Below are 72,089 nucleotides of genomic sequence, written 5' to 3' on the forward strand. Positions count from 1 at the left end.
GGCTGAATCTGTCCACGTCATCCACTGGCAAATCCAGGCACCAGTGTGGGTCAAACCAGGTTCGGTCGCAACAAAGACTAGTGCACAATATGGAATGCCGAGGTGAGGTTGCCTGTACCGGAAGGGACCACAGCGTCCAACCAGCCTGAGAACAAGAAAGGAAGTGGGCAGAGCCAGCAGGGGAATAAGGGAGGGTTCCTTTGCAGGACAGCTACTTCCGCAGGAGAGCATGGGCTGGGATGGGGGCAGACCAGACTAGGCAGAGCTACCACACCTGTGCGCCTCATGTGGACTAGATCAGGGAAAAGCCGGGCTAGGCTGATTATTCCTACTGGTGCAAACAAAATTAAAGTGGGTGAGGGTTGTTTGGGCAGCATCAGCTGGAATCTGGGAGTGGGAGAGGTCTGGGAGGGAAATAGTGGGCTCATCTCTCTTGGGATTTTTGTTGGAAAGGCAGGGTTACCGGCGAATGAAGAGAGACAGAGATCATTCATCCACTGGTTCACTCCAAAAATCACTACAATGGCTGCAGCTGAATTGGTCTGAAATCAGGAGTTAGCAGCTTGAACCAGCACCCATATGTGATGCCAGTACCACAGGAAACAGCTTTACCTGCTATGTCACAGCACTGGTACCCCTAGTAGAGTCTTATAAGCCTGTATACCTACACTACAACCCTGCACGTCTGCATTTATGTGTGTAAGTAAGAGAAAAACATATATTCAGAAAGTCAAGGGTAACTAGAGCACCTTCATATAAGTCTCAGAATGGACAGCTCTGGAATCTCTCCGTAATTGGATATTTTAAATCATTTGTGCAATGGATTTGTATTTTGCAACAAGAGGGGCTGGTGTTAAAGGTAAGCTTCTGCCTGCAATGGCAACATCCCATGTGAGTGCTCATTCATACCTCTACCTTGCCCCTTCCAATCCAACTCCCTGTTACTACATCTGGCAAAGCAACAAGGGATGGCTCAAGTGCCTGGAGCCCTGTGACCTCATGTGACTTGGATGACGGAGATCCAGCTCCTGGGTTGGGCTGGTACAAATGGAGTCATCTCGGCCAAGTGGAGAGTCAAACAACAGATGGAAGATTCTGCCTCATCCCTGCCTCCTAACCCTGTGTGTGTGTGTGTGTGTGTGTGTGTGTGTGTGTGTGTGTGTGTGTTTTAATTCTGCCTTTCAAATAAAGAAACAAATCCTTTTAAAAACATTGACATGGAAAGGATACAAACTGCTGATTCATGAAGACTAGATGCACCTTTTTGGTAAAGGTGGCATTTTTCATAGATCTATGTATATTTGAAAGGCAAAGTGACAGCAAGCAAGGGGAGCAGAGGGAGAGAAAGACAGATCCTCCATCCACTGGTTCCCACTCTCCAAATGCCTATGCCAGCTGGGGCTGGGCTAGGACACAGCCAGGAGCCCAGAACGCCATGTGTGTCCCTGACTTTGGTAGCAGGGACCCAGGGACTCAGACCAGCAGCTACTGCCTTTCTCACTGCAACAGCAGGCAGCAGAATAAGAAACACAACAACCAGAACTCACACAGAACGACACTATGACATGTGGCCCTTCAGATCCACTCAGCCCCAACCACTGTGGCCACTTGGGCAAGGAACCGGCAAATGGAACACCTTTCTCTCTGTATCTCCTTCTCTCTGGAAATCTGACATGCCAATAAAAATCAGTAAATCTACATAAAAATAAATAAAGCTGTAGTAACTAAAACCACATGGCACTGGCATGTCCAATGGAACAGAACAGATACCCACAAATTCAGCTATGTGCTCACAAGTGGTTGCTTTCTGACAAAAGTACTTAGACCATATATCTCAAACAAACAAACAAACAAACAAAACAAGTATTACTCTCTATCCCTAACTTCAGAGAAACCTTGTGGGGGTCCTTTGATTCAAGCAGAAGGTTTTTTGAAAAAAATCACTCAAAACTGTCTCCAGCTCTGATTGGACCATGTCCTGCTCTGACATCATACAGAACCATTTACAGGTCACAATTCCAAAGCCCTATATAAAGCCCTGGCCGGGCCTGGGCCTTTTGTCCAGGAGCTCTCTCCACTGGAGAGCTCTAGGACCAGCACTAAGCTAGCTGTTTATTTTTTTTTTAAAACCCCTTTTATTTTGTTTATTTGTTCTCTTTTCTAATTTGTTAATTTTGTTCTTCCCTCTTAATTTCAGTTTCTATTTCACAGTGTGTATTTCTTTTCCTTAGACACATCCTCCTTCCTTCTCAAAATTTTTGAAATTTGTTTTGTCACTTAGTTTTTATTTCCATCATTTTATTTGTTGACATTTTTAAAACTTTTAATTTCCATTTCTTATTGTGTTCCATTTTGCATTTTCTGTTCTCTTCTTGCAATTTTCATTTTTCCGTTAATTTATTTTTAAGGTTTATTTCTTTCTTTCAGATTTACATTTTTTTTAAATGAGAAGTGAGGAGGTGTCTAAGGAGAAGATGGAGAGACCTATAATGTCTATTTTGCACAAGGTATCTATTCTCTTTAGTAATATTTTTGATACCTTTATTTTACACCATCATGTTGTTCTTAACATCTGTTTTGCTCTATGGTATCTTTTATCATTATTGATATTTATGATACCTTTATCGTTGGAATATTTAAAAAATCTTTTACACCATCATGATATTTTTAACATCTATTTTGCTCTATTGTATCTTTTCTCATTATTGATGTTTATGATACCTAAATCGCTGGAATATTTAAAAAATCTTTTACACCATCATGTTGTTCTTAACATCTGTTTTGCTCTATGGTATCTTTTCTCATTATTGATATTTATGATACCTTTATTGCTGGAATATTTAAAAAATCTTTTACAGCATCATGATATTCTTAACACCTACTTTCCTCTATGGTATCTTTTCTCATTATTGATATTTATGATACCTTTATCGCTAGAATATTTCAAAACTGTTTTACACCATCACGTTATTTTTAACACCTATTTTGTACTATGGTATGTTTTCTCATTATTAATATTTTTGATACCTTTATCGCTAGAATATTTTAAAATGTTTTCTATTTGAGCAATATTAGCATAATAAGCATTGTTTATGGACGTTGGCCTTATACTCATCCTACGTGATGAGTTGGCGTGAGCACTGCTCCACTGAGCAGTGAGTGTGTACCACAATGGAGAATAAGATCAGCAATGGACTCCAGATCCTCAGCACGACCAGTCGGCACAGGTGCAACGGGCAACACTGGCCCACCACATAGAAAGCAGCAACCAAGTAGCCACGTAAGTCACCCCAAGAACCAACAAGGATTCCAGGCTCCCAGCTTACGGCAAGTGGGGCTACAGGGCTTAGGCTCACACACCTGAGTTGGGGGTGAGACATCCCTTTAAGGTAGAAGAAGCAGACAATTGCTCTCCCAGCATCTATGCCTGTCTGGCTCAGACACCTCATGCCTTCAGGACTACTTCTTGCACAGAAACGAAGGGGCCAGCAATAGGGATACAAGGCCAGCATGAATATGTTACTGACTTGGATCTTATGTTTCTTCAGCCTCTACATGCATTTTTGACCCTTTTCCCCAGAATAAGCTGCACTTCTCTGGGAATTAGGTTAGCACAGGGAGAGTCTGGTTGCACAGTAGAGGCACATCAAGGAGAGTTCATGATTTTGCACAGTTATTCTGAGCTTTTATCTGTATTTGTCTCAGCATCTATTAACTGAAACACTGCTGACTTTTAAGGGGAAATTCTTTCTTGGCCCAATACCTTACAAACAGTTTTGTACCCTACTTTCTACTCATTATGGACACATGACACTCTGCACTAAAAATCTCTACACAACAAAAACCAGAAATGTTCACGAAACATTGCAACGCATGTACATGTCCAAGTGCCCTACACGTCAGAAACCTCCACCTAGCTGACAACCATGGAGATGTCTTAAGTTTATATCATGGTGGGCACCCTTCCATAGCTCAGCCTGCAGAGTGGAGGACTGTAGAGTAGAAGTTTATATCATCGTGGTTTCCTAACACAGTTTTAGACTCACACACACTCAGAGGGAGATTCACTTGGAACAGTGTTACCACAAGCCTGCTCTTCCTCCTCAAGTTGGTCAGTCTTGTGAAATCAGTGCTCTCTTCTTCCATCAGGAACTATCACATCTTGCGTGGATTGGCATATTTCCTCTCCCGATGTTGTTTAACTGCAGAGACTCAAACCCAAATATCCCTCTATAGAAGGATTCTTCTGCTCTCACTGGATTGTCTCCTCATTGGACCTAACAACACTCAGCCATAAGTATGCTTGAAACAACTGCATCATACATCTTTACCTGAACACCTAATGCCACAGAGTAAGTGTCCACGCTTTCACTGGCTTCCTGAGTGTGCATTTTCCAGGCATGATAGCAAAGAAAGTCAGCTTCTGGTGAAGAGTCAGGCTATGTGCAGCACTCTTTGCTAGGCAGCCTGAGCTGGCTGCACCTGCTGCTCAGCTCAACACCAAGTTGGGCCGGACCTAAATGTACAAGAACGCCAAGCGTTCTCCTCACGCAGGCATTTCATCCTCTGTGTTCTATCAATTAAACCTCACTTGAGGTGCAATAAAGCTAGATGCTTCAACGTTTCTATAAAGATCATGTCAGTTGTCCCCTAAGTAGCAACATTTTTTACACTACACTACTGTGACACCTTGGTTGAGAAATAGTGCTGAGTTTTATATGGCTTAGTTGTGAAGGATCCCAACCAGAACTGGAATCATTGGGTAGCTGGAAGGACCTAACTTGAATGGAGTCATTAATCTGGAGACAAATGCCAGTTAGTGCTAACAGGACAATGTGAGTGAGCTCCTCAGTTACTAGTTTAAACCTTTACAGATCTACTTCAACTCAGAAAGAACTTCATTATCTTTGAAGTGCACAATCTATTTCCTGCTCCATTCCTTCTCTCGCTTCTCCTGGCACAGAGGGTGCCTGCCTGTTATTTCAAGGGCATTCCCAAACATTTGCCATCAGAAGATTCCTGAATGGCTCTTCTGGAGGACTCCAGATGACCAGGTTCCTCGAAATGTGTAACACACACACACACACACACACACACACACGTAGATAACTAAATGATTTCTTCTTTTAAAAAAATGTTTATAATTGGATTACTTGGAGAAGCTGCAAAATGGATATTTTGTGCACCGTGTCCTTATGACCATTTTGTTTGTACTGGGTGAGCAACCAATACAAAGTGTTGGGGGATGGGAGAAGCCCACAGAAATTTTCACACATAAAATTAAAGGAGTTGATTACTGTCATTTTGATCATGTGCCTTTTACACATCTGCAGCCCTTAAGGAAGACTTTATGGATTGGAGCATGAGCACTTTAAAGCGATGTAAAATTATGGAGGAGCTACAAAGCTTATAAAGTGCTTCAATGTTACCAATCAGAGCAGTAGTGGAACCATTCCGAGGAGCTTGTAATACCATGCACAGCCTGCTCATCATCAGCCCAGGTGTCACTCCTGGGCACGTGGGGCTTCCAGCATTCCTGCCCAGAGACTCTCCATCACGAAAAGCAGAGGAGCCACTGCCGAGGAGCCGGGAGAGTTTCGGCAGTGCTGGCAAGCTCAAAAGCAGGCTTCCCGGAAGGGACTGCAAAAAGTCTGTGTGATGTGAATTTATGGTGAGTATTCTTGTTGGTGCACTTTCTCATTTTTGATTCTTGTATACGATGAGTCTAAAAAGTCCACGCAAGAATTTATGTATTATTCCCAGAGCCCCCGCAGGCCGAAATGGCACCTGGGTCTGCAGCTGAAGAGGCACAGAGCTGTGCCACGAGGCCAGAGCTGTGTGGGAGCATTGGCACTGCCCACCTTTAGACCAGGGTTCCTGCCATGGCCTTGGCATGAGCAGAGCTGGAGGAGGAGGAGGTGGGGCTGGCTCTGAAGCCAGATCCGGATCCTCGAGAGTGTGCTTGGGCAGGCCAGAGTCTGCTGTGCCTAGAGAGGAGCACCTACCACCAGGCCTCCTTCATCGAACTGCAACAGTGCACCTGATAAGATGCCCATGTCAGATCCTTACCTGCTCAGAGAAGGAAACTGGAGTCAGAATACAGCTACAGTGTCTCCACCCATCTCCCCCACACATCCTGAACAAGGCTTCCTCTGAGGCCTCTTTCTACTGCTCACTTCAATACAGGGGTTTTGCTTTCTTTCATTTTGTTTTGTTTTGTTTTGTTTTTAAGGTATTGGGCCAGCTAATGGAGACTGGAATCATCAATCCTGAACAGTGTATGACATCTTTTGAGCATATGAAGAAATCTGGCGACTATTATGTTACAGTTGTAGAACATGTGACTATTGGATAGATTGTTGCTACGGAAACTCTGAGACTAGAACTTACATTCATCCATTCCTGTGCTGAGAGAGGTAGAGTAGATGATGAGGTTGTTAGTGATGAATGCTGAGCGAAGCAGCTCTTCAAACTGCTAGTAACAACCCTGACATTGCTAAGCAAGAAAGGAAACTGTTCCAAGATTAGCCTTGAATGTCTACCACAAAATGTTGACTTCCACAAAAGGTGGATATGCAGTATCTGAAGAAAATTACACGTGTGGTAGTTTTCTGAAGTAAAAATCTTATGGGAAGAGAATTCACACAGGCATCAATTCTACAAAACTGTGCTCTTCACTGAGAAAACTTTGTTGCTGCAAGCCTCTGACCCCCATAAACACCGGACTGACATTTAGAAGATATAATGTATGTTGTATATATCATATACAGGAATAGTATAATGACATTTAGAAGATTACTTTGGAATGGTGGGGCATACTGATTGAGTTCAGATTACAAATGAAATTACAAATGTGTTGATTTTACCAAAGAAATATACTTTCAACTTGAATCTTGTCTTCCATTGTATTTTTTGAAGTCTGGCTTCATTTTGTAGTAGTCAAATTGGTCATGAGTTCATCGATGTCTCTTATATGTACTGCTCACCTCCCAAAGAGCTTGTATCACTAGCCAAGTTGCCACAAGGGCTGCAGGTAAGCCAGCTCGAGTCCAGGAACCAGGAGCTTCTTCCAGGTCTCCCAGGTGGGCACATTTTCCCAAGGCTTTTGGGCCATCCTCTACTGTAGCAGGAAGGGAATTGGAGCAGCCAGATACAAGGCAATACACATGTGGGATCCCGGTGGTAGCAAGCAAGAATTGTAGCCATGTATACAGCAACAGGCCTCTTAAGCAATGCCATATTTTTGCTTTCCATTTCTTTTCACTGTATCTGGTGGGAGGGGAGGACACCAGGGTAGAAGCCACACGCAGCTGCCAAATTGCCACAGAACCCAGAGATCAGGAATGGCCACACAGAGTGGACCCACAGTCCCAATGCGGTGTATGCGCTGAGGGTTCTGTTCAGAAGATGTCGAGAGCTCTGCAATATTGTCAGTCTCACTGATCTGAGAATGAGGGAACACTTTCAATGTCCACTGGCTGACACACTCCACCACTGACTCTCCGTTCTCCCAGATATTTGCTGCCTTATTTGGGCTGGGCTAGTTGTTCAATCTGTTCTGTTCTTCCTCTGCTATGTGGCAGATGTCCTTTGAAGGCCCAATAGGCTGCCTTAATCTTTAAGTGGATCTGGCCCAGCCGCCTACCACACTGTCGTTTCTACTGATGAGGACTAGTTCTCCCATGTGCACACAAGGTCCAGAGCCTAGCAACGTGGACCCTGCCAGACCCACTGCCACAGCTGCTAACAGATCTAGCAAGCTGGATCTAGCAGGTGGGTCAGGTAACCAGGCAGGCACCTTGGACCCCGTGGGACCACCTATCCTGGATTTCACGGACCCAGTACCCACTGTCCTTAGCCTAGCATGGATCACCACACTTCAGCTTCCACCAGCACGTGCTTCAGCCTGGCTCACTCAAGCCTGCCCCAAATCCCAGCCTCGGCTGAGGGAGATGCAGCCTGACCTGGCTCAGCCAGCTCCCTGTCCCAGCCCTGGTGTGAGTGGGTTGGTTGCAGCCTGACCCGGCCCCTCATGTGACCTGTCCTGTTCTGCCAGTGGTTCCTATGAACTGGCCTAGCCCTGTCCATCTGCCCCAGACATGACCCACATGTATGATGACCAATACTGTAGCCTATCCTGATTTGGAATGCCCCTTGCCTTGCTTTCTGCACTCAACTGCAGGGCCTCTGTCCTCACAAAGCAATTCCACAAGCTCTTCTATCAGGTCACCTCTCTGTGCCAAATGTTGCATGCAACAGTGGTCCTTAGTTCAGGTTGCCTTTGTCCACATCCTCTCCTGGCACCAACACTGCCCCTGAACAACTGCTACATACTCAATCTGGTTCTTACCGGTGAAACCTGTATCTTCATATCTTAATTGCTAGGCTAAACACTTGTCCCTACGTTTAGCTTGTAATGTCACTTTCCATGAAGCTTTGGAAGTACATTCATTTTCTTTTCTTGCCTTTGCTTTCATGTTCAAAGATTGGTTAAAAGACACACACACACACACACACACACATACACACACACACACACATACACGTGGTAGAGGGAGAGAAAGATCTCAGAAAGGACATTGAGGATGGGTCAGGACAAAGTCAGAAGCCAGGAAATTATTCCCACATACAACTACAGGTGTCATCTCCTGCTGCCGCCTAGGCTGCTCATCACCAGGAAGCTGGGATCAGAAGCAAAGTTCGGGACTTGGACACAAGCACTTGGATGCAGTGCAGTCATCGCAATCAGCGTCTTACCACAGTGCCAGTACCTGCCCCTGTTATTAGGCTATGCGTCGTCTGAAACAAACACTAGCACACTGACTTTAAGAACTTGGTGGGCACCAGGGCAATGGAGAGGAGGTAGGATGAATGTGGGCAAGGTGGCTGGCTGTGTCATTGCAAATGGAGACACACAGAGATGACAGCTGCTGAAAAGCAGGTGCTTTTAACAGAGGCTGCAACTTTGCCAGCACCTATTCTGCCATTTCTTTTTGCCTAACCAGTAGTTCATATTTGGGTTGCTGAGCTTTGGTTTGTATGTTTTATGGCAACAGCAAGCTCTGCATCTGTGAAACAGGAAAAATGAAGCTTTTGAAATTAAAATGACCATGTGCCTTGTCATGTGTCATTGCACTACAGCTCAGGCATCATTGACCTTTTCCCATGGATTTACACAGCTCAGATCCGTCCCGAAGTGACTCCTTTCTGGGATGCCTGCAAGTGCACAGCATGCCGAGTCCATACAATTGGAGTTACTTCAGGAAGGAGAGAGCAGTCTTAAATCTGAACAGTTTCAAATGCACAAAAGTCATTTCAATCGCAAAGCACAAACAGTTCTCAGAGGGTGTGTGAATGTCTGGAAGCACTGTGCTTCTGGAAATGTTTGATTTGTGTTGTAGCCTCACATGGGTGATTCTTGCCTGAGCCGAGGTCAGGGTCCACCTATCCAGGATTCCCATCTCACCTAGCTGCTTTTTCCTAGCATGTGTCTCACTCAGTCCACTCAACAGCATGGTAGGTGAGTTTACAAATTTCAAGGATTTGGAGAAATTAATGTTATAGGATCTCTTGAAGATAGTTTAAAGAAAAAAGACCTACACTATCCTGAAGTTTATGCTCTACAAAGATAGTACTTTCAGTGAAATGTGTTGATAGAATTTGAGTGCCCACCACTCAAACATTGAAGGGGGTGCTACACATTTCTTCCCTCTAGTGCTCTTGGTCCATTTCTCTGTGATGTCAATGTTAACACCTCAACTCTGAAGCAAGTCTGACACCTGACAGGGTACAACACTTCAGAGAAAACACTGAGAAGGGAAGAACACCGGTATATTCCATTTGTTCAAGGACAACAATGGGAACATTGTACCATTGTAAGAGCAAAGCTCCCTAACAAATTCATGTCCTCCCTTCCTCATCTTTCTCCCACTTTTGTCTCCTTAAATAACTCACACATTATTAAAACAAACTAGACTGGAGCTGGCCTTGCAGCTTAGTGTGTTAGGCTGCCAGCTATAATGCTATCCTCCCTTACCACCACAGGCTCAACTCCTGGCTGCTTCACTTCCAATCTCCTAATGCACCAACAGGAAAGCAGCAGAGGATGGCACAAATACGTGGGCCCCGACATCCTAATGGGAGACCTGGAGGAGGATCCTGGATTCTGGCACTGGTGTACCCTGCCTCAGCCCTATGACAATTTGGGGGTGAATTGCAAATGGAAAATCTCTTTCTCTTTCTTGTCTCTTTCTCCCACTCTCTAACCCTCTCTCTCTCCCTCTCTTTCTTTCCCTCTCTAACGCCCTCTCTCTCTTTCTCTTCCTTCTAACCCCCACTCTCTCTCTTTCTCTCCATGCCTCCCTTGCCTCCATTTCCACACTCTGTAGCTCTATTTTTCAAACAGAAATAAAAGTAAGCATAGTTATTATGTTGCCTTTATCAACATGCTTGCATTTTGTCCTTAAGCAGCCCTAGGCATCCCTGCTTGGTTGAGGTGCTGTCTTCTGCTGTTAGAAAAATGGATTGAGAGGGGGGAGGTCTGTGACTGAGCAGGTCCAGGACCCACCCACCGCCTTCATTGGGTGGTGAATGGGATTTGGGAGGGGTGCGAACTTAGGCCTAGTAGATTAAAGTTCCAGCAGCCTCCTGGCTGCTGGTGGGTCTCAGAACAGGGCGTCTCATGCCTGGATCTCAGACGACAGCCACCATGTGCACGTGGTGAGCTGTTCCCGGGCTGGTGCCAGGCTCAGCCTGCTGGCCGCCCGGCCGGGGAATTCTGAGGTTTTGTTTCTTTGATTCACTGCTTAGTTAGCTTCAGGTTGAACCCATTGTGTTTTTAGGACCTGAAACATTTGTAAAGATTCCCACTGGTAGTAACTCTTCCTTTGTAAAACTTGTAATCACTGAACAATGCTGACCACCAAATACCAGTCCATGCAGAAGCTATGGCTTGAGGCTTGTCCTGCAAAAGTAGCTCCAACAGCTGGCTAATGTGTCAACTGGTAATGGAACAGAGTAGATCAGGCAGGACTGAGCAAACCTTAGCTCACAAGTAAAACTAGCAACCAGGAGGGAGCACAGGTCATGCAGAGCTAGGCTCTTGTACCTACTGGTCCACATGAGCCAGGGACGCTAAACCACAGTGTCTAAGGCAGAGGTCGGGACAGGTGAGGGGCTGTGCCAAGCTGAGTCAGAGCAACCACTGGCATGCGAGTGATCTATGGCTGGGAACAGGCCTGGTTGGGGAGCTAAGGGGACAATTCTAGCTGGGTTGAGGTTCCTACCAAGGGGTGTGTGACCTGGAATGGGGGCTGCGTTCTGATCGGGAAACGGTTGTAGTCTCCCTTGGCACAAGTGTGCACTGGGATTGGATGCACCAAACCGGGCCAGACCCCCACACCCTCTGGTGTCCTGGAGGACCAGGGCAGATGTGCAATGGACTAGGCAAGGTCTCAACCCCTACTGAGCCATGTGTGAGCCATACGTGGGTATGGACGAGCCATGGCTGGGCTGAAACATCCAACAGCAAGAACCAGATTGGGTGGAAGGCCAGTCAGGAAAAGCCACAGTTCCTGCTATGACAGGAGGTGGACTGAGTAGGGTTGGCTCATGGACCCACTGGTAAGCATGAAACCTGGCATTGGGAGAGGTTCTGATGGAGGAGCCTGGGCAACTACTCTGGCAGGACACAGACCCGGCAGGTCAGCGCAAGAAACATGATAGGAAACAGCCCAGAAAAGGCCATGGAAAGCTACCCACTGGCATACAATTGGCAGACGTGGGGGCAAGACCAGGCTGAATCTGTCCACGTCATCCACTGGCAAATCCAGGCACCAGTGTGGGTCAAACCAGGTTCGGTCGCAACAAAGACTAGTGCACAATATGGAATGCCGAGGTGAGGTTGCCTGTACCGGAAGGGACCACAGCGTCCAACCAGCCTGAGAACAAGAAAGGAAGTGGGCAGAGCCAGCAGGGGAATAAGGGAGGGTTCCTTTGCAGGACAGCTACTTCCGCAGGAGAGCATGGGCTGGGATGGGGGCAGACCAGACTAGGCAGAGCTACCACACCTGTGCGCCTCATGTGGACTAGATCAGGGAAAAGCCGGGCTAGGCTGATTATTCCTACTGGTGCAAACAAAATTAAAGTGGGTGAGGGTTGTTTGGGCAGCATCAGCTGGAATCTGGGAGTGGGAGAGGTCTGGGAGGGAAATAGTGGGCTCATCTCTCTTGGGATTTTTGTTGGAAAGGCAGGGTTACCGGTGAATGAAGAGAGACAGAGATCATTCATCCACTGGTTCACTCCAAAAATCACTACAATGGCTGCAGCTGAATTGGTCTGAAATCAGGAGTTAGCAGCTTGAACCAGCACCCATATGTGATGCCAGTACCACAGGAAACAGCTTTACCTGCTATGTCACAGCACTGGTACCCCTAGTAGAGTCTTATAAGCCTGTATACCTACACTACAACCCTGCACGTCTGCATTTATGTGTGTAAGTAAGAGAAAAACATATATTCAGAAAGTCAAGGGTAACTAGAGCACCTTCATATAAGTCTCAGAATGGACAGCTCTGGAATCTCTCCGTAATTGGATATTTTAAATCATTTGTGCAATGGATTTGTATTTTGCAACAAGAGGGGCTGGTGTTAAAGGTAAGCTTCTGCCTGCAATGGCAACATCCCATGTGAGTGCTCATTCATACCTCTACCTTGCCCCTTCCAATCCAACTCCCTGTTACTACATCTGGCAAAGCAACAAGGGATGGCTCAAGTGCCTGGAGCCCTGTGACCTCATGTGACTTGGATGACGGAGATCCAGCTCCTGGGTTGGGCTGGTACAAATGGAGTCATCTCGGCCAAGTGGAGAGTCAAACAACAGATGGAAGATTCTGCCTCATCCCTGCCTCCTAACCCTGTGTGTGTGTGTGTGTGTGTGTGTGTGTGTGTGTGTGTGTGTTTTAATTCTGCCTTTCAAATAAAGAAACAAATCCTTTTAAAAACATTGACATGGAAAGGATACAAACTGCTGATTCATGAAGACTAGATGCACCTTTTTGGTAAAGGTGGCATTTTTCATAGATCTATGTATATTTGAAAGGCAAAGTGACAGCAAGCAAGGGGAGCAGAGGGAGAGAAAGACAGATCCTCCATCCACTGGTTCCCACTCTCCAAATGCCTATGCCAGCTGGGGCTGGGCTAGGACACAGCCAGGAGCCCAGAACGCCATGTGTGTCCCTGACTTTGGTAGCAGGGACCCAGGGACTCAGACCAGCAGCTACTGCCTTTCTCACTGCAACAGCAGGCAGCAGAATAAGAAACACAACAACCAGAACTCACACAGAACGACACTATGACATGTGGCCCTTCAGATCCACTCAGCCCCAACCACTGTGGCCACTTGGGCAAGGAACCGGCAAATGGAACACCTTTCTCTCTGTATCTCCTTCTCTCTGGAAATCTGACATGCCAATAAAAATCAGTAAATCTACATAAAAATAAATAAAGCTGTAGTAACTAAAACCACATGGCACTGGCATGTCCAATGGAACAGAACAGATACCCACAAATTCAGCTATGTGCTCACAAGTGGTTGCTTTCTGACAAAAGTACTTAGACCATATATCTCAAACAAACAAACAAACAAACAAAACAAGTATTACTCTCTATCCCTAACTTCAGAGAAACCTTGTGGGGGTCCTTTGATTCAAGCAGAAGGTTTTTTGAAAAAAATCACTCAAAACTGTCTCCAGCTCTGATTGGACCATGTCCTGCTCTGACATCATACAGAACCATTTACAGGTCACAATTCCAAAGCCCTATATAAAGCCCTGGCCGGGCCTGGGCCTTTTGTCCAGGAGCTCTCTCCACTGGAGAGCTCTAGGACCAGCACTAAGCTAGCTGTTTATTTTTTTTTTAAAACCCCTTTTATTTTGTTTATTTGTTCTCTTTTCTAATTTGTTAATTTTGTTCTTCCCTCTTAATTTCAGTTTCTATTTCACAGTGTGTATTTCTTTTCCTTAGACACATCCTCCTTCCTTCTCAAAATTTTTGAAATTTGTTTTGTCACTTAGTTTTTATTTCCATCATTTTATTTGTTGACATTTTTAAAACTTTTAATTTCCATTTCTTATTGTGTTCCATTTTGCATTTTCTGTTCTCTTCTTGCAATTTTCATTTTTCCGTTAATTTATTTTTAAGGTTTATTTCTTTCTTTCAGATTTACATTTTTTTTAAATGAGAAGTGAGGAGGTGTCTAAGGAGAAGATGGAGAGACCTATAATGTCTATTTTGCACAAGGTATCTATTCTCTTTAGTAATATTTTTGATACCTTTATTTTACACCATCATGTTGTTCTTAACATCTGTTTTGCTCTATGGTATCTTTTATCATTATTGATATTTATGATACCTTTATCGTTGGAATATTTTAAAAATCTTTTACACCATCATGATATTTTTAACATCTATTTTGCTCTATTGTATCTTTTCTCATTATTGATGTTTATGATACCTAAATCGCTGGAATATTTAAAAAATCTTTTACACCATCATGTTGTTCTTAACATCTGTTTTGCTCTATGGTATCTTTTCTCATTATTGATATTTATGATACCTTTATTGCTGGAATATTTAAAAAATCTTTTACAGCATCATGTTGTTCTTAACACCTACTTTCCTCTATGGTATCTTTTCTCATTATTGATATTTATGATACCTTTATCGCTAGAATATTTCAAAACTGTTTTACACCATCACGTTATTTTTAACACCTATTTTGTACTATGGTATGTTTTCTCATTATTAATATTTTTGATACCTTTATCGCTAGAATATTTTAAAATGTTTTCTATTTGAGCAATATTAGCATAATAAGCATTGTTTATGGACGTTGGCCTTATACTCATCCTACGTGATGAGTTGGCGTGAGCACTGCTCCACTGAGCAGTGAGTGTGTACCACAATGGAGAATAAGATCAGCAATGGACTCCAGATCCTCAGCACGACCAGTCGGCACAGGTGCAACGGGCAACACTGGCCCACCACATAGAAAGCAGCAACCAAGTAGCCACGTAAGTCACCCCAAGAACCAACAAGGATTCCAGGCTCCCAGCTTACGGCAAGTGGGGCTACAGGGCTTAGGCTCACACACCTGAGTTGGGGGTGAGACATCCCTTTAAGGTAGAAGAAGCAGACAATTGCTCTCCCAGCATCTATGCCTGTCTGGCTCAGACACCTCATGCCTTCAGGACTACTTGCACAGAAACGAAGGGGCCAGCAATAGGGATACAAGGCCAGCATGAATATGTTACTGACTTGGATCTTATGTTTCTTCAGCCTCTACATGCATTTTTGACCCTTTTCCCCAGAATAAGCTGCACTTCTCTGGGAATTAGGTTAGCACAGGGAGAGTCTGGTTGCACAGTAGAGGCACATCAAGGAGAGTTCATGATTTTGCACAGTTATTCTGAGCTTTTATCTGTATTTGTCTCAGCATCTATTAACTGAAACACTGCTGACTTTTAAGGGGAAATTCTTTCTTGGCCCAATACCTTACAAACAGTTTTGTACCCTACTTTCTACTCATTATGGACACATGACACTCTGCACTAAAAATCTCTACACAACAAAAACCAGAAATGTTCACGAAACATTGCAACGCATGTACATGTCCAAGTGCCCTACACGTCAGAAACCTCCACCTAGCTGACAACCATGGAGATGTCTTAAGTTTATATCATGGTGGGCACCCTTCCATAGCTCAGCCTGCAGAGTGGAGGACTGTAGAGTAGAAGTTTATATCATCGTGGTTTCCTAACACAGTTTTAGACTCACACACACTCAGAGGGAGATTCACTTGGAACAGTGTTACCACAAGCCTGCTCTTCCTCCTCAAGTTGGTCAGTCTTGTGAAATCAGTGCTCTCTTCTTCCATCAGGAACTATCACATCTTGCGTGGATTGGCATATTTCCTCTCCCGATGTTGTTTAACTGCAGAGACTCAAACCCAAATATCCCTCTATAGAAGGATTCTTCTGCTCTCACTGGATTGTCTCCTCATTGGACCTAACAACACTCAGCCATAAGTATGCTTGAAACAACTGCATCATACATCTTTACCTGAACACCTAATGCCACAGAGTAAGTGTCCACGCTTTCACTGGCTTCCTGAGTGTGCATTTTCCAGGCATGATAGCAAAGAAAGTCAGCTTCTGGTGAAGAGTCAGGCTATGTGCAGCACTCTTTGCTAGGCAGCCTGAGCTGGCTGCACCTGCTGCTCAGCTCAACACCAAGTTGGGCCGGACCTAAATGTACAAGAACGCCAAGCGTTCTCCTCACGCAGGCATTTCATCCTCTGTGTTCTGTCAATTAAACCTCACTTGAGGTGCAATAAAGCTAGATGCTTCAACGTTTCTATAAAGATCATGTCAGTTGTCCCCTAAGTAGCAACATTTTTTACACTACACTACTGTGACACCTTGGTTGAGAAATAGTGCTGAGTTTTATATGGCTTAGTTGTTTGTTTTTTTTTTTTTTAATAAATTTTATTTTGACATTCTTTACATAGTTAATTAGGGTAAGAAGGTTCAAGGGCTACAGGAAAGTGGATAATACTAATATGTTTTCCATATTGTTACCTTCATGTTTAAAAGGGGGGTTTTAAGGGAGAAGGCCCACCCAATTTCCCACCCTCCCCAAGTCCCGGGTGTAGGGCATGCTCTGAGGTTCTTGCTCAAGTGGTTTTGATACTGCAACAGTTATGAATCGCTGTCAATCTTGCCGCTCCAAGCACCATGAGGTCTTTGAAAAATCCACTGATTGACATAGTCCATCATAGCTTAGATGGTTGGTTGACCCGGTCTGTCTTCGTTCTTTTCTTTGTTATGGTTCTGAGTCCAGCATTTAGATTAGGAAGATCTCCAAAGAAACTTCTTGTATGTGCTAACAAGTACAGGGCCTGGCACCGTCCATCGCTCCAATCAGCTGGTGGTTGCAAGTCTTGGGTTGGTTCTGTGTTCACTCCCGTCTTCCACTGGAGCCAATGGGTGTTGCAGTCCAGTCTGGTTCTGCCCAGCACATACTTGGCCCTCACATAAACCAGCGGGAGCTGTAGCCTAGGTTGGAGCGACCCACAATAACCCCAACCAGGCCCACCCCCTACCCTGGTTTGCCAGTAAGTGTAGCAGTAATCCAGTCTGTCCCACATCGCATTCCACCCCAGCCGCTGTCTTAGTTTTATGTCCTCCCGTGGAAGTGGTAACCCAAGAGGGATGAGCCCACTATTTCCCTCCCAGGCCTCTCCCACTCCCAGATTCCAGTTGATGCTGCCCAAACAAACCTCGCCCACTTTAATTTTGTTTGCACCAGTAGGAATAATCCGCCCAGCCTGGCTTTTCCCTGATCTAGTCCACATGAGGCGCACAGGTGTGGTAGCTCTGCCTAGTCTGGTCTGCCCCCATCCCAGCCCATGCTCTCCTGCGGAAGTAGCTGTCCAGCAAAGGAACCCTCCCTTATTCCCCTGCCAGCTCTGCCTACTTCCTTTCTTGTTCTCAGGCTGGTTGGGCGCTGCGGTCCCTTCTGGTACAGGCAACCTCACCTCGGCATTCCATAATGTGCACTAGTCTTTGTTGCGACCGACCCTGGGTCGACCCACACTGGTGCCTGGATTTGCCAGTGGATGATGTGGACAGATTCAGCCTGGTCTTGCCCCCACGTCTGCCAACTGTATGCCAGTGGGTAGGTTTCCATGGCCTTTTCTGGGCTGTTTCCTATCATGTTTCTTGCGTTTACCTGCTGGGTCTGTGTCCTGCCAGAGGAGTTGCCCAGGCTCCTCCATCAGAACCTCTCCCAATGCCAGGTTTCACGCTTACCAGTGGGTCCATGAGCCAACCCTACTCAGTCCACCTCCTGTCATAGCAGGAACTGTGGCTTTTCCTGACTGGCCTTCAACCCAATCTGGTGCTTGCTGTTGGATGTTCCAGCCCAGCCATGGTTTGTCCATACCCACGTATGGCTCACACATGGCTCAGTAGGGGTTTGAGACCCTGCCTAGTCCATCCCACATCTGCCCTGGTCCTCCAGAACACCAGGGGGAGTCGGGGTCCGGCCCAGTTCGGTGCATCCAATCCCAGTCCACACTTGTGCCAAGGGAGACTACAACTGTTTCCAGATCAGAACGCAGCCCCCTTCCAGGCCACGCGCCTCTTGGTGGGAACCTCAGCCCAGCTAGGGTTGTCCCCTTTGCTCCCCAACCGGGTCCGTTCCCAGGCATAGATCACATGCCTGCCAATGGATGCTCTGACTCAGCTTGGCACAACCCCTCCCCTGTCCCGAACTCTGCCTTAGACACTGTGACTCAGCGTCCCAGGCTCCCACAGACCAGCAGGTACAAGAGCCTAGCTCGGCATGACCTCTGCTCCCTCCTGGTTTCTAGTTTTACTTGTGGGCTAAGGTTTGCTCAGTCGTGCCTAATCTACTCTGTTCCATTACCAGTTGACACATTGGCCAACTGTTGGAGCTACTTGTGCAGGGCAAGCCCCAAGCCATAGCTTCTGCATGACTGGTATTTGGTGCTCAGAATTATTAGTGATTACAAGTTTTGCTAAGGAAGAGTTACTGCCTCTTTCAGGTCCAAGAAGCACAATGGGTTCAACCTGGAGCTAATTAAGCAGCAACTCAAAGAACCAAATCCCCAGAGCTCCCCAGCCGGGCGGCCAGCAGGCGGAGCCTGGCACCAATGGCGCACTGGCCGCCCGAGAACGGCTCACCATGTGCCCATGGCGGCCGTCCGGAATCCAGGCATGAGACGCCCCGTCCTGAGACCCACCAGCTGCCGGGAGGCAGCTGGAGGTTTAAAATTCCCAGGCCCAAGGTCGCGCCCCTCCCAAATCCCCTTCACCGCCCAATGAGGGCGGTGGCTGGGTGCCGGACCTGCCCAGTCCCGGAGGCCTCCCCCCCTCGGTCTACTCACCCCGAAGGAAGCGGCCCCCGAAACCCAGCAGGCCCGGGGAGGACGGCTCACCATGTGCCCATGGCGGCCGTCCGGAATCCAGGCATGAGACGCCCCGTCCTGAGACCCACCAGCTGCCGGGAGGCTGCTGGAGGTTTAAAATTCCCAGGCCCAAGGTCGCGCCCCTCCCAAATCCCCTTCACCGCCCAATGAGGGCGGTGGCTGGGTGCCGGACCTGCCCAGTCCCGGAGGCCTCCCCCCCTCGGTCTACTCACCCCGAAGGAAGCGGCCCCCGAAACCCAGCAGGCCCGGGGAGGACGGCTCACCATGTGCCCATGGCGGCCGTCCGGAATCCAGGCATGAGACGCCCCGTCCTGAGACCCACCAGCTGCCGGGAGGCTGCTGGAGGTTTAAAATTCCCAGGCCCAAGGTCGCGCCCCTCCCAAATCCCCTTCACCGCCCAATGAGGGCGGTGGCTGGGTGCCGGACCTGCCCAGTCCCGGAGGCCTCCCCCCCTCGGTCTACTCACCCCGAAGGAAGCGGCCCCCGAAACCCAGCAGGCCCGGGGAGGACGGCTCACCATGTGCCCATGGCGGCCGTCCGGAATCCAGGCATGAGACGCCCCGTCCTGAGACCCACCAGCTCCTGGGAGGCTGCTGGAGGTTTAAAATTCCCAGGCCCAAGGTCGCGCCCCTCCCAAATCCCCTTCACCGCCCAATGAGGGCGGTGGCTGGGTGCCGGACCTGCCCAGTCCCGGAGGCCTCCCCCCCTCGGTCTACTCACCCCGAAGGAAGCGGCCCCCGAAACCCAGCAGGCCCGGGGAGGACGGCTCACCATGTGCCCATGGCGGCCGTCCGGAATCCAGGCATGAGACGCCCCGTCCTGAGACCCACCAGCTGCCGGGAGGCTGCTGGAGGTTTAAAATTCCCAGGCCCAAGGTCGCGCCCCTCCCAAATCCCCTTCACCGCCCAATGAGGGCGGTGGCTGGGTGCCGGACCTGCCCAGTCCCGGAGGCCTCCCCCCCTCGGTCTACTCACCCCGAAGGAAGCGGCCCCCGAAACCCAGCAGGCCCGGGGAGGACGGCTCACCATGTGCCCATGGCGGCCGTCCGGAATCCAGGCATGAGACGCCCCGTCCTGAGACCCACCAGCTGCCGGGAGGCTGCTGGAGGTTTAAAATTCCCAGGCCCAAGGTCGCGCCCCTCCCAAATCCCCTTCACCGCCCAATGAGGGCGGTGGCTGGGTGCCGGACCTGCCCAGTCCCGGAGGCCTCCCCCCCTCGGTCTACTCACCCCGAAGGAAGCGGCCCCCGAAACCCAGCAGGCCCGGGGAGGACGGCTCACCATGTGCCCATGGCGCCCGTCCGGAATCCAGGCATGAGACGCCCCGTCCTGAGACCCACCAGCTGCCGGGAGGCTGCTGGAGGTTTAAAATTCCCAGGCCCAAGGTCGCGCCCCTCCCAAATCCCCCTATATGGCTTAGTTGTGAAGGATCCCAACCAGAACTGGAATCATTGGGTAGCTGGAAGGACCTAACTTGAATGGAGTCATTAATCTGGAGACAAATGCCAGTTAGTGCTAACAGGACAATGTGAGTGAGCTCCTCAGTTACTAGTTTAAACCTTTACAGATCTACTTCAACTCAGAAAGAACTTCATTATCTTTGAAGTGCACAATCTATTTCCTGCTCCATTCCTTCTCTCGCTTCTCCTGGCACAGAGGGTGCCTGCCTGTTATTTCAAGGGCATTCCCAAACATTTGCCATCAGAAGATTCCTGAATGGCTCTTCTGGAGGACTCCAGATGACCAGGTTCCTCGAAATGTGTAACACACACACACACACACACACACACACACACACACACACACGTAGATAACTAAACGATTTCTTCTTTTAAAAAAATGTTTATAATTGGATTACTTGGAGAAGCTGCAAAATGGATATTTTGTGCACCGTGTCCTTATGACCATTTTGTTTGTACTGGGTGAGCAACCAATACAAAGTGTTGGGGGATGGGAGAAGCCCACAGAAATTTTCACACATAAAATTAAAGGAGTTGATTACTGTCATTTTGATCATGTGCCTTTTACACATCTGCAGCCCTTAAGGAAGACTTTATGGATTGGAGCATGAGCACTTTAAAGCGATGTAAAATTATGGAGGAGCTACAAAGCTTATAAAGTGCTTCAATGTTACCAATCAGAGCAGTAGTGGAACCATTCCGAGGAGCTTGTAATACCATGCACAGCCTGCTCATCATCAGCCCAGGTGTCACTCCTGGGCACGTGGGGCTTCCAGCATTCCTGCCCAGAGACTCTCCATCACGAAAAGCAGAGGAGCCACTGCCGAGGAGCCGGGAGAGTTTCGGCAGTGCTGGCAAGCTCAAAAGCAGGCTTCCCGGAAGGGACTGCAAAAAGTCTGTGTGATGTGAATTTATGGTGAGTATTCTTGTTGGTGCACTTTCTCATTTTTGATTCTTGTATACGATGAGTCTAAAAAGTCCACGCAAGAATTTATGTATTATTCCCAGAGCCCCCGCAGGCCGAAATGGCACCTGGGTCTGCAGCTGAAGATGCACAGAGCTGTGCCACGAGGCCAGAGCTGTGTGGGAGCATTGGCACTGCCCACCTTTAGACCAGGGTTCCTGCCATGGCCTTGGCATGAGCAGAGCTGGAGGAGGAGGAGGTGGGGCTGGCTCTGAAGCCAGATCCGGATCCTCGAGAGTGTGCTTGGGCAGGCCAGAGTCTGCTGTGCCTAGAGAGGAGCACCTACCACCAGGCCTCCTCCATCGAACTGCAACAGTGCACCTGATAAGATGCCCATGTCAGATCCTTACCTGCTCAGAGAAGGAAACTGGAGTCAGAACACAGCTACAGTGTCTCCACCCATCTCCCCCACACATCCTGAACAAGGCTTCCTGTGAGGCCTCTTTCTACTGCTCACTTCAATACAGGGGTTTTGCTTTCTTTCATTTTGTTTTGTTTTGTTTTGTTTTTAAGGTATTGGGCCAGCTAATGGAGACTGGAATCATCAATCCTGAACAGTGTATGACATCTTTTGAGCATATGAAGAAATCTGGCGACTATTATGTTACAGTTGTAGAACATGTGAACTATTGGATAGATTGTTGCTACGGAAACTCTGAGACTAGAACTTACATTCATCCATTCCTGTGCTGAGAGAGGTAGAGTAGATGATGAGGTTGTTAGTGATGAATGCTGAGCGAAGCAGCTCTTCAAACTGCTAGTAACAACCCTGACATTGCTAAGCAAGAAAGGAAACTGTTCCAAGATTAGCCTTGAATGTCTACCACAAAATGTTGACTTCCACAAAAGGTGGATATGCAGTATCTGAAGAAAATTACACGTGTGGTAGTTTTCTGAAGTAAAAATCTTATGGGAAGAGAATTCACACAGGCATCAATTCTACAAAACTGTGCTCTTCACTGAGAAAACTTTGTTGCTGCAAGCCTCTGACCCCCATAAATACCGGACTGACATTTAGAAGATATAATGTATGTTGTATATATCATATACAGGAATAGTATAATGACATTTAGAAGATTACTTTGGAATGGTGGGGCATACTGATTGAGTTCAGATTACAAATGTAAATTACAAATGTGTTGATTTTACCAAAGAAATATACTTTCAACTTGAATCTTGTCTTCCATTGTATTTTTTGAAGTCTGGCTTCATTTTGTAGTAGTCAAATTGGTCATGAGTTCATCGATGTCTCTTATATGTACTGCTCACCTCCCAAAGAGCTTGTATCACTAGCCAAGTTGCCACAAGGGCTGCAGGTAAGCCAGCTCGAGTCCAGGAACCAGGAGCTTCTTCCAGGTCTCCCAGGTGGGCACATTTTCCCAAGGCTTTTGGGCCATCCTCTACTGTAGCAGGAAGGGAATTGGAGCAGCCAGATACAAGGCAATACACATGTGGGATCCCGGTGGTAGCAAGCAAGAATTGTAGCCATGTATACAGCAACAGGCCTCTTAAGCAATGCCATATTTTTGCTTTCCATTTCTTTTCACTGTATCTGGTGGGAGGGGAGGACACCAGGGTAGAAGCCACACGCAGCTGCCAAATTGCCACAGAACCCAGCGATCAGGAATGGCCACACAGTGTCGACCCACAGTCCCAATGCGGTATATGCGCTGAGGGTTCTGTTCAGAAGATGTCGAGAGCTCTGCAATATTGTCAGTCTCACTGATCTGAGAATGAGGGAACACTTTCAATGTCCACTGGCTGACACACTCCACCACTGACTCTCCTTTCACCCAGATATTTGCTGCCTTATTTGGGCTGGGCTAGTTGTTCAATCTGTTCTGTTCTTCCTCTGCTATGTAGCAGATGTCCTTTGAAGGCCCAATAGGCTGCCTTAATCTTTAAGTGGATCTGGCCCAGCCGCCTACCACACTGTCGTTTCTACTGATGAGGACTAGTTCTCCCATGTGCACACAAGGTCCAGAGCCTAGCAACGTGGACCCTGCCAGACCCACTGCCACAGCTGCTAACAGATCTAGCAAGCTGGATCTAGCAGGTGGGTCAGGTAACCAGGCAGGCACCTTGGACCCCGTGGGACCACCTATCCTGGATTTCACGGACCCAGTACCCACTGTCCTTAGCCTAGCATGGATCACCACACTTCAGCTTCCACCAGCACGTGCTTCAGCCTGGCTCACTCAAGCCTGCCCCAAATCCCAGCCTCGGCTGAGGGAGATGCAGCCTGACCTGGCTCAGCCAGCTCCCTGTCCCAGCCCTGGTGTGAGTGGGTTGGTTGCAGCCTGACCCGGCCCCTCATGTGACCTGTCCTGTTCTGCCAGTGGTTCCTATGAACTGGCCTAGCCCTGTCCATCTGCCCCAGACATGACCCACATGTATGATGACCAATACTGTAGCCTATCCTGATTTGGAATGCCCCTTGCCTTGCTTTCTGCACTCAACTGCAGGGCCTCTGTCCTCACAAAGCAATTCCACAAGCTCTTCTATCAGGTCACCTCTCTGTGCCAAATGTTGCATGCAACAGTGGTCCTTAGTTCAGGTTGCCTTTGTCCACATCCTCTCCTGGCACCAACACTGCCCCTGAACAACTGCTACATACTCAATCTGGTTCTTACCGGTGAAACCTGTATCTTCATATCTTAATTGCTAGGCTAAACACTTGTCCCTACGTTTAGCTTGTAATGTCACTTTCCATGAAGCTTTGGAAGTACATTCATTTTCTTTTCTTGCCTTTGCTTTCATGTTCAAAGATTGGTTAAAAGACACACACACACACACACACACACACACACACACATACACGTGGTAGAGGGAGAGAAAGATCTCAGAAAGGACATTGAGGATGGGTCAGGACAAAGTCAGAAGCCAGGAAATTATTCCCACATACAACTACAGGTGTCATCTCCTGCTGCCGCCTAGGCTGCTCATCACCAGGAAGCTGGGATCAGAAGCAAAGTTCGGGACTTGGACACAAGCACTTGGATGCAGTGCAGTCATCGCAATCAGCGTCTTACCACAGTGCCAGTACCTGCCCCTGTTATTAGGCTATGCGTCGTCTGAAACAAACACTAGCACACTGACTTTAAGAACTTGGTGGGCACCAGGGCAATGGAGAGGAGGTAGGATGAATGTGGGCAAGGTGGCTGGCTGTGTCATTGCAAATGGAGACACACAGAGATGACAGCTGCTGAAAAGCAGGTGCTTTTAACAGAGGCTGCAACTTTGCCAGCACCTATTCTGCCATTTCTTTTTGCCTAACCAGTAGTTCATATTTGGGTTGCTGAGCTTTGGTTTGTATGTTTTATGGCAACAGCAAGCCCTGCATCTGTGAAACAGGAAAAATGAAACTTTTGAAATTAAAATGACCATGTGCCTTGTCATGTGTCATTGCACTACAGCTCAGGCATCATTGACCTTTTCCCATGGATTTACACAGCTCAGATCCGTCCCGAAGTGACTCCTTTCTGGGATGCCTGCAAGTGCACAGCATGCCGAGTCCATACAATTGGAGTTACTTCAGGAAGGAGAGAGCAGTCTTAAATCTGAACAGTTTCAAATGCACAAAAGTCATTTCAATCGCAAAGCACAAACAGTTCTCAGAGGGTGTGTGAATGTCTGGAAGCACTGTGCTTCTGGAAATGTTTGATTTGTGTTGTAGCCTCACATGGGTGATTCTTGCCTGAGCCGAGGTCAGGGTCCACCTATCCAGGATTCCCATCTCACCTAGCTGCTTTTTCCTAGCATGTGTCTCACTCAGTCCACTCAACAGCATGGTAGGTGAGTTTACAAATTTCAAGGATTTGGAGAAATTAATGTTATAGGATCTCTTGAAGATAGTTTAAAGAAAAAAGACCTACACTATCCTGAAGTTTATGCTCTACAAAGATAGTACTTTCAGTGAAATGTGTTGATAGAATTTGAGTGCCCACCACTCAAACATTGAAGGGGTGCTACACATTTCTTCCCTCTAGTGCTCTTGGTCCATTTCTCTGTGATGTCAATGTTAACACCTCAACTCTGAAGCAAGTCTGACACCTGACAGGGTACAACACTTCAGAGAAAACACTGAGAAGGGAAGAACACCGGTATATTCCATTTGTTCAAGGACAACAATGGGAACATTGTGCCATTGTAAGATCAAAGCTCCCTAACAAATTCATGTCCTCCCTTCCTCATCTTTCTCCCACTTTTGTCTCCTTAAATAACTCACACATTATTAAAACAAACTAGACTGGAGCTGGCCTTGCAGCTTAGTGTGTTAGGCTGCCAGCTATAATGCTATCCTCCCTTACCACCACAGGCTCAACTCCTGGCTGCTTCACTTCCAATCTCCTAATGCACCAACAGGAAAGCAGCAGAGGATGGCACAAATACGTGGGCCCCGACATCCTAATGGGAGACCTGGAGGAGGATCCTGGATTCTGGCACTGGTGTACCCTGCCTCAGCCCTATGACAATTTGGGGGTGAATTGCAAATGGAAAATCTCTTTCTCTTTCTTGTCTCTTTCTCCCACTCTCTAACCCTCTCTCTCTCCCTCTCTTTCTTTCCCTCTCTAATGCCCTCTCTCTCTTTCTCTTCCTTCTAACCCCCACTCTCTCTCTTTCTCTCCATGCCTCCCTTGCCTCCATTTCCACACTCTGTAGCTCTATTTTTCAAACAGAAATAAAAGTAAGCATAGTTATTATGTTGCCTTTATCAACATGCTTGCATTTTGTCCTTAAGCAGCCCTAGGCATCCCTGCTTGGTTGAGGTGCTGTCTTCTGCTGTTAGAAAAATGGATTGAGAGCGGGGAGGTCTGTGACTGAGCAGGTCCAGGACCCACCCACCGCCTTCATTGGGTGGTGAATGAGATTTGGGAGGGGTGCGAACTTAGGCCTAGTAGATTAAAGTTCCAGCAGCCTCCTGGCTGCTGGTGGGTCTCAGAACAGGGCGTCTCATGCCTGGATCTCAGACGACAGCCGCCATGTGCACGTGGTGAGCTGTTCCCGGGCTGGTGCCAGGCTCAGCCTGCTGGCCGCCCGGCCGGGGAATTCTGAGGTTTTGTTTCTTTGATTCGCTGCTTAGTTAGCTTCAGGTTGAACCCATTGTGTTTTTAGGACCTGAAACATTTGTAAAGATTCCCACTGGTAGTAACTCTTCCTTTGTAAAACTTGTAATCACTGAACAATGCTGACCACCAAATACCAGTCCATGCAGAAGCCATGGCTTGAGGCTTGTCCTGCAAAAGTAGCTCCAACAGCTGGCTAATGTGTCAACTGGTAATGGAACAGAGTAGATCAGGCAGGACTGAGCAAACCTTAGCTCACAAGTAAAACTAGCAACCAGGAGGGAGCACAGGTCATGCAGAGCTAGGCTCTTGTACCTACTGGTCCACATGAGCCAGGGACGCTAAACCACAGTGTCTAAGGCAGAAGTTGGGACAGGTGAGGGGCTGTGCCAAGCTGAGTCAGAGCAACCACTGGCATGCGAGTGATCTATGGCTGGGAACAGGCCTGGTTGGGGAGCTAAGGGGACAATTCTAGCTGGGTTGAGGTTCCTACCAAGGGGTGTGTGACCTGGAATGGGGGCTGCATTCTGATCAGGAAATGGTTGTAGTCTCCCTTGGCACAAGTGTGCACTGGGATTGGATGCACCAAACCGGGCCAGACCCCCACACCCTCTGGTGTCCTGGAGGACCAGGGCAGATGTGCAATGGACTAGGCAAGGTCTCAACCCCTACTGAGCCATGTGTGAGCCATACGTGGGTATGGACGAGCCATGGCTGGGCTGAAACATCCAACAGCAAGAACCAGATTGGGTGGAAGGCCAGTCAGGAAAAGCCACAGTTCCTGCTATGACTGCTATGACAGGAGGTGGACTGAGTAGGGTTGGCTCATGGACCCACTGGTAAGCATGAAACCTGGCATTGGGAGAGGTTCTGATGGAGGAGCCTGGGCAACTACTCTGGCAGGACACAGACCCGGCAGGTCAGCGCAAGAAACATGATAGGAAACAGCCCAGAAAAGGCCATGGAAAGCTACCCACTGGCATACAATTGGCAGACGTGGGGGCAAGACCAGGCTGAATCTGTCCACGTCATCCACTGGCAAATCCAGGCACCAGTGTGGGTCAAACCAGGTTCGGTTTGGTCGCAACAAAGACTAGTGCACAATATGGAATGCCGAGGTGAGGTTGCCTGTACCGGAAGGGACCACAGCGTCCAACCAGCCTGAGAACAAGAAAGGAAGTGGGCAGAGCCAGCAGGGGAATAAGGGAGGGTTCCTTTGCAGGATAGCTACTTCCGCAGGAGAGCATGGGCTGGGATGGGGGCAGACCAGACTAGGCAGAGCTACCACACCTGTGCGCCTCATGTGGACTAGATCAGGGAAAAGCCGGGCTGAATTGGTCTGAAATCAGGAGTTAGCAGCTTGAACCAGCACCCATATGTGATGCCAGTACCACAGGAAACAGCTTTACCTGCTATGTCACAGCACTGGTACCCCTAGTAGAGTCATGGTCTAATGAAATAAACCACATTAAAGCCAAAAATAAATGCACCAATGATGCTCTGTGCCATGAGAGGGATTTTCATTTATTTGTTAACAACAGAAACTCAGAACTTAGAGCTGCAAAGCAGTTTGAGTGTTCTTAAAAAGCAAACAACCCTTAGCTTTGCAAATTGAGTGCTATGTGCTTTCTAAGCTCATTTGTTTTGTAAATAAAATCCACATTCCCCATATCTCAGTGATATGTTATCTTTTTTCAACTTAGGATTTTGATAATACTGTGACCAGCAAACTTGTTTGTTTTACAGTAGGCACATAAATATTTGCTAGATGAATGGATGAATGGGCAGGCAAGTAGATAAATGGAAGAAATAGACTATACTGATGTTCATTTTTGCTGTGAATGTGAGATCTTCTACATATTTATAAAAATATTTAAAATAAAATTAAAAGCTGCCCTAGTTTTGTTTCATCAGTTAAAGTCAGTTAGGATTATTTAGATGACTACTGTTATGGGGTGTGAGCATGATCACACCAGACATGTCTAAGGTTTATTAAGGAGTCTTTATTAACCAGGCTTGGTGATAACAGAGCATACTAGAAATAGCAAATCACAAGTCCATATGGCAGTCCAGCCAATTATAATCCAACTAAACATAACCCCAAAAGGAACAAATGGTCATTATCCTTAAGTCCATCGGTTAAGCTAAAGACCTATATCCCAGCTTCCCCAACAATATGTTATCCTAAGAGACATGCAACAAATAACCTGGACACACAAAGCTGCAGACATTCACCTTTCCCTGGCTTCTCTGCCCACATTCCACTACTGCTAGGCCTCACCTCCCCTGGAACTCCTGCTGGTACACAAACCAGAAACATTACTATATGCATTGTCCAATCTAAGCAGTACACAAGGACCATGCTCAGGGGATTACCTGTCCTGGGTCAGCCAAGAGTGAAGGTGCCAGAGTAACGGAAGCACCTGACCAGAGAGAGAGCCCCTGCCTCACGGGCCTTTTAAAAGGGATTGTAAGGGGAGTCATTACACAACAATGCACTACCATCCCCTCTCAGTTGATAGGTGAGTCACAGGTGGGCAGGAGCAAATACCTAGGTGGTAGAACGGAGTGGCTGAGGATGGAACTAACATTCCATTGCTGTTAGGACCAACCTTCAGGACAGAGGGTAGGGGACATAGCCACATTCCATTTGCCCACTGTCGATGGGTGCTGGCTGTCACTGGCCGCACTCCATAACACTGCCAGTTTCTCCTTTTATTCCAACTCCCTCAAGCATTTTACTTAAGAAATGAAACACTGGGACCCAGCACGATGACTCATTGGCTAAATCCTTACCTTGTAAGCACCAGCGTCCCATGTGGGCAATGAGCCGTGTCCCAATTGTTCCAACTCCCATCCCGTTCCCTGCTTATGGCCTATGAAAGCAGTGGAGGATGGCCTGAAGCTTTGGGACTCCCACAATTGTGTGTGGGAAACCCAGAAGGAGCTGTTAGCTCCTGGCTTTGGATTGGTTTAGTCTTGGCCACTGGAGCTATATGGGGAGTGAAAAGAAGATAAAAGAGCTTTGTCTCTCCCTCTCTCTATAAATCTGATCTGCCTTCCCAATAAAAATAAATGAATCTTTAAAATAAGAAAGATACTAAAATGCTTCTTTCAAAAAGATGCATTTAGGGACTAGCGTAGTAGTACAGCATACTAATCCTCCACCTGCAATGCTGGCATCCCCTTTGGGCATCAGTTTACATACTGGCTTTTCCATTTCTGATCCAGCTCCCTGGCAATGGCCTGGGAAAGCAGTGGAGTGTGGCCTGAAACCCTTGGGCACCTGCATCTACTTGGGAGACCAGGAAGAAACTTCTATCTCCCTGATTTGGACCAGCCTAGCCCTGGCCACTGACACAGCTCTGGCCATGGGTCCAGCTCTGGCTGTAGCAGCCACTGGGAGAGTGAAGAAAAAAATGAAAAATCTCTCCCTCTGTCTCTCTCTCAATAATTTTTACTTTCAAATAAAAATCCTTTGTTTTAAAGGTGGCTTTAAATTATACATTGTTTCTAAATAAGTGTAAATAATTATGCACATGCATAAGTACACACATATACTTTAACTTCTAGACAGTAATAAACAAAAATTCAATACTAAGATAATTTCAAAAGTTTTCTGAACTACCTCAAAAATGTTTAAAGATTTATTTATTTTTATTGGAAAGGCAGAGTTTACAGAGAGAGGAGAGACAAAGGGAGAAAGGGAAATAGGGAGGTCTTCCAACCATTGGTTCACTCTCCTATTGGCTACAATAGCTAGAGCCAAGCCAATTTGAAGCCAAGAGCCAAGAGCTTCTTCTAGGTCTCCCTTGCAGGTGCAGGGTTCCAAGGACTTGGTCTATCTTCCAACTGCTTTCCTACATCGTAAGCATGCAGCTGGACCAGAACTAGAGCCGCTGGGAAACAAACCACTACCCATATAGGATGCCAGCAACAAAGAGTAGAGGATTAGCCTGTTGTGCCACTGCCCCAACCCCTATTTTAATCATTTTTAATTAAAAAATCACAAGTTGATTAATCAAATCCCTGTTCCTCTAGACCTTCATGTTTAGTTGAGAGGCAGAAACAAAGTTGCCCTCCACTGATTCACGCCTCAAAGGGCCCATAACCACACCCCAACTATGGACAAAGCTGAAGAGCCTAGAACACAATCCAGGTCTCCCACACAGATGGTTCAAACTCTGGTGATCTGATCCGCCATCTGGTGATCTGAGAAAGCAGCTAATGCTGTTTTCTCACAGCATTAAAGGAAGCTGAATCCACAGCAGAGGTTGGTCCAGGCACTCTGATCTGGGAGGCAGGTATCTTAAGCACTGGGCCAAATGCTGTGGTTGATGATCATTAATTACAAAGTCTCACAACTGTGTTTCATGTGGGACATTTCCAGTACACTTAATTTTAAACCTCAAAATATAACTTTGATTATCTGAGACCAACAGAAATCTGTCATTTGCAGAATTTAATGAGATACAAATAGAACCAACTGATTTTTATTCTAACTTTATACTTGACCAATATCGGACCTAATGTAGCTATTAAAATTGTGATATTATCCAGATTCTACTTTGGTTTTTGGTTTTTTTTTTCTCCCTTTGAAAATTTAATTGAGGGCTGGTGCGATAATGTAGTGGCTAAAGTCTTCATCTTGCATGCACCAGGGATCCTATCTGGGCGCTGGCTTTTATCCCGGCTGCTCCACTTCCCTTCCGCTCAATGATAGGAATCTAACCATCACCTGCTGCCTCTAAGGAAGCTGGAACTGGGAACAGAGCGAGGCCTGGAACCTGCAACTCCGATGCCACACACAGGCATCCCAACCATAGCCAATCATGCAGCCAAATGTCTGCCGCTAAACTCAAGTCCATTTTCCATGAACTTTTTGAAATAGCCCTGTATAATAAATAATTAAGTCACTATTTTCTTTACATTCAAGTAAATCATTTTATATAGAGACATGGTAGAAAATTTAGTACTGTCACAGTTGCAAATTTTAGGACTCAAAATTGAAATAAAATAAACACATTATTTTTATTTGTAAGACAGATTGACAGACAAGGAAAGACAGAAAGTACCAGCCAGTGCAGGGTCAGGTTCAATCTGTCACATGCACCAGCCAACGCACATACCAGTGGATGCACCCGCCTGGTCAGTTCCATCTCTCACAAGAACTGACAAGTACTGCAGCCCAGCCTAGTCTAGCTTGCCACAGGCCCAGTCCTCACATATACCAGTGGGTATCACTGCCTCATCAGGGCAATTCTAATAACCCATACCAGGCACATCCCCACCCCAGTTTTTGCATGTGCCAGCATGTACTATGGCCTAGCATGATCTGTCCTGCATCCATCTGACTCATGTGCACATCCATGGATGCTGCAACTTAGCTTAGCCCAGCCCACACCCAGTCCCAATCCACACGTATGCCAACAGAGCTGCAGCCCAGCCTGGCCTGGCCTGCCCCTAGCCCAGGCTCTCATGTTCACCAGTGGGAGTTGAAGTCTAGCAGGGAATTCTCCAAGTTCACTTTCAAGGCCTACTCCCAGCCCTGATTCTCACAAGAACCAGTGACTGCTGCTACCCAAAATGACATAGCCAGCCCCCAACCCTAGCATTCCCCAGCGGGCACTACAATCTAGCCCAGCCCAAACCACCACCAGACCTGGCTCTCATGTGACCCTGTGGGTGCTCTGACCTAGCTCAGCTTCTCCATACCCATTCTTAATCTCATGAGCACCAGAGGCTACTGTAGCCTTACCTAGCCAGGTCTACCCAAAGCCCCATTTCTCACACTCACCAGTAGGAGTTACAGCCCAGCATAGAAGTCCTCAAGGTGCCCCTATCAGGCCCATTCCAAGCCCTGGATATTGTGTGTGCTGATGGGTACTTCAATCCAATAGGACATAGCCCACTCACAGTTTCAGCTCTCATTTGCAGGTGTTGGAGCCTAGCCCAGGTGGGCATGGCCCAAATCCTGTCCTGGCTCTTATGTATGCTAACAGATGCTATGGGCTGGACCCAGTACAGCCTGACCCCAGACTAGGCTCACACAAATGCTGAGGAATGCTGCAACCTTGCTTGGCATGCCCAGCACTCAGCCCGCCCAGCCCCCAGACTAGGCTCTTGTGCTTCCCAGCAAGAACTGCAGCCTAGTAGGAGAGTTCCCCAAGTACCCCCACCAAGCCTATTCCAGGTCCTGGATCTCGTGTACCAGAAGGTGTCGTAGCCCAGCTTATATAGTCTGCTTTAGTCCTGGCCTTTGCATCTGTTCAGAGGGTGCCAGTTCAGAGACCTGGCTGGCCCAGCCTTCTCCCATCCCTGGCTCTGATGAATGAGTTCCCTGGTCCAGTCTTGCTGGCCCTTCACTACCCCTAGCTCTTGCACAAAGCTATATAAACCAGCAGGTGCTGCATTCCTTTAGGGGTGAGCCCACAATTCCCTTACAGATTCTGCCCCCCAAATCTGGTTCTTTCACATTCTGGTGGGTGCTGTGGCTCAGCCTGTGGTCCGCCCGCTGCCCCAAGCCTTGTAGGTGGATACATTCCCCCAGCCTGTTTTCATGTTCAGCAGTGGGTAATGCTACTTAGGCCAGCCAGGGCTCTCGCATGGGCAGGTGCCATGGCCTGACTCAGACATATACACTCCAGTTCCCCTCACCACCAAACTACCCCAACTCAGCTCCCTTGCCCATCTGTGAGTATAGTGGTCAGGTCCACGGAAGCCCCCAAAAGCTGTTACTTCCCTGTCAAACATGCCCTTGGCTGTTCCTGTGCTCCCATCCTAACATGTTACCAGACCCTCCTCTTCAGAGAGCCTGCAGCCCACCCACCCAAACACATACACCTACCTTGGGCCAGGGCTGCTTGCCGTGCCCTGTTGTTTCCCACCTTTACCACATATGTAAAAGAAAGGAAGAAATGAAGGAAGGAAGGAAGGGAGGGAGGGAAAGAGAGAAAGAAAGAAACAGAGAGAGAGAAAGAAAGAAAGAAAGAAAGAAAGAAAGAAAGAAAGAAAGAAAGAGAAAGAAAGAAAGAGAGAGAGAGAGAGAAAGAAAGAAAGAAAGAAAGAAAGAAAGAAAGAAAGAAAGAAAGAAAGAAAGAAAGAAAGAAAGAAAGAGAGAAAGAAAGAAAGAAAGAAGGAATAGGCAACTCTGCTGGCACACTGGTATAGTTAACACAAATTTGGCATTAACTAGGCCCAGGTTGCCTGCCAAATACTCACTGCTTTTCTCTCAGCATTGTAACATTTGCCCAGGTACAAAGCAACATAGACCATTGCTTATAGCCGCAGAAAAAGGAATTTTCTTTTAAATGCACCTGTACTACACCTGCACAAACTTTGTTCTTGTCTTTATTCCATAAGCAATAGAGTATAGTAACTATATAACATTTACTTTGTACTTGGTATTATAAGCAATCAAAAGATGGTTTAAAGTGTATTAGAGGATATGCACAGATTATATTGTATAGTTAACACTATACAACTTTCTTTAAGGGAGCTAAGCATCATGGATTTGGGGTTCCCTGGGAGATTCTGGGACTGTCTCCCACGGATATCCAAATGATGACTGCACATAAATGTGTATATATATATATATATAATACTCACAATTGAAGGAAAGTAAGAAGAAAGTTTATAGCTGGTTTATGAATTATTACATAATAGAATTTCAACATGCTAAAGTAAATTGTGATGATGCAGAATATTTAAATATTAAGTGCATATTTGTGTTATTCTAAACAGATGGTCAACAGAAACTGAAATGAATGTTCTGGCTGTGTTCTTATGACACAACTGGGAGAAAAGCAGAACTACACAGAAGTTTCATAACAAAACTTTAAACCACATCAGACTTGTCTACTCAGGTTTTGTTACAATCCCCTTAACTTAACTCAGACTTCCTGAGGCTGGCAAACAAGACAAAGTTTGAGTCAAAACAACACCCTTCCTTTGAGTTTAGACATACGCTTCGAATTCTGGGGGAGACTAAAAGAAGCAGTAACTTTTTCCTCCAAGTGTGGCAAGACTTTCCTCCAAGTGTGACAGTGTTTATATAAAGTCCAAACTCAGCATGACAAATAAAGAATTGTCTAGGAATGGAGGGGAATGAAGAACCCTTGAGTTTCGTTCCTCTCAAATTAAGGTTTTAAATTTGCAAGACTCCTTATTAGAGAGAGCAAGTCAGAAAGGAGGCAGGCAGACAGAGAAATAGGAAGGGATTAAGAGAACAGGAAGGAGTAAAAAAGGAAAGAAGAAAGGAGAGAAGGAAGGAAAAAAGGGAAGGAGGGAGGGCTAAGAAATCAAGGAAAAGAGCATGTCATCAGCACAGTTTGATATTAATTCGATTCAGCACAACTGAGATCCAGGAAGAAACATTCATATCTGACCTAATTATGCTTATTTATTTAGAGACTTGTTCTGTATTGGAGTCTGTATTGAAAGATGATCATTAAGAGAATAATTTTAAAACAAAGAGTTTTGGGGGTGGGTGGGTGACTGGGTGGGGCTTCTCCCTTAATATCTCCCTTTACCTTAGATACATGAAGGAAACAATATGGAAATAATAGTCTTACCCAATTTCCTGTAGCTCTTGAAACTTTTTACTCTAACTATGTGAAGACTGTCAAAAATATAATTTAAAATGGTAAAAGTTAATAAAAACAAACAAACAAAAAACCAAAGAGTTTTACTCTATATAACTGGGAAAAATGAAATCAATATTATAGACCTTGGTTATTCTATCCCATTTGTACTTTTCCATTTTAGCTGTACACATTAACAAAAAACTGGGAAATATTTTTCACCTCCTCTATATGATAATCAATATTTGTTGAGTACTAGCTACATCTCAGACACTATACTAAGCACTTTTGCATGTTTTTATGGTGAAACAGTAGTTCTGGTATTTTCTTCCTTATTGGACAACATTCATTAGAGTAATTCTTCTACCATAAATTTTATTCTTCTATATTCAGGACTAATTTCCAGGAAGGAAGAGGCTTTGATGAACTTGGAATGAGGAACAGGACCCAAGTTGAAGATAAAATATAAATGGGAACAAGCACTGTGGCACAAAAGGTTATTCCACCACTTGGGAGGCCCACGTTCCAGATCAGAATGCCTGAGACTGAGTACCACCTCTGCTTACAATCTAGCTTCTTACAACATGTACCCTGGAGAGCAGTAGATAATAGCTCAAGAACTTGGGTCTCTGCCATTCACGTGGGAGATCCAGATTGAGCTGCTGGCTCCTGGGTCCTGGTCTGATCCAGCCTCAGCTGTTACCAGCATTTGGGGGAGTGAACCAGTAAGTGGAAAATTCCCCCTTTCCTCCTTTTCAATCTCTACCTATGTCTGTCATGCTGTCTTACAAAGAAATAAAAGTAATGTTTATTTCCCTTTCTCCATTTTATTTGAGATATTCTGGGATTCAAAGATATGTGCTGTGGTCTGTTCTCAAGAAGGCAAAGCATAGTGATAAAGGTCTCAGGCCTTTATCAAGGCCAAAACAAGACCAAAGGACAAGCCAAAACCAGACCTGAGATGGACACTGACCCACTAGGAGACTGTCTCCAAGTGGTATTACATAGATCAGAAAAGTGAAGCCGAGAATTTCTTTGTTATTGGAAACACAGATTGCATAAATTTCATTATGTGAGATTTCACAAAGTAAAATCTGAACAAATGTGTAAGAAAAATGCATGTCTAGACCACAAAAAATAAAGAGACAAAATTGCCTCTGTAAGACAGCAAGAAAAAAGCAGATGTTCGGGGCTTCAGTTGTGGCACCAGCATGTTAAGTCACTGCTTGCAACACCAGTATCCTATTTCAAAGTGCCAGCTGGAGTCCCAGCTTCTCTGTTTCCAATTCAGCTCCCTGCTAATGTGCCTAGGAAGGCAGCAGAAGCTTGTTCAAGTGCTTAGGCTCCTGCTACTCACATGGGAGATGGGGGGGCGGGGGCAGTTCCTGGCGTCTGCTTTTGGCCTGGCCTAGTCTGGCTCTTATGGCCATTTGATGAGTAATCCAGATATGGAAGATCTGAGTGTGTGTGTGTGTGTGTGTGTGTGTGTGTGTGTGTGTGTGTGTCCCTCAATTTCCCTCTCTCTGTTTCTTTGTCCTTAAATACGTAAATAGATACACCTTTTTCTTTTTTCTTTTTTTTCCAGAAAAAAAAGGAGATGTTCAAATCTAGCAAAGGTACGTAAGCCTTACTATAGGTACAGAAAGAAAGAGGAGGGTCAGTTTCAGTAGCATAACTTGTTAATCTTCAACCTGCGGCACCAGAATTCCCTACGGGTGGCGAATCATATCCCAGTTGCTCCACTTCAAAGCCAGTTCCCTGCCAATGGCCTGAGAAAGTAACAGAGGGTGGCCAAAGGCTTTGGCCCCTACACCCACGTGAGAAGCTCAGAAGAAGCTCCTGGTTCCCAGCTGTGGATCTGCCCAGCACTAGCTGTTGTGATTGCTGAGAAAGTGAACCAGTGGGTAGTCTCTTTTGCTCTTTCTTTAATTCTGACTTTCAAGTAAAAGGAAGGAAGGGAGGGAATGAGGAAGGAAGGCAAGAAAAAAAGGAAGGAAAGAAAGGAAGAGTCCTAAATTACAGGTTGAACAATAAAACGTAAATGAACCTTTCTGAAAGATAATTTTGTAAACAGAGTTGGAAAATACAACACAAGAATCTAATCCCTTGCTGCAGAAAAAATACAAAGTTAAAAGAAATGCCACTTCAGGCTAAAATATTCAAAGACAAGATCTTGAGTAGTACATGACCTTGATATGGAAACTCACCAGGGCCTTTGGAGCACAGATTCCAAGAGCAGTCTTTGTTCAGTCTCTCTCTGCTAAGGGTGATTGTAAGGGTAGGAAGCAGGAAGAGCTATTGGTAGGAGGCAGGGGTCAGACTGTAGAGGCAACAGTCGTACAGGCACAGGACTGAAGTGCCATTCATAATGTATTATGGAAGAAACATGGACTCTTGGAAACGTGGGAATCCGTGAGAAAATGCAAAGTAGGAAGTTTTGAATATGTTCAGCAGGAAAAGCACTACAAGTAAAATCTACCTACTGCAGTCCCCACCACATGAAGATTTTGAGACTTTTAGAAACGTAAAATGTCCAAAATTCCTCTTTCCAGAAAAGGCAAATAGCTTTTCCCTCCCAGATTAGAAGTAAGAGATACACATTTTGATAGATGGTTGCTCCTAAGTGGGTTCACTGAAGGTTACTATTTCTGAACTCTCAAAAACTCAAAGTGACTGGCATTCCACTACAGAAACTGCTATCCCCTGGTCCACACCACAATCATCTTATCATTAATTATTAATAGCTCAATCATTAATCATCAGATTAATACAAGAGTTTCCCAGCCTCCTGCTTCTGTACCTCTACCCTGGGAATCTCTTCTCAACAGATTATCCAGGTCCCTTCCTCTGTACCTTCCACTGACTCCTCTATCTCATCAGTGAATGCTGCATGGTTTGACTCTGTGTCCCTCCAATGGCACCTGATTGCTCTCCATCTTGTTCACTGCACTGCAGCCACCTAGGCCTTCTTGTTGTTTCCCAAACACTCTAGAACACTATACCCTCCCCCATTTGTGCATTTGTTAATCCTTCTACCCCAAAATGATCCCTCCCCAAATATGCACATGTCTTGTGCTTAAACATATTCCAGGATTTTACTCAAAATTGCCATCACTGGCTATGCAATCTAAAGTTCTAATCCCCTCATAGTATTTCATACTCTCATTTGTTTTTTTTCCTTATCATATGTTTAATTTGTATGAGTATTCTTCAAAAAGCTCATGAAAGCAGGGTATTATGAAAAAAACAATGCATGGATATCAAAAGCATTTACACCGAAATAAACATATCTTCTTTGTTGTAAACATATCTTCATTTAGTTGTAAGATTACATAATTTATTTTTTTAATTCATTCTTTAAGTTATTGATTAACTTAATACATGTACATCTTTATGGAGCATCTTATGTACATCTTATGGAGCTCAGATGCATACAATGTAAAAGATCAAATCCAGCAATCAGTATTCCAATTTCTGTAACCTTAAACTGATCTTTTGATTTCATTTTTCCACTAACATTTCATCTTGCTTAAAGAATGTTTTCCACAGTAGAATATAAGTTTGCTCCATGAAGGCAAAGACTTGTCTGCCCTACTGAATATCAGACTATCTCGTGGCACATTTTAAGTGTTTAGTAATTATTTGTAATATAAATGCATGAATCTTCAGATTGTCTCCATCTACTCCCCTTCATTTGGACACCATTTCTTCCTGCACAAATGTCAGACCTGCTCTACACTTTGAAGGCTCTTCCTACATTCTACTTCCTCTTCTAGTAAATCTCTTGAATACTTGGTCTCTCCTTAGCCTCTGGTTCTCAATGGCTTCAAACTTGGCTGGACATAATCTGAGCTGGGGAATAAAATGAGAAACTTGACTTTTAGTCTTGAGCACAATGCTGCTTTTGAGTTAACTGATCTAAATGTGCTCATCTGGATTATTTCAGAGCATCCTACCATCTACCATGAAAATACTAGTAGGATATGCAGAGGAACATGATTAGTGCTGGTAGAAACTGCCTTGCAAAAGTGGGACTAGAAGTTTTTCAACTGTCTTCTGATTTCCTGCTTATAAGAGAACACCCACAGCCTGGCTGCATGCATGCCAAATAATCAGGGCCACTGGGCTATAAAAATAAGACTCCGGGAAATGTTAAGGGTAAACCTTTCCCCACTACTTGTATTTCCTTCTTGTGGGAGAAGACTCACTCTTCTAACCCCTCACACTCCTAACCCCTCTCATTCCAGGGAAAAACTAGTGACTTTTCTTATGGATGAGTTTAACAGAAAACTTTAAGATGTTTATTTAGCCCCTTTCTTCACTTTAAATTAGAGTCTGCAGAGACCATAAACACTACGCATTTTTCATGGAAAGGTTCCCACAGTGAGATCAACAGGTTCAACACTACCTGATATATGACTGTGGTTCCTGATTAGCAAGCCTATTATCGTCACACGTGTAAGCCACATCCTCAATTCTAACCTTTAGCAGCATAGCTGTTCCTTTTCTTTCTCAGTTGGTTTTCGCTTAGGAGGAAACTGAGGTGGAGAACTAGCTTTATGCCCAAAAGCATAGTGCTAGAAATTACTTAGAACTGAAGAAAAAATTCTTAATCTGTATGAATTTTAATTTTGCCAGTTCTTTTTATAGCTCTATTTTCATAATGAGGGCTTCTGCACACACCAATTGGAAACATTCACACCAATGACTGCCTTAGTTATGTAGATAAGGTTTGCTCCTGCAGTCCTGTATTTATTTAACTTAGATTTTTTTAACTACTTAAGCTATTGTAACATAGGCACATTTAATATCTCCTGAGTGTCTTGATAAATACCTCAAAAAGGTGATTTGAAGGAAAACACTTCGAATTATCTTATTTTTCCATATGACCTCTAGCTTACTACAAAAAAGGACTAAAATTGTATATGCCCCAAACATTTTCTTCTTTGCTTTGGGGACCCGGAAATGGCTGAATCTAAATAGCTTAAAGAGCCTGAATACAATAGACAAAGAACTAGAACTAAAATAGGAACTACTTGTCTCACAAATTAAGTAGTAGTTGGCATTTGGCCTAGCAGTTAAGTCACTGCTTAAGAAACCTGCATCCTACATCCGAGTACCTGCGTTTGATTCCTGACTCAAGCTCTTGCCGATAGCAACCCATTAAACAGACCCTGAGAAGCAGCAGGTAATAGTTTCAGTACTCGGCTCCTACTAGTCCTGTGGAAGACCCGCAAGGGGTTCCCAACACAAAGCTTTGCCCTAGCCCAGAAAGGCCATTGCAGGCACCTGAGGAGTAATCAGTATATGGGAGCATCGCTCTCAGTCACTCTCAAATAAACAAATAAATATTTTCAAAATGAAGTAAAGTTTATTAAATTAACCTATCCTACTGTCCATGAAGGGAATCAATCTCAAACATTTACTGAGCATGAGCCGGGCCCAGCGGTGTGGCCTAGCGGCTAAAGTCCTCGCCTTGAACGCCCTGGGATCACATATGGGCTCCAGTTCTAATCCTAGCAGCTCCACTTCCCACCCAGCTCCCTGTTTGTGGCCTGGGAAAGCAGTCAAGGACGGCCCAAAGCCTTGGGACCCTGTACCTACATGAGAGACCCGGGAAAGGTTCCTGGTTCCTGGCTTCGGACCGGCGCAGCACTGGCCATTGTGCTCACTCGGGGAGTGAATCATCGGATGGAAGATCTTCCTCTTCCTCTCTGTCTCTCCTCCTCTCTGTATATCTGACTTTCCAATAAATAAATAAATCTTTTTTAAAAAATTTACTGAGCAACATGTTTCTAGAATGAATGAAATACTGACTTCCTCAAAGGAATGAGCTCTTGACACTGTCCCTTGATACCTCATATACACCATTTCTGTATTAACTGAGATTTTCAAATATGTGCTGTTAGACACAATTTTTATATGGCATTATCAGTCATTGGGTCTGTTTTGTGTGGATTATTAACAAGACATTCATGGTCCATCAAATAATTTGAACGTTTTCTTTGAAGATATGTACATGAGTGAAAAGCAATTAAATAAAATGTGAATACCTATGAGTATTCAAGTAAGACAAAAATGGGGACTAGAGCACTGGCACAACTGGCTAATCATCCACCTCGAAGTACTGACATCCCTTAGGGTGCTGATTCACGTCCTGGCCGCTCCATTTGCCATTCAGGTCCCCGCTTATGGCTGGGAAAACAGCAGAGGATGACCCAAGCCTTAGGACTCCTGCACCCGTGTAGGAAACCTAGAAGAAGCTCTAGACTCCTAGCTTTGATTTGGCACAGTTCTGGCCATTGTGACTATTTGGAGAGTGAACCAGTGGATAAAACATATTTCTCTGTGTTTCTCGTTCTCTCTGTAAATCTGCCTGTCCAACAAAAATAAATAAAATCTTTTTAAAAAAAAGACAAAGATGGAAATTATTTGGCATGGTGAAAGCAGAAAATATTTAGCCTCAATTGCAATCTTTTTGGACTATAGCTAGTTGACTCGTTAGTTACAATTTCAAAGAACAAAATATTTATATAAAATATAGAGATGTAGTGACAAAAGACAGATCCATAAAATTTTAGCTTCGAAATCATTATAAATAAATATTTTAGGAAATAGAAAGAATCCAGATGGCAGAATAGGGTAAGGACATGTTTAAACAGACAGAAAAATATTAGCCAGTATAAAGCAGAGAGAGCCCATTCCAGGAGATAGGAGAGGACAGAACAACAACAGAGGGGTACTTGAAGGCTGACAGACACAGGAAAGCAGCAGACACAAAGGTGTGATGTTGCTGTGACTTATACCTCAGCGACATTCAGCAAACGGTGATCCAAATTGCACCGGCAGCCAGAACTCCACCAGCAACAAGGTGGGTAGGGATGTCTACCAGGAGCTCAGGTGGTGAACCCGAAGAACTGCCCATCCTACTGATCTGTTTCATTTGACCAGGAGCAAAGAAAGACTGGCAGGCCCCAGACCGGCAGTGCAGGAACAGGGTGGATTTTACAGAACTGTACACGCACTAGAACTGAACTGGGTGCCATTTTGTTTAAGGTGGCAAGGGCTATGGACAATACTGCACAAGCACTGAGCTGGGAATGAACTCATTTCTGCCTCAGTGAACTGCAACAATGTGGCATCCTACAGGTTCCACCCAAGATAGGCCCGGGTAGCCCTCAGACCTAACAGCCAGCAGATCAAAAACTCTAGTAGTGGCATATCAGACACCATTTTGTACAGTGTGGCAAAGAATTTAAGACTGCAAGGACAACAGTGAGCTGCGATGCACTGAGCTCATGAGAACTCACTGATCTCAGTGCATTGCACTGGTCCCACAGGAAAATAAGACCGACTATGACATCGTACGGGACAAAATAGGTCGATGTGGCCCTCAGACCTAATGGCCAACATGTTCCAGCAATATTAGCGCCACCAACAATCTAGCTGAATAGGACACCAGATGTCTCTCTAATCCTGAGACCTGCTCCAACCGGAAGTGGAAGAAAGGTTGTACAGACAATAGTGCAGGATCAGCATGGTATCCCAGGAGGTGGAGACTGGTGAGCCAGAAGCTGGGGCTACAGAGACCATTGTGGAACTCTAGCATAAGAACCCAGACCTGGAACTCACTGGAGGGAGTCGCACAAGTGACTGCAAAGAGCCATGTACCAACTGAAATAAGTAAAATTGAACTGTAGACCTGTGAGTGACAGAACTTAGAAACCTGCCACAAGGAGAAGACTCTGCTAACCACAAGTAAAATTACCAAGGGCAAAAGAAGAGATAAAGGCACAATGAATATTACTGAAGACTCCCCTACAAAGGAACAAAAGCCTTTGCCACCCTCACAGTTAACTGAGCAAGACATCGAGAAAATGGGGGATACAGAATTCAAAATACTTGTTACAAAACTTATCAACAATGAGAAGCATGTAAAGCAGGCATTCAAGGAATTTAAGGAATATGTCACACTGGAAATGAATCAAATAAAAGCTGATATATCAGAAATGAAAAATACAGTGGAGCAACTGAAAAGTACAGTGGAGAGTCTCCAAAATAGATGAAGGAGGCAGAAGAAAGAATCTCAGAATTGGAAGATATTTTCTGTCACCAGGAGAAAACAATTAAAAAGCTGGAAGCAGAGCTGGATCAGGCCAAACAAAGTATTCAAGAGTTGAAAGATACTATTAAAAAGTTAAATGTAAGAGCTATGGGAGTTCCAGAAGGTGCAGAAAGAGAAGCTTGGTTTAAAAATATATTTAATGAAATAATAACAGAAAATTTCCCTAATCTAGAGGAAGAATTGTAAAACAACATCCAGCAGGGGCACAGAACTCTCAACAGGCTTGGGCAAAAGAGATTTTCACCAAGACAAATGATCATCAAGCTCTGTTCAATCAAACATAAGGAAAATATCCTTAAATGTGCTCTTGAAAAAAATCAACTGACATATAGACAATTGCCAATTAAACTCACAGGAGACCTCTCTACAGGCAAGAAGAGAATAGAGCGACATATCCCAGATTCTAAAAGAAAAAAATTGTCAGCCCAAGGTAACATATCCAGCAAAACATTCCTTTGTCTTTGAAAATGAAATAAAATTCTTCCACAGTAAAGAAAAGTTAAAAGAATATGCCTCTTCCAAACCTGCCCTACAAAGGATACTTAAAGATGCTCTCTTGACAGAGAAGAGAAATAGTGTCCACTAAAAACAAAGGCAATGTGAAGACCATCCCAGTAAAATAACAACAGAAGACTAAATAAATGAACATACCCATTGCTGAAATGACAGGACCAAATTACCACTCATACATACTAACTCTGAATGCAAATGGCTTAAATCCATCATTCAAACATCATAGATTAGTAGACAGTATTAAAAACCAAAACCCATCTATTTGTTGCCTACAGGAGACACATTTCACCAATAAAGATCAGCAGAAATTATAACTCATGGATTTTTTCTTTTTTGCTAGTTTTACCTCTTCAAAATACTTTCTTCTCATTAAATTTTTCAATGACTCATAGATCATACAGTAGCATTATTTTCTTCAAGAAGTTTCTTGATTTGCCTTTTCATTTCTTCAGCAACACCTTAGTCATTCAGTAGTATGTTATTTAACTTCATGGTATTGTTAATTTCTTTTTTGTCTTCCTGCTGTTGATTTTAGTTTGTGGTCTTTCATTTAAGGGGACGTATAGTAACTGTGTAATGGAGACTATCATCCAAATGTGAGGATACAATGCAGTATGCATTGTACTCCCAAAGATGTACTCCCAACGAAACTGTTAACTATATCTTGACAATAGACTGCTGGATTCTGCCATTGTCCATGCCTGTAATGATGGACATATGACTGTTTATGAAGAACTACACTACAGTAGTGACATAGGGGAATGCAGTAAGCGGGGAGGGAATGTGGAAGGGGTAAGGGAAATCCCAGGGCCTATGAAACTGTATCATAAAATGTTAATAATAAGAAGTAAATAAATAAATATTCTTGGAAACAAAACTCAGAAGTTTCAGTTCTACGCTTTTGTTATAGGAATACAACTTACAGTGTTAATACAAGATGAAAAAGAAGGGGCAGGAATTGTGGCATAATGGCTTAGCCTCCATCTGAAATGCTGGTAACCCCTGTGGGTACACTAGGTCAAGCCCCAGCTGCTCCAATTCTAACTCAGCTCTCAGTCAATGGGCCCACGTGCTTGGGCTCCTATGCTCACGTGAGAGAAGAAGCTTGTGGCTTCTGGCCTCTTCCTGGCTAAGGCATGGCCATCACAGCCATTTGGCGAGTGAAATAGAGGACTGAAGACCTCTGTCACACATGCTCTCCTTCTTTCCTTCTGAAACACTTTCAAATAAGTAAAGTAGAATATAAATAAAAGAAAAAGAGACTGCCACTTAACATTCTCTAACAAGAGTCAGCACATGATCTGCTTGATCTGCTACAAGGTGCCCTGAAAAAACCACTGGCAGCAAACCCTTTCCAACTTCAAAATAAATTACTTCTGACTACCTTTGTCCCTTCCAGAAGGCTTATAATGCTCAAATTTAAAGCAAATACTTTAGGAAAATAACTCATATCTACATTTTGTATTTACTTTGTGTATGAAATATTGGTATGTCATTAAAACTCTTGCAAATTAGAGGAAAACACAACTCAAATTACAATTACAGGCACTGTAAGGCCATATAATCACAGAGTGCAAATAAAACAAGAAATTTTCCCCATCTTTACTGCCCATAGTTCCCCCTTAACACAATGCTTATGATAATATGGATGCTTAGTTAACTTCATTTCTATTATCCTATTGGTGCTTTGAGGATTAAAACAGGAAAAAGAATAACAGCGAGCAGGAAATGTCATAGTTGACCATCAGCAGCCTAATCTGATATTGGTCACCTTGAACTACGGCAAAGGTTTGAAGCCAGTCAGAGCCTCTTGGCTTGCACTCAAAGCTGACTCTTCTTGCAAGTGTTTTCACTGGTACTTAGGAAGTCCCCACACTGAAACACTTATACAGTGGTTGAATCATTTACCTTCAGTTGGTCCTCTGTTTCTTTCCATGGCAACGGAAACCAAGTGAAGCAATCACCTTTCTGAACAGAATTTTGGATAAAAACTGAAATAGTTCAAGTCTGAGTCTCCTCTGCTGAGCCCACACTATCAATCTTTGTTGCTGCTTTCTGTGTAACTAACATTCAATCAAGCAGGATCCTTTCTATCTGTCTGAACTTTAGACCACTAACTACAGTGTCTTCTCTTCCCTACCCAAGCCTACTTATTTAAACATCAATCCTATGCCATCATTGCATTTACACGTTTCAAATATAGCTACTGTAAGATTATAACTATGACTCCTCATTCATCCCTCCCAAAAAAGGGCCAGATCTCACTCACTCTGTAGATCATAAAAAAGATAATACATACATATACAGAGAAACAAGTTTTACAAGTGTCAACAACTATCATTCTTTTATACTTTGTAGAGTCTGAAGGGAGCCAGAAAACTTGCAGAGTCTGCCTGATTAATGTACCAGGTTAAGGAAGAAAACATGAACTCTTTTTTCTTATCAAATGTCCCAGGAAGATTGTAACGAATAGCAAAGCTTTCCCTGTTACTCCTGCCTTTTCACTGCCTAAAACACCTATGCCCTAGTGCCCCATTCTGGAAAACCATCTCCATCACAGTACCTATTATTTGCTCCCAACTGAAATTCAGGGGTAGCTCCAATCTGCTGGATCATTTGTCCCCACACAAAGCAATAAAAACAACAGAGGTTCTGTTGGAGGTAACCCCATTGAGCCCGAACTAGTAGGCACTTACCTATGTGTGTGCTACATGGGTGTAATGCATGAAGTCATGCAGCTGTGGTGAGAAGCCAGAGTTCTCAATATTGACAATGAAATGATTGATTAAATCTTGGGTGAAGTGAAAGATTAGAATGGTGAAGGATGGAGGTAGGCGTGGATCTTATCTTTTTCTGACAGTAAACCTTTTACTGAATTTTCTCATGGATCGAGTTGCTTGGCATTAAATTTGACAGAAACCTTATTCAGCACAATGATTATTTACACAGGTGTTGGAAGTTATACAACTCAGGGCTTAATTATCATTCTTACATTTATTAGATGCGTGGCCTTGGCTAAGTTATTTGAGCAAGTTCCTGGGATAGGGGCTAGTGGTGCACACTTTTGCTACTTAAACTCTTAAAAAAAAATAAGTTGAAATCAGAATATGAAGTCTATGGCAATCTGATTTTTCCCAAAAGGAACATGTAGACAGAATTATCTGGTCAAAGTAAATCCTTAATCCTAACAAGTTTACTAATAACCCAAGGAACTAGTCAGAAATCTATATCCTCAGGCCATACTTAAAAGTGCTTGGGCAAAATGCAATCATGTTTTGAGACTGAAGACATCAGTCTATGCAGATTTCTTTTTTCTTTTTAAGTTTCATTTATTTGAAAGTCAAAGTTACACAGTGTGGGTGAAGGGAGAGAAAGGAAGAAACACACAGAGACATGCATCTTCCACCCTCTGGCTCATTCCCTAGATGGCCACGATGACCAGCACTGGGCCAACCTAAAATCAACAGAAGGAGCTTCATCTGGGTCTCCCATTTGGGTGGCATAAGCTAAAATACTTGGGCCATATTCCACTGGTTTCCCAAGCCAGCAGTAAGAAACCGGATCAGAAGTGGAGCAGCTGGGACATGATCTGACAGCCATACAGCATAACAGCATCACAGGTGGCAGCTCTACCCACATCCCCACAACACAGACCTCCTAAAATTTAACACGTTTAAAATTCCTCTTACGATATCTGGTTTGACATAAAAGGCACAGGGACAGATGTTCTGGCACTGGGCGTTAAGCTACCAAATGCAAAGCCTGAATCTCACACTGGAGCACTGATTAGATTCCTGGCTACTCCCCTTCCTGCTAATATGACAGGAAGGCATCAGAAAAAGGCTCAAGTATTTGGAGCTCCATCATCCACATGTAGGCCCAAGATGAGGTTCCTGGCTTCTGGCTTTAGCCTGGTTCAGCCCGGCAGTTGAGGTCATTTGAAACATGAACCAGCAGTTCAAAGATATTTCTCTCTGTGGTTCTGTCTCTGTCTCTTGTTCTCTCCCTCCCTTCCTCCCCCTTTCTCTCTGTTTCTATGTTGCTTTGCTTTTCAAATTGATAAACAACTAAATTTTATTTTGAAAAAACATGAGAAAACTTAAAAAACAACAGGGATTATAAAAAATTAAAAAGCATTTTAATGTGAATGCCTGAAATAAGAATACTTGACATATTTTTAATAATACCCATGTTACTTCTAATTTCAATATGACTAGAATTTACTACTATACTGTGAAAAACAATTTCAAATAAGTTTATGTGACATAGTCATATATTTATGATAAATTTCTCACTTCTCATTTCTCATTCCAAAAAAGCCTATAGTTTCATTTGGTAGGAGATCAGATTTTTAAAAAAAACAAATGTTTTACTTATTTGAATGGCAGAGATACAGAAAAAGGGAGAGAGAGAGAAAACAAGAGGTTTTTCCATCAGCTAGTACACTCTTCAAATGGCCAACAAAATGGACTAGGCCAAATTCAGAAGCCAGAAACTTCCTCCAGGTCTCCCACACGATGTAGGACCCTAAGCATTTGGCCATCTGCTACTGTTTTCCTAGAGACATTAGCAGGAGCTGAGTAGGAAATGGAGCAGTTGAAACTGGAATCAGCACCCATATAAGATTCTGGCACTGTAGTTGGTGGCTTAATGTGTTACACCACAAATGGGTTGCAGAGGTCAGATTTCCTCAGTCCCTTCAAATAATATTGAAGGACGGATGTTTGCTGCAGTGGGCTAAGCTGTCACTTGAAATACCCATATCCTATATTATAGTTCTTAAGTTAGAAGCCTGGCCCCATTCCAGCTTTGTGATACTGTACACCTAGTAAAGTAGCATGTAATGGCTGAGGTGGTTGGGTCCTTGTAATCCAGATTGAGTTCTAGGGTCCCAACTTCAGCCTGACCCAGCTCTGGCTCTTATGGGCATCTGGAGAGTAAAGCAGCAGATGGGAGATATACCTTTCTGCCTTTCAAATAAACAAAAATAAAAAGGAATTATCATTATAAAATAAATAATATTGAACCAGGAAGGGCATTCTAGTGGTTAAGGTGTTCACTTCCTATAATGGAGCACCTAGGTTTGATACCTAGATGTGGATCTTGTCTCCACCTTCTGCTATGCAACTTCTAGAAGATAGCAAGTGATGGTTCACATAATTAACCTGTGATATTCAGGAGAAAAACTGAACTGTACTCCCAGTTCCCAGTTTTGACCCCAGCTCAGTTCTGGTCATTGCCTTTATTTGTGGGTTGAACACCTGGTGGGAGCTGTCTCTATTGTCTATAATTTTGTCGCTCTCCTTCTTACACAATTTTTTTTAAAAATTTAAACAATATTGGACAAACATTTACTGAATATTGGGTTAAAGGAATACCAAATTATCTGTTGCTTGGACATGTATTCTAGCCTAACTTTGTTAGCCATCAACTCCCCAAGTTCATTAGTATCTTTTACCAAAGCAATGCTAAAAGAATACTCCAGCTCCCTAGCTACTAGGGAAATACAAGTAAAAACTACATTTAGGTTCCCCCCCCCAACTCCATTGAGATTGGCCTATATTCAGAAGTCTACTAACAATACCTGCTGGTATGGATGTGGGGTGAAAGGTACCATACTCCACTGTAAGTGGAAACGTAGGCTAGTACACCACAATGGAAGTCAGTATAGCGAGTGCTCAGAGAACTGATAATTGATCTACTGAATGACCCACTCCTGGGAATATTTCCAAAGGAAGTGAAATTTGCATATGGAAAAGTGACCTGCAACCCTATGTTTATAACACCACAATCCAAAAGAATGAAGGACAGGGAAACAACTCAGATGCACATCAAAATAGTTGTTTTTGTGATACAGCCATTAAAATAAGTCCTAATTCTAATCTCAGTGACCCCATTTCCTATCCATCTCTTTGCAACAAAAATAAATAAATCTTTAAAAAAAATAATGAAGTTCTACCATTTGCAACAAAATAATCCCAACTGGAAACCATTATACTCAGTGAAATAAGGCAATCCAAAAAGGACAAATATTAAATGTTCTCTCTGATATAAGGCAACATTCATGCAAAATACAAAACATAGGGCCAGCATGGTAGCCTGATGGCTGAAGTTCTTGCCTTTAATGCACCGGGATCCATATGGGCACCAATTCTAATCCCAGCAGCCCCACTTGCTATCCAGCTCCCTGCTGTGGCCTGGGAAAACAACCGAGGAAGCCTTGGACCCTGCACTGCGTGGGAGACCCCAAGAAGGCTCTGGGCTCCTGGCTTTGGATCAGCACAGCTCTGGCCATTGCGGCTACTTGGGGAGTAAATCAATGGACTGATTCAATGGACAGAAGATCTTCCTCTCTGTCTCTCTTCCTCCTCTCTGTATAACTGATTTTCCAATAAAAATAAAAATAAGTAAATCTTAAAAATATATAGACAAGCATGTGTGTATATATATCTGTGTATATACATACACATATACATATGTCTGTGTATATATATATATGTATATATTCTTATAGCAGATCTCTATAATAGAGACTAGCATTTTGGGCAAATGAAGCTACATTCAGTATGCATCTCTACTTCTGAATAAAAGGAGAATTCACAATGAAACTGTTAAATATACTTTGACAACAGGATACTAGATTTTTTTTTCCATTGCCTATTCCTACAAAGCCATGATACACTTAAATAGCAGAATACTGGACTTGTGACTATTGCTGCAGGACTATTCTACTGTAATAATATGGGGGGAATAATGGAGGTGGAGAATGGGAAGGAAGAAGGACAAGAGGGAAGATACAAGATCGTAACATGGAAAACTAAAACAACCAACAACACCCGAGTCTGATTAACTAGCACCACATAAATATATTTTGAAATCAAGCATTTCCTTTAGTTTTCTAGAAAGAAGAGTAAATAAGACTGTTTGTTAATATTGTCAATCAATGGAAGGAAAAATATCAAAATGTTACTATTAAGCATGACTCTACTGTAATGTATGTCTCCATATCTGTAAATTGTCTTGGTATTTCACAAGGTCAAATTTGGATTTTTCAAGTTTACAATGCAAATTTATTAATGTATACAAAAAGAGAAAGAGAGGTGTAGATATCTGTAGCCGGAATTTCTCCCTATTGTAGTATACCTTCAAATGCCTCCACTCTGGTCAGTGTGAATGCAGGCAGGGGGGTAAGGGACCCCATTTCACGCCTCTATCAGTTGAGGTACAATAACAGAAACACTTAATAAAAATGACTTTAACATTGATAAACCTCTACTATCTTACATAATATGAAGTCCAGATGAAGAAAGAAGCAATGTCACCAGGAATCCAGATTCTCTCCATTTTTCTGCTCTGTCAAATCATTTTCAGTTTCAGCTTTGTTCTAGGCATTACGTGCAGACATCACATCTCTTCTTATGTGTCTCTTTTTCGCAAACAAGAAAACTTTGAGATATCCTCAAAAGTCTGTCTACCGACCAGAACTACAAAAGACAGCCTATTCATTCTCTACCATTCACCAGTAAGAGGAATTATTGGGTAAGAGAAGCAAAAGCTGAGGGAAGAAAAGTACGTGACAAGGGGAGACATGGAACCTTATTTTTAGAATAAGGGTTAACTAAACATCACAGTCTACTTACCCACTGGGGACCAACAGGCTCCTCTACAAGTTAACATTTTGCTGCCTGTGTCAGGACCCATATTCTGAATAGTTACAGATTTTGCTGAAATTAAGGTGATCTCATCTTTTCCTGAATTGTTTGCATTCCCCACACCAAGACATTCTTGATTTTGTAATTTATTTTCTGTTTTTCTACAGTTGACTTTTGACTTTTTTTTCCCTCATTGAACAGATCTGTATTCCCTCATTCCACCATGTTTTTTAGGGAAGCTGGACCATATGAGTTTACAATGAAGTTACTGACCTATAAATGTCCAGTCAAATAGGTTAGAAAGTTTATTGCAGTATTTCAAAGAGCATACCCTTAAGACTCCAGGAATATTCCACAAAGGAAGATTTGGTGACCCCGAGAGTTTGGACAACATTGTATATGCTTTCCTTTCATTACAGATTCAGAGGGCTCTGAGAAATCCTAATGTTACATGCCTGTGCCATGGGCAGCATGCCCAGATACACAAGGGGGCATGATGGCCAGCTCATCTATGTCAGCAGCGAATGTCCACTGACTCCTCAAACGATGTAAAGGAAAACACGTTGGACAGTTCTCCCGGCCAAACCTTGCAGCATGTTCGTGGCTGTGTGCATGCACGAAGATGGACTTTGTCAACCAGTAGACCTGGGAAAGATTTTTCTCAACCCTGAAGCAACAAAACCAAGAACTTCCCAGAATTATCAAAACTACTGACATAACAAGTCAGAACACTCTTACCCACACCAGGGTCTCTGAGGTGTCATCAAATGACCATAGCCCATCCCTGGGTGCTGATGTAGTTTGGCAGCAAGGAGTGGCCCTCTCCCCTGCCTCCCTTGTAGACACAGGAGGAAAAAAAAAACCTGAAACATTTGTCCCACCTACCTTCCTTCAATCCTCAACCCTCTCCATACTGATTGCGGATAAACAGGGGTGTACATCCCTCTCCATTATGTAAACAATGTGAAAAAGAAAATTTTTTTAAAGGTTTATTTTTATTATTTTTTTTTTATTGGAAAGGCGGATATACAGAGAGGAGAGACAGAGAGGAAGATCTTCCATCCAATGATTCACTCCCCAAGTGAGCGCAACGGCTGGAGCTGAGCCAATCCGAAGCCAGGAGCCTCTTCCGGGTCTCCCACGTGGTTGCAGGGTCCCAAAGCTTTGTGCCGTCCTCGACTGCTTTCCCGGGCCACAGGCAGGGAGCTGGAAGGGAAGTGGGGCTGCTGCGATAGAACCGGCGCCCATATGGGATCCCGGGCATGCAAGGTGAGGACCTTAACCACTTGCGCCACCGCGCTGGGCCCGCAAAAGCTTTGGGACCCTGCACCTGCATGGGAGACCTGGAGGAGGCTCCTGGCTTCCTATCGGCATAGCATCAGCCGTTGCGCTCACTTGGGGAGTGAATCATTGGACGGAAGATCTTCCTCTCTGTCTCTCCTCTCTGTATATCCGCCTTTCCAATAAAAATAATAATAATAATAAAAATAAACCTTTAAAAAATTTAGAGGAGTAGAGTAAGAAAAAAGAAATCTTGTGGTTAACTCAGAATGAGTTCCAGAATCAAATCACCTGAGTTCAAATCAGGGTTCTACCATTTTCTAGCTGTATACATTCTTCAAACCTGTTTTTTTATCTAAGAAAAGTCTAACGGGGCTCAGCGCAGTGGTCTAGCAGCTAAAGTCCTCGCCATGAACGCACGCCCAAGATCCCATTTGGGCACCGGTTCTAACCCTGGCAGCTCCACTTCATATCCAGCTCCCTGCTTGTGGCCTGGGAAAGCAGTCAAGGACAGCCCAAAGCTTTGGGACCCTACACCTGCGTGGGAGACCTAAAAGAGGCTCTGGGCTCCTGACTTCAGATTGGCGCAGTACCAGCCATTGTGGTTACTTGGGGGGGGGGGGGTGAATCATCGGATGGAAGGTTTTCCTGTCTCTCCTCCTCTCTTTATATCTGACTTTGCAATAAAAATAAATAAATCTTTAAAAAAAAAAAAAAGGAAAATTCTAGTGATGCTGTTTCATTGGGGGTGCTAAAAGAAATGGGTGAGATAATCAACAGGAATCTTTCAGCACAGGGCTTTGCACATTCAAGTCATTTAACAAATATTTACTGAATTCTTACCACATATTAAGGCCCAAGTTCTCACACAGCCTACATTCTAACAGAGGAAAGAGAACAGACAAAACAAATAAATAAACAGGAGAGTTTCAGATAATGGTAAGCAGAATGAGAAAAGTGAAATATAATGATAATGGATGAGAGGGATGTTTTAAAATTCTGTTGTTTTGAAAGGTAGCAAGACAAGAAAGATAGCTATCTTCTACCTCCTAATTTATTTCTCAAAAATCCACAACATCCAAGGAAAGGCCAGAATGACGCCAGGAGCTGGAAACTCAATACCAGCTCTCCTGAATGGCAGCTGCTAAGGTCATCACATGCTGCCTCCAAGGGTGCAGAAGGCGGCAGTCAGAAGTGCAGCTGGGACTTCACCCATGCTTTCCCCTATGGGATGCAGGCATCCCAAGCAGCATCTTAATTACTGTGCCAAACACCCGCTCTGAGAATGGCTGCTTCAGATGAGAGAGTCAGAAAAGCTTTCTTGGAACCTGACACCGTGGCCTAGCGGCTAAAAGTCCTCGCCTTGAACGCACCAGGATCCCATATGGGCGCCAGTTCTAATCCCTGCAGCTCCACTTCCCATCTAGCTCCCTGCTTGTGGCCTGGGAAGGCAGTCAAGGACGGCCCAAAGCCTTGGGACCCTGCACCCGTGTGGGAGATCTGGAAGAGGTTCCTGGTTCCGGGCTTCAGATTGGCATAGCATCGGCCATTGTGCTCACTTGGGGAGTGAATCATCAGATGGAAGATCTTCCTCTCTGTCTCTCCTCTTCTCTATATATCTGACTTTGTAATTAAAAAAAAAAAAAAAAAGAAAAGAAAAGCTTTCTTGAAGAAAGTGTTTTATCTGATACCTAGAATGTGAGATGGAGCCTGGAGTCATTTTCCCATTTATGCAGTCACTCATTCAATAAATGTTTACTGAACAGTTACTGAGAGCCAGAAGCCTTTTCAAGTATTGGAGATAAAACAATAAATTGAAGCAGGAAAGAATACCTGCCCTACTCAAGTTTGAATTCCAGTGTGAGAAAACAGAAAGATAAGAAAGTATATATATCATGCAAGTGGCTAAGTGCAATGGAGAAAAAAAAGCAAAGGAAAAAAAACAGAAAAAAAATATTTAATCTTTAAGCTTTTAAATGGAGGTGCAAATATCTTTTAGTGAAAATAAGAAATACATGAAAGAAGTGAAGAAATGAGTTATGTAGAAATCTGGATTAAGATAATTTATTTTTTTAAAAAGAATTATTTTAATTTTTATTTGAAAGACAGAGTTACAGAGCAACACACAGAGAAAAATCTTCCATTCACTGGTTCACTCCCCAAATAGCAGCAATGGCTGGTGCTGAGACAGTCTAAAACCAGGAGCCAGACGCATCATCCAGGTCTCCCAGGTGGGTGCAGGGGTCCAAGGACTTGAGCCATCCTATGCTGCTTTCCCAGGCCATAAGCTGGAGCAAAAGTGGAGTATCCAGGATAAAAGCCAGTGCCCATATGGGAATGTAGGCACTGCAGGCAGAGGCTTAGCCCACCATGTCATGGTACCAACCAAAAGAACTCTTCCCTAATAAATGTATTTATGTAAAGTGAATAAACTTTACATACTTCACAATACAGACTTAGGAGCATAGTAATAGTTCCCACGCTTCTCTCCCTCCTGCCCATGTTCCACACCTTGGAAGAGAAACATTCTAGGGAGAACAAAAGAACAAGTGCAAAGCTCTAGGACAACAGCATATTTACTGCATTTAGGCAGAACAAGGAGGGTAGAATATCCAGAGGAGAATAAGTGAGGTGGTTAAGCAAAGTGAGCTGCCAGATCATGTAAGGACAAGAAAAAGTGTTGGGTAAAATTCTTCCAGCCAGATGGCACAGTAAACGCAAAGGACCTGAAACAGAATCAAGAGCAGCTTATGCAAGCAACAGAAAAGTGTTTGACAGAGGTGATCTTTGTGGTTCAGCGAGTGAAGCCACTGCCTGTGAAGCCAACACTCTACATCAAAGGGCAGATTTGAGCACTGGATACTCCACTCCTATTACAGCCCTCAGCTAACATGCCTGAGAAAACTATGAGATGGTCCAAGTGCTTCGGTTCCTGCCACCCACGTGGATGACCCAGATGGAATTGCTCATTCCTGGCTTTGGCCTGGCCCAGCTCCAGCTGCTGTCGTCTTTTCAGGTGTGAACCAGCAGATGGAAGGTCTTTATCCCTCCTTTCGGCTCTCTCTGACCCACACCCAGCAGTGTCACTTGTGCCTTAGCTTGAGTTACCTGGTTACCTTCCCAGATTTGGCTGCCTTGTGCCTTGTTTCAATCAGATACTAAGCACATAAACGCAAAAGCTGTTTTTATCATGTTTTCTGTAACTGGGCTTTATACAATTTCCAACACGTAAGATTGTAGATGAAAAATTTTAAGTAGCAATAATGCGACAAACATCTTAAAGTAAAGCATTGCAACACAAAAAGAATATGGCCAGGCTCTAAGAGAGCTTGGGAATCAGTAATAACTAATGAGTCCTAACTAAGGTATGGGCAGTGTCCATATGGTTCATCATTTAAAACAGCAACCAATGCTATAACTCCCCGTGAGGTTATATAACTTGCCCACATTCATGGAGGAAACAAGAAGATTCAAACTTAAGTTAGTAAAGCTTCCAGGCCATGCTCATTCCACTATAGATTTTAAAATATTCTTTATTTTTATTTGAAAGTCACAGTGTATAGAGGACAGCAGAGACCTTACATCTGCTGGTTCATTATCCAACTGGCAGCAACGGCGGGACCTGAGCCAAACCTGAAGCCGGGAGCCAGGACCTTTTTCTGGATCTCCCATGTGGGTGCAGGGACACAGAGACTTAGGCCAGCCCCTGCTGCCTTCTCAGGACATAAGCAGGCAGCTGAATCAGAAATGGATACAAGATACAAACTGGCACTCACACCCAATGTTGAAACTGCAGGAAGAAGCTAAGGCTACAATGCCACGGTGCCAGCCCCTATACATTTTAACAGCATCAATTAAATCTAGCCGGGGGTGGGGGAATAGGAAGAGCTTCCCATTTGTTTAAGAAAATGGGTACAGTGTGATAGCCTAGTGGCTACAGTCTTGCATGCACTGGGATCCCATATGGGCACAGGTTCATGTCCCAGCTTCTCTACTTCCCATCCAGCTCCTTGCTTGAGGTCTGGGAAGCCAGCAGAGGATGGCCCAAGGCCTTGGAAATCTTTGCCCCCATGGATGACCCAGAGGAGGCTCCTGGCCCCTAGCTTCAGATTGGCTCAGCTCCAGCTGATGCAGCCATTTGGGGAGTGGACCAGCAGATGGAGGCTCTTTCTCTGTCTCTCCTTCCCTCTGTAGATCTGACTTTCCAATAAAAATAAATAAATCTTTTTTTAAAAACCTGGAACAATGAGAACCAAATAGAAAATGATGAAACAACCCAACAGATTCATAAATTCAGTAAGTAATCTTGTTGTATGGGTGACACTGGGAGAATGTGATATTATCAGACCAAGAAACTTGAACTCTTAGAGGGAATGAAAATCACCCAAGTAGAACTGGCACCAGGAAGGGAGGGGCTTCTTGTGGGAGACTGCCAGAAGTCTAAGGAATCAGGAAAAGAGTGTGAGAACAATCAGGCCGCGCTCCTTCCCCTCCTTCCCCGTCTGCACTGCTTCTCACTGCGCTAACCAATCAAGGGCCACAGAGTAAGAGGCTGGGAAAGGCGGTAACAAAGCAGAGCCAGCAAGGGTGGAAGCGAAGCTGTGACGAGTGCCAGCATGCAGCCTCTCTCCCTGAAACCAAAGCAATTGTGCAATGAAATAGTATTTAATATAAGGCTGAGATGAAGGGCAAAGATACTAAGCAAACTCAAAAGAAGGAGAGGTTATGATGGTTATAGTAGCAAGGGAGAGATTTACCAAACGGGGAAGTTATAATGAATCCTAAGGAAAAACAGGATTACTGTAGGTGAGAAAATGGAGAGGTGTAATTGACAGAAGCGATTGTCAAGGTGTTTTCCTAGGTATTTGAAATTCTTTACCCAGTGAAAATGAAATGGCTACAATATATGTAAGGCAAAAAGTAATAGCACAAAACAATTACCCATAGGTATACCATGCAGGTTCCGAGGGTGAAGTACCATTATCTACATTTACTTTAAAAAGGGGGGGTGGGGTGGGGAGCAGATCCAGCACTGTGGAATGGCAATTTAAGCTTTCGCCTGTGATGTGAGCAGCCCATGCGGGTGCCAACTTGAGCCCAGGACCCTGTCAGTGTATAGGGAAAGCAGCAGCGGATGGCTTACGTGTTTGAATCCCTATACCCACATGGGAGGCCTGGGAGCAGCTGCTACCTCCTGGCTTCCTCTGGGCTGAGCTCTGATTGACTGCTGTGGAGTAAACTAGCAAATGAGACATTCATATTCTCTCTCTCTCTTTCCCCCTTCTCTTCCTCTGCCTCCTCCTCCTCTCCTTTTCCTCACCTCCCTCCCCTCCTCTTCTGTCTGGACCTCTGTATTTAAAATAAATAAACCTTAAAAAATTAATTTTGTGTGTGTGTGAGAAGCTGAGCATTTGACCCAGTGGTTAGGAGGTCACTTGGGTTTCAATTCCTGTTTTCAAGTCCTGGCTTTGCTCCTGATTCCAGGTTCCTGCACACCCTGGAAGGCAGTAAATAATTGACTCCAATAGTTGACTGACAACCACACATGTGACCTGTATTGAGTTCTAGGCTTCAGCTTCAGCCTGACCCAGGTTTGTCTGTAAGACACAATAGGGATTTAGGAAGTAAATCACTGGTTGGAAGATCTCTGTCTATATGCATCTATCTTTCTGTCTTTCAAATAAATAAATATTTATTATATATTTTGTGAGCTAAAACATACACGATAAAATTTGCCAATATGGGGTCAGGCTAAACTGGTTAATCCTCCACTTCCCAGCATCTGTATCTCATCTGGCTCCAGGTTTGTGTCCCAACTGCTCCACTTCCCATCCAGCTTCCTGTGTATTGCCATCTTCCAATGGAAGCTGGACCTAAGCCTTGGGAACCCACACCCTTGTGAGAGACTCTGAAGAAACTCCTGGCTCCCAGCTTAGTTCAGGTCGTTGCGGCCATTTGGGGAGTGAAACAGCAGATGGACGTTCTCGCTGTCTCTCCTTCTCTCTACAAATCTGCTTTCCAATAAAAAGAAATAAACCTTTCAGAAAAAAATGCCATTATACATTTTTAGTGTTCAATTCCACAATACTATTACATCCACATTATTGTGCAACTATCACCACTATTTTCAAATCCTTTTCATTACCTCAAAGAGAAATTCTGCAGCTATTAAGTGATAACTCCTCATTCCTCCCTCCCTTCATCCCTAGTCATTAGTTTATCTTTAAATATTTCAACAAAAATAAAAGATGAAAAGGCAGGTTTTTGGTCAAAAGTAAAGACACCAGTTAGGATGCTTGTGTCCCACATCACAGTGCCTGGGTTCGATTCCTGGCTCCAGCACTGGCTTTTGATCCCAGCTTCCTGTTCACGCAGAGGCAGCATTAACACAGTCGGAGAGTGAGGAAGCAGCAGTGATGGCTCCAAACTGGATTCCTGTTACCCATGTGGGAAGCCAGGATTGAGTTCCTCAATTCTATATACCCACACACATTGCCATTTTTTGGCAGTGAAGAGCGAACCAATGGCTCATAGTTTTGTTTTTTCTCTCTCAAATAAACATTTTTCAAAAATAAGATGAATTAGTGGTTAGTTAGAGGGATATTAATGGACAGACATTTGGTAATAAAACTGCTATACAGATAGAAATGTGTAATAAAATGCTAGTAGCAGAATGTAAGCAATGAGGATACAGGTGCCCTATAGACTTTTTTTAAAACATTTTAGTATGTTAGACAATGTCCCTGCTAAAATGCAGAGACAGACAGCAGGGGGTTCCATGCTTGGGTCCCATGTCCAGGGGTTCTCATTCTTCCTTGCTCTGCAACTCTGCCTTTCAAACAAATAAATACATCTTAAGAAAAATTGAGGATGTGCATTTGATGCAGTGGTTAGGAGTCCATTTAGGTTTCAAGTCCTGGTTATACATCCTGGTTTTGAAGCCAGGGTTACATAGCCAGGGTTAGGGACCACTGCAATGAAGTGTGCTATGAGATCAGACACAAAGCCAACAGAACAGGGCGTGGGGTAAGGAGAAAGAGTATAAAGTGGCAGATTCCTGCATACAGATCCAAGCACGGGCCTCTAGGTTAGTCTTTTATGTGCTTTCTATGTCAGGATTGGTGGGTGAATTCCATGGAAGAGAGGGCAGAGGAGCAGCTGCTCAGTGGGCTGTTGAGTACACAGGAAGGGCCACACTCTTAGAAGATGGCTAAACAGTTTATACTTAATTCAAGCTTTTAGTTTGGCAATGGTTCATCCTTTAGATTGTTTCCTACAGGTTTACACAAGGACGTCGGTATATTCACTTGAGAAGTGTAAGATCCACTTTCAACACATATACAAACATTTTTCATGGTTTACTTCTTTAAGCTACTTTTATGTGGTTGGAGAAATGACCACATTTCTCCAGAAAGAAAATGGGTCAACAGGGAAGGAACAAGAAAGTTGGTCCAGAAGGAGGATATGGAATCAGCAGTTAGCCTATCTGTCAAGCTTGGAAATCGGACAAGTCGAAAGGAGCATTTGTAGCGTAATTAATCAGTTAACAGGACAATTGACACTTCCCAGAGGATTGATTTCTATTCCGACTGTGTTCTGCAGTAGCACTAAGAGCTTCTGTTATCCTTCACTATCCCCAACTAACTTGAATCTTACTCTGGGGGTTACTATAAAGCATAGGTTATTGTCCCTACAGCAAACGACCCCAGTCCACTTCGCCATGTGAAAGGAGAAACATCAGCATCTGATCCCTTGGCATGCGACCCCAGCCCAGCTCCGTAGAGTTGCCAGTTGGATGCAAAACAAGCCCCAAGGGCAAAGGTAGACCGACACATGAGGAAGAAGAGCAAAGGTCAGTCACAGAGCAGCTATATCGTGACATCTGAAGGGACACTGCTGGACTAAAATCAGGAGCCAGAGAAAGACAAGAACAGGAAGGAGAGATACAAGGCAGGAAGAGAAGCAGGGCTTTGGCCATGAGCGAGGCCAGAGTATTTCAAGCTCATTCTTGTTGGGTGCTTGCCCTGCAGTTAGGAGTTAGGAAGCTCAGGGAGAAAAACAAAATCAAAACAAAGTAAAACAGCTATATTATCCCACAGCTTATGATGACCCGGAGCCACTCAGATGTCAAATGTGGTTCCTGCCATTTCAAAAGTAAAGTGTGTATGAAATATTTAAGAAAAATCTGTGAGTACGATCATTCAAAATAAAAAGAGGTCCTTTTATCCTTGAGGGTCCCACTTGTAGCAACCAGGAAAATTCACACACATATAATCCCATATGGCTTCCATACATGTAGGCATTGTGCCAGAGATTCATAGAAGTGGAGGCTTTATAAAAATATCTATAATTTTTGAAAGACAGAGTTACAAAGAGAAAGAGACACAGAGAGATCTTTTTAAAAATATTTATTTATTTTTATTGGAAAAGCAGATATACAGAGAGGAGGAGAGACAGAGAGGAAGATCTTCTGTCCATTGAGTCACTCCCCAAGTGGCCACAATGGCCAGAGCTAAGCCAATCTGAAGCCAGGAGCCTGGAGCTTCTTCTGGGTCACCCACAGAGGTGCAGGGTCCCAAGGCTTTGGGCCATCCTTGGTTAATTTCCCAGACCACAAGCAGGGAGCTGGATGGGAAGTAGGGTGTGGTGATATGAACCACCGCCATATGGGATCCTGGTGCACTTAAGGCAAGGACTTCAGCCACTAGGCTACCATGCTGGCCCAAGAGAGATCTTCCATCCATTGGTTCAATCCCCAAATGGCCACAATGGCCAGAGCTGGGCTGACCCAAAGCCAGGTGACAGGAACATCTTCCAGGACTCCATATGGATGCAGGGGTCCAAGTACTTGAACCATCTTACAGTGTTTTCCCAGACACATTAGCAGGGATCTGGACTGGAAGTTCAGAAGCCAAGACTTGCACTGAAGGTCATATGCGATGCCCAGAACAGCATGCATTAGCTTAACCCACATGCCACTATGCTGACCCTGAGGCATAGTCTTTTCACTTTAGATACCTTCATTTCCCCTAGCTAGAATGGCATCTATTTTTCCTTTTTCTGTTATATGGAAGTTGTAGAATACACTGACTCTCATATGGCTTTAACCCAATATGTAAATTTTGAACATTTTCAAGTAGTCCATAAGTGACTAATAGAAATTGTGTGCTTGTTACTTACATCGTGGTGGATGTAACTGACTCCAATGAGTAGTACCACTCAGGGGTAGGGTTACATTAGGTTGGGGTTGAAGGACAGACCCCTGAGGACATATGAAAAAGATTCCAGTAAGAACAGTCTGCTCATGTTCCTGGGTCTGTGGATGCACTAAGATGGACTTTGTCAACCAAGAGATCATGGAAAGATTTTTCTAATTTTTGAGCAATGAAACCCACAATTTCTCAGATCTAGCAAAACCTCTCAAGTAACATCTCAAAACACTCTTCTCCACATCGGGGTCTCTAAAGTGTCATCAAATGACTGTCCCCTACCCCTGTGTGCTGGTATAGTTTGACAGCAAGGAACAGCCTCCTTTTCTGCAGCACAAAAGAAAAAAAGAACAAAACTGAGGCATATGTCCCACCTACCTTTCTCCTTACCTGAACGTCCCCACCCCAATCAGAGGTCCACATACATCCCTCTCAACTACGTAAACAATATTAAAAAGAAATAGAAGTATGGGAAATAAAATTGGGAAGATATTCACCACAATCTTTTGAGTTCACATAGGGTAGTACAAAAAACCGAATTCATATTAGCCTATCTTTAAATGCTTTTTTAAATCCTATTATTGTGTCTCCTCTGCTAGGGATAACATTTACAGTTGCTGTCAAACTCTGTCTGCCTTCCCTGCCACCCTGCTTTTACCCGCAGCCTGGAATCCATTTGGGTGGAAATGTGGCCTATAATGGGTCCAGAGTTAATCATCTGCAGGTTTCCCCTGATAAGACACAGTATGTTTGCTGCACTCCTTCCAAGAGTCAACAGCAGCTGTGGTGATGTGCTCTGAGTGGCCTATGGCATTTCGAGTACTGGCCCAGATGGGAGGCAGCATGCAAGGCAGTCTATCTGAACACCACCATCTGGAATGCCTCTGTTACCCTGAAGGCACTACTCTGCATTTCAAATGGACACAGCTTAGAGATGCCAAAAATTGAGCCAAATTCACTGGATGTACAAATGCCCTGACGTCAATGGAATTTGCTCCTAATTTAGGCCTCATGTGTGATGTACTGTCTGAACTCAATGATCTGTCATAACAATCAGGGAGGAAGAAAAGAAGGAAGAAGAAAAGGTTCAGGAAAACAAGGAGGAAAAAAGAGAAATAAGAGGTAGAAGAAAAGGCAGAGAAGAAGATGGAAAAGGAAATTAGGATATGGCCAGGAGCTGTAGCAGGACAGGTTCAGCTTTTGGCTCCCGTGGCCAACGGTCCCTGTGAGTTTGTTGAAAGCATCAGTGCCAAATAAAACATGGCCTTTTAAAGCACTGAATTACGTGAGTGCAGAGCTGTTAAAATCAGTGTAGCAAAACTCCATCTGGGTTTGGCCAGTGCCACAAAGTACAAAATGATGATCGCTTGTACTGCCAAGATCCCAGGTTCTCCAGATGTGGTGGACTGAGCTAAGTTAGCTGGCTATACATCCAGATCTCCATTCTTGAAGACAAGAAATCTGCTGGTGAGATTATGCCTGTCTGTGTTTGCTTGTCCTGTTTTCAGAGGAGTAATTATGACTAAGACTGCTCTTCAGAGCCCCTCACAGCTTGGGTCTCTGTAAGCGCTGGGAGATGCTGAGAGTTATGGGGCATTCTAAGTTGGAAGTGAAGCCAGGTTACAACCAATAAACAATTACATATGAGCATTTGCTAAGGTACCTACATCTTCTTAGAAGGAAGAAATCAGTGATCTCACCGACCTTCCTGTAATCCTTGACCCTTATCACCCTAACTAACTATATAAAAATCATCAGAAGTAAATAAACAACTCTTCAAAAAAAAAGAAGAAATTTAAATTTCTATGATCCTGATAATGTATACATTTATTTTCCCATTTTAAATAAAACTCATTCGTATATCTAACTGAAGTTTATAATTTGGTAAATTTTTTTATTAGAGGCCCAAAATTACAAAGTTTCAGGTTCCAAAAAACATAAACCTGTCTCTGTTTCCACGGCCTTCACTATGGCAAAAAATTTAATATTTATTTATTTATTTATTTATTTATTTATTTATTTATTTGAAAGTCTTAGTTACACAGAGAGAAAGACAGAAGAGATTTTCCATACGTGGGCTCACTCCTTCGATGGCTGCACAACTACTATGGGACGAGGTTGAAGCCAGGAGTCAGGGCTTCTACGAGATCTCCTATTTGAGTAGCAAAGGGCCAAACATTTGGACCATCTTCTACTGCCTTAACCAGTTCATGAGCAGGGAGCTGGATGGAAAGCAGAGTGGCTGCTGGCACCCAAGCGAACATCACAGTAGAGGCTTTCCTTGCTACAACACAACACTGGCCTCAGCAAATCAAAGCTTTTGATTTGCCTTTGTGGAAAGCCCTTTTCCTCACTCAAAGACAGGCACATGATACGAGCCAAGGGAGACTGGTTAATGTAAAAGTACGTTATTCACTTTTGGTTAATGAGAATTAGGGCCAGAGCTTAGTTTTTCTTTTTAATGTTTATTTCTTTGAAAGGCAACGAGATAAAAAGAAAGAGATCTTCTAGCTAGTGGTTCAGCCCCCAAATACACACAATAGCCAAGGTTGGGCCGGGCCAACACCAGGAGCCAAGAATTCCATCTGGGTCTCTCACGTGTGTGGCAGGGACTCAAGTATTTGAGTCATCATCTGCTGCCTTCCAGATGGACATTAACAGGAACAGAAATTGGAAGCAGAATGGAACTTGAACCCAGGCACTCTGACATAAGATGCAGGCATTCCCTGCAGTGGCTTAGCCCACTGGGCCTCAAGACCTGTCCTAAGGTCAGAGTTATTCACTGAATCATATACCAGGGTTAGGCCAGTAAGTTGTAGGAATGAAAATCTGGCATTGCCAAATACCATCTTCCTTCCAGAAGAAGCAGCTGCCTAGAAGAAAATTTAGCACTAAAAGAAACAGAGTTGAAAGATTTGGAAATCAGCAACAAGAAACTGCAACCCTGAAAAGTGCAACTATACTGAAGCTGGTCTAGAAAAGAGTTTTTCTTTCACACAAACAAGTCAATAGAGCCTTCTTTGTTACTTAAGCCAGCTTGAGTTGGGTTTCTCTCACTTGCAAATAAAACAGCCTTCAGTGTTACAGGTACCACATTGCTATACAAAGATAACTACTATTTTATTTACTTTTTTATTATTATTATCATTTTATGATACAGTTCCATAGGCTCTGGGATTTCTCTTACCCCTTCCACAAGTTCCCTCTCCGCCAACCACTTACTGAGTTACCCGGTATTATTACTATAGTATAGTTCTTCATAAGCAGTCATATGTCCATCACTGTGGGCCTGGACGATGGCAGAGAGTCCAGCATCCTACTGTCAACATACAGTAAACAGTTTCATTAGGAGTCCGTCTTTGATCTGGAAGTAGAGCTGCACACTGCATTGTATCCTCACATCTGGACATGTCAATCTCCACTACACAGTTACTATCCATCCCTTTAAATGAAAAGCCACAAAACAAAATCAACAACAAGAAAAAAGGAATTAAAAATGCCATGAAGTTAAATAACATGCTACTGAATGCCCAATATGTCACTGAAGAAATGAAAAGAAAAATCAAGAACCCTCTTGAAGAAAATGATGACGATATTGTATGATCTATGAGTCAGTGAAGAATTTAATGAGAAAGAGTTTCAAAGAGATGAAACTAAATTTTTAAAAAATAAAATCCATGAGCTATAATTTCTGCTGATCTTTATTGGTGAGATGTGTCTCCTAAAGGCAACAAAAAACAAATGGGTTTTGTTTTTTTTTAATACTACTGGGCCCAGCGCTGTGGCCTAGTGGCTAAAGTCCTTGCCTTGAAAGTGCCAGGATCCCGTATGGGCATCAGTTCTAATCCCTGCAGTCCTGCTTCCCATCCAGCTCCCTGCTTGTGGCCTGGGAAAGCAGTTGAGGACGGCCCAAAGAGTTGGGACCCTCACCCGCATGGAAAACCCAGAAGAGGCTCTGGACTCCTGGCTTCAGATCAGGACAGCACCAGCTATTGCAGTTACTTGGGGAGTGAACCATCGGATGGAAGATCTTTCTTTCTGTCTCTCCTCCTCTCTATATATATCTAACTTTGCAATAAAAATAAATAAATCTTTTAAAAAAAAATCCAGCCTACTAATATATGACGTTTGATTGATGAGCTTAAGCCATTTACATTCAGGGTTAATATGTATGTGTGGTAATTTGGTCCTGTCATTTCAGCAATGGGTTGTTCATTGATTTAGTCTTCTGTTGTTATTTTACTGGGATAGTCTTTACATTTGCCTTTGGTTTTGGTGAGTGCTATTTCTCTTCTCTGTCAAGAGAAGATCTTTAAGTATTCTTTATAGGGGGAATAAGGGGTGGTTCCCGTGCTGGATAGCTACTCCCACTGGAGAGCATGAGCTGGGACCAAACTAGGTAGGGCTGTAGCACCTGTGCGCCTCATATGGACCAGATCAGGGAAGAGCCATGACGGGCAGACTATTCCTACTAGTGTTAACAAAACGGGAGGGGGTGAGAGCTGTCGGGGCTTAGCCATAGCAGAAGCTGGCACTAGGGGCCATTACTGTCAAGTCCAACCACAGGACCACCTGGAGAGAGCATAACCGATAGTGAGAGTGACCTGGGAGGGAAATAGTGGTCTCCCCCTCTTGGGTCAACACTCCCATGGGAAGGCACAATAACAAATAGGAAAGGGGCTGGGTTGGCTAGACAGAGAGGCACTCAACAACATCCGTGAGGACTGGACAGTTGAGCTGGTTGGATGGAACTAAGCTCCAATACCCTTTGACATCTACAATAGCCCAATGGGATATGGGGCAGACTGAACTAGGCTGCTACACATGCTGGCAATCAGGGCAAGGGCAGGCTAGGTGGGGGTTATTGAGGATCGCTCCCATTAGGCTACAGCTCCCAGTGGTTGGTGTGAGGGCCAAGTACGTGACAAGCAGAACCAGGACGGACTACAACACCCATTGATTCCAGTGGAAGTCGAGGCTCAAGATGGAATCAACCCAGCAATTGCAACCACCAGCTGAACGGGGACCAGAGAAGGTATCCCCAAGAAGCCGTTGAACTTATCTGGACAATAAGAGACTGGACTCTATGCTTGGTATATGCTTTTAATGAAGGAATCTCAATTGAACTTGAACTGTGGCTACACAACTAGGTGGAGGAATCCACCATCGGGGGAGGGCTAGGGGAGGGGTGGGGGGAAATCCCAGTACCTATAAAACTGTGTCACATAATACAATGTAATTAACAATAATTTTTTTAAAAAAGTGTTCTTTGTAGGGCAGGTTTGGAACAGGCATATTCTTTTAACTTTTCCAGTGTGACATATTCCTTATATTCCCTGAACTCCTGTATTATGAGCTTCTCATTACTGATAAGAAGTTTTATAACAAGTGTTTTGAATTCTGTATCCCCCATTTTCTCGATGTCTTCCTCAGTTAACTGTGAGGGTGGCAAAGGCTTTTGTTCCTTTGCAAGGGAGTCCTCAGTAATATTCATTGTGCCTTTGTCTCTTCTTTTGCCCTTGGTAATTTTACTTGTGGTTATCAGATTCTTTTCCTTGGGGCAGGTTTCTAAGCTGTGTCACTCACAGGTCTACAATTCAATTTTACTTATTTCAGTTGGTACATGTTTCTTTGCTTGCAGTCACTTGTTCCACTCCCTCCAGTAAGTTCCGGGTCCAGGTTCTTATGTTAGACTTCCATCACGGTCTCTGTAGCCCCAGCTTCTGGCTCACCACTCTCCTCCTCCAGTGATTCTGTGCTGATCCTGCATCTTTGTCTATATGGCCTTTCTTCCATTTCCAGTTCTATTATTTAAATTCAGAATGTGGTACTTTCATGTGTTTGCTTTTTGACAGCTATAACAATGGTATGATTTGGCTCTACAACTCATGCAAACATTTAAATCCAAAGATATAAGTTAATGGTATTAGGAGAATGAAAACTTCAGCCCAGTGTGGTGGCCAAGCGGCTAAAGTTCTCGCCTCGAATGCGCCAGGATCCCATATGAGCATCAGCTCTAATCCCGGTGGTCCCGCTTCCCATTCAGCTCCCTGCTTGTGGTCTGGAAAAGCAGTCGAGGACAGCCGAAAGCATTGGGTTCCTGCATATGCATGGCAGACCCTGATGAAGCTCTGGCCATTGTGGTCACTTTGGGAGTGAATCATCGGACAGAAGATCTTCCTCTCTGTTTCTTCTCCTCTCTGCATATCTGACTTTGCAATAAAAAATAAAATAAACCTTAAAAAAAAAGAGAAGTTGAAAACTTAACCCAGAAGTAGCTCCTAGCTCCTGGCTCTGGATGAGCTCATCTCTGGCCGTTGCAGCCAATCTGGGGAGTGAACCAGATGATAGAGATCGTTCTGTCTCTCCATCTCTCCATACAATTGATCTACCTTTTCAACAAAAATAAGCAAATCTTTAAAAACATAATAACATTCAAGTTTCCCTTGTAAAAAAAAAAAACACACGCACACACACACACACCTGAGGCCAATTATGTAAGCAGATCTAGAAAGAGGTTCTCAAGTATTCTTGTGAGAGGACTGAGGGACTGAGTTGGTCTCGGTCAATCTGTTTCCTGGCTTGCCACATGATCTTTCCTCCAGAAGCTCTCTGCTACCACCATCAGCCTCTCTCATCAGAGACCAATGGAATTGCCTAATCTTGGACTTGAACCTCTTAAGTTGTGAGCTAATAAACCCTTTTAGCTTTCAGGATTACCAATGGAAATTTTCCTCTCTTTTCTTTAACACACAAACAACATACCCTCAGGATCCCCATCATTTATCAGCCTGGGTTATGGCAGAAACAATTCTCAATCACCAGTAGGCATGCGCAGTATAGAAGGCATCTATCAGTTTCACTTCATGGGCAATCTCAAATTACACATGACTTTGTGACATACACCTTGCTTGCTCTAAAAGTCTGATCGCCCCAAGGATTTGGCAGTTCAACAGAACAGTCAGTTATACATAATTCACATTTTAGAAAAGTTTTTTGTTTTAAGGGCTAGAAATTTGAACAATATTATCTAGTCAAGACAATGTTGCTCTCAATTCCACAACTGTTATTAGAGTGCTACAAAATCTGCTTTTATATTTTAATAATGACATCCTTCATAGTTGGTTGAATGTGTGTCCCAGAAAAAAAATACATATATAAGTACTCATACCCAACCTCTGTAAATGTTATCTTATTTAGACAAGAGATCTTTTCAGATGTAATTGAGTCTCATGAGATGAGATCATCTAAGTTTAACTCCAATGACAAAGGTTTTTATAAAAGACAGAAAACAAGAACAAAAAGGAAAAGCTATGCAAAATTGGAAGCAGAGATTAGAGTTATGCAATTGTCATAGAGATGGCTTGGTCCCAGTTTTTGTCTCCACCACGAGAATAAATTCCAGAAGACATGAAGGTGCGCAGGAAAGCAGGATTTTGTTAAAGAAAATTAGGACACACTCGAGAAATAAATGCAGGAGCTGAAGTTATGGTACAGTGGATTAAACCCCTGCCTTCAGCACTGGCATCCCTTATGGGTACTGGTTTGAGTACCAGCTGCTTCACTTCCAATCCAGCTCCCTGCTGTATCTAGGAAGACAGTGAAAGATGGCTCTAATTCTTTGCCCCTATACGGGAGGCCCATACGGAGTTCCAGGATCCCAGCTTCAGCCTGGCCAAGGCTGGGCCATTATGGTCATTCGGGGAGTGAACCATATAGCATGTAGTTTCTAGCTCCTGGCTTTGGCCTGACTGTTCACTGGGGAAATGAACCAGTTGTATGGAATATCTCCCTCCTAATTTTATTTCTCTTACTTTTTTTTTTTGTCTGTCTCTCTATCTGTAACTCTGTCTATCAAATAAATAAACCCCTTTCCCCTGCCAAAAAACAAATAAGAAAACCACCATGATAGTCTGTCTGGTCCACGTGACATCCTGGTTAGCAGTATCCAAACTCTTTCAGTGCACACTTCAAATCTGCCTTTCAGTGAATTGCGCAAACCCATCTACCACACACCACCAAACCTCCCCTCTGCAATTTCCATGTAGCAGAAAGCCCAACTTTTACAATAATGCAAACTTAGAACCAGCTGGAAATATCTAATATGACTGCAGCCTGTGTCTTCATGATAATTTAAACTGAACATGGCCTGCACGCCTATTCCATCATACACCTGATGCCATAACAGTTTATAGATTTTCCAAGCAAAGGTATGGAAATGGGCAGTACTCAAGTCCTGTCCCAAACTCCTTCTTCTTTGAATATTCAATTGAAGACCACTCCAAACACCAACATCTATGCCTCCTAGGAATGTAAAATGATGGCCTGGATCTTAATGATTTTTTTAAAATGTGTGCCCCAGCGCCTATAAAACTGTACTACATAATACAATGTAAGCAACAATAAAAAAATAAATAAATAAATAAAAACAACAGATTCAGATTTAAAAAAAAAAAAGAACTTCAAAAAAAAAAACAAAAAATAAAATAAAATGTGTGCCGGGCCCGGCGCGGTGGCGCAAGTGGTTAAGTCCTCGCCTTGCATGCCCGGGATCCCATATGGGCGCCGGTTCTAATCCCGGCAGCCCCGCTTCCCTTCCAGCTCCCTGCCTGTGGCCTGGGAAAGCAGTTGAGGACGGCCCAAAGCTTTGGGACCCTGCACCCGCGTGGGAGACCCGGAAGAGGCTCCTGGCTTCGGATCGGCATAGTATCGGCCCGTTGCGCTCACTTGGGGAGTGAATCATCGGACGGAAGATCTTCCTCTCTGTCTCTCCTCTCTGTATATCCGCCTTTCCAATGAAAAATAATAAAAATAAATCTTTAAAAAAAATAAATAAATAAAAAAATAAAATGTGTGCCTTTTTATTTTTGTAAGACTTATTTATTTTTGAAAGTCAGAGAAAGGGAGAGATAGATAGACATAGGTATCTTCCATCCTCTGGTTACCTCCACAGGAACTGGATCAGAAGTGGAGAAGCTGGGACATGAACCATTGCCAGCAATCACAAAGGATGCCAGAATCACAAGGGACAGCTTTACCCTCTACGCTAATGCCAGCCCTACCTTCTTTCTAATATACTGTGCTTAGTATTCACTTTTCAGAGTCCTATGTCTTCCAAATGCTGTATAATGGTGAACCTGGGAGAAGTAACTTAATCCCTCTGAGCCAAATTTTTGCCTAAATCCATCTTCACAGGATGTTGAGATGATTAAATGACGTAAGATAAAAATACGCAGAAGGCATCTGGCAGAAAAGCAAGTGCTCAAAGATGTAGCCTTTTGAAAACAGGTGCCAACACATACCACATAGACAGCCTGTTGAAACTAGGCCTCCCATGAGACAGCAGGATAAAGAACATGGCAAAGCCTGAGCCTGAATCAGAAGCTCTTTTGCATGAAACCACTTACACCCATCTTGTGTCAGCTCTTGTTTCTCATCAACTAACCACTGCCCTCTCCCCCAACCTTCCCCACTTCCTGTTTATGTAGATTGTTGCTTCCTGGCCAAGGACACTGAATGGTTTCAGCCAGACTGCTTTTCCTCTGGACCCCTGCCAAGAACACCTTGGCTCTCCTCTCACTCTGCCTACTTCTTGTAAACTGATCACATTAATGAGGAACAAACTGCTGCTGAAAGCTATCCCAGCTCAGCTCAGCTGTTGGTTCAATCAGATGGACATGAGTAACGCTGTATCCGGTATAACATCTATATCAAGAAATATGCCAATCTCTGCTTGCCCCAGCTCCCCCAAGCTATTGATACCGATGCCAGTTTCATTCAGCTGCGCAGGCTGCAATGCCTCCACTCTGGGGCTCAGCCATGTCCTGTCAGTGTGAAAACAATTCTCATCAAGGTTATCAGTGGGTTAGACTCAGAACACCAGGTTAGGACGTTGCTGGCATCATCTACATCGTGGTTTTCAGCTTGAAATTCATATTCAGATCACCTGAAAGGCTCTTCACAGACATTTAGAACTTGAAAGTAGTCATGGGTATTCTGAAAAAAAAGATTACTAGGTGAAAATTATTTTTTTCCCACAGTTCAAGGATTATCAGCCTCAACACAATAAGTAAGAATGTGGACTCTGGATCTTCAGATTCTTGCTTGGCCAGCTATAAACTATACAACCTTGTGCACGTAAACCTCTCTATACTTCAGTTCCTTCATATGTAAAACAGTGATAACGATACCTTCTCTCAAGAGAATTGCTGTGAGGAATAAATGAGTT

General features: G+C 44.1%; 2 pseudogenes; both read left to right on the forward strand.

Annotated features, from left to right (window-relative positions):
* Positions 1–5,780: 5,780 nt before the first annotated feature.
* Positions 5,781–6,712, forward strand: LOC121162167 (annotated as a pseudogene).
* A 14,782-nt stretch (positions 6,713–21,494) lies between these two features.
* LOC121162168 lies at positions 21,495–22,581 on the forward strand (annotated as a pseudogene).
* The last annotated feature ends 49,508 nt before the right edge of the window (positions 22,582–72,089 follow it).

This window comes from Ochotona curzoniae, unplaced genomic scaffold (assembly GCF_017591425.1).
Source record: "Ochotona curzoniae isolate NIBS_2020 unplaced genomic scaffold, NIBS_Ocur_1.0 contig_517, whole genome shotgun sequence".
In the NCBI taxonomy this organism is placed as follows: domain Eukaryota; kingdom Metazoa; phylum Chordata; class Mammalia; order Lagomorpha; family Ochotonidae; genus Ochotona; species Ochotona curzoniae.